Consider the following 70,653-nt stretch of genomic DNA (forward strand, 5'->3'; position numbering starts at 1 on the left):
AAACAATTCTTGAAAACATTAAAATGTATTTGTAAATACGCTTAGCGGTGGGAAATAATCAAAATTATTATGAAGTTATTTTTAAATTTTAAATAAAATATGAATCATGAAAACTATAATAAAAATTAATTAAGAGAATTCATTTAAACATTTTGCTTAAATTAATAAAAAGCTTAAGACAAGCTAACTTGATTATGTTAAGATTTGATGCTAATTGTTACTTTTTAAAAAATTATATATAAATTAGTAAAAATACTAAAGACGAGCAAACTTCAGTCTTTTAATTAGGATGCTAATTGCTTGTGTTTTCTTAATAGAATTAAATAAGCAAAGACTAAAAAAAAAGGGAGACTAAAAAATAGAGTTGAAATAATTTTTTTTTTTAAAAAAACATAGAATTATAGAAGAAAATTTCTCAAGGAAAAAATTAATACATATAATCATTTCTAATATACTTATTACTAACCATTCATCCTCCATTATAATGATTCTAAAAATTTACTTAACTTTTTCTCCTACACTTTAATTATAAGAAAATATTATTTATTGTTAATAATTATAAATATTTATATTATTTGTGAAAAGTTTTTTTTATATTTACTTTATTTAGAAAAAATTCAAGAGTCTAATTATAAGTTTTTAGTAGATATATAAGTTTTTTTTTTAATCTTAACATAAAACCTTTTATCATTCATCTATAATTGTTCATTTATTACTTATTTTATTATGCATTTTAACAATAATATATTATTTTTATGTTAATTCTATATCACTAAAAATTATTTTACCGAACTAAAATCATGTATCACCCATTTCCTTCCAAAGAATCAATATATAGAGAGAACTTTATATTTTAATATATAAATATTGAAGTACATTTTTAAGTCTTCAAATTATAGGTAGCTTATCTATTACGAATAATTTTTCATATTTCTAAGTCTGTTTTTGAATTTATTACTATTTTAATTCTTTTAATATTTTAAAAAAAATTAAAAAGACTAAAAATCTCACTTTAAATTTTTAACAAAACATCAAAGTAACCATATTTAATTTTGAGGACTCATTCAAATGGATAATGAAGTCATAAATTCTTAATTATATATTATGACTAACATAAAAGAATAGGTACTATTCAACCAAAAAAAATATAGGTACTTGACCGTACATGTTTTTATTTTTTGATAAAATTAATCCATGAATTGAGTTGAAATTACAAAGCTAAATGATAAAATTTATTAACTAATCTATTTGGATTTAAAAATTAAATAAAAATGAAAATTTTTAGATACCGCGCATAGCGCGGCTAAGTTTACTAGTTCTATAGTAAATAAGAAGTTTACTAATTCCAATACTTTTTTAATTTGACATGATTGTCTGGGTCACCATTAGTCTATAATGCTTAGATGAATTATGAAAAATTAAAATGGACATCCATTGAAGAACCTAATTTTTTAAAAATGGTGAATTTTCTTGTACTGCTTGTTAGCAAGGCAAGTTAATTGCGAGACCATCATAAACGAAAGTCGAAATTGAGTCCCTTGCGTTCTAGAAACGTATACATGAGGATATTTGTGGAACTATTCATCCACCTAGTGGATTGTTTAGATACTTTATGGTCTTAATGATGATCCTTCTATATGGTCTCATGTGTGCCTATTGTCATCTCGCAACTTGGTGTTTGCAAAATTGTTGGCACAAATAATATAATTACTAACACGATTTTTTGTTCAGATTAAGTCCATTTAGTGATGAGATCATAATTTACATCTAGAAAGAGTAGAGTAATTGAGAAGAAATAAATCTAAAAATTACTCTCGAAGTAATAAAATTGAAATTTACTCATATAATAGTGAATTCGAAATTCACTAAAGCAAAAGACACATGACATAGCAACCTTGGAGTTTACAATTGCTAAAATTTTATTAGTTGGCATGAATAATTTGGCCATCTCAAAGATGTACATACGGAGTAATATACATACATTGAAGAACTAGAAGATTATTTATGAATTCTTTATGTTGCTTGTTCTAGAGACAAGTTGATTGGATCAACTAATGTTGAGACCAAATTCCTAAATTCTGAAAAGTATTAAAGGTGAATATGAATTCGTTTACCTATCATGTGATATGATAAAGCGATGCATCGCGTTTGTTGTCAACTTACAATTAGGCATTCACATAATTATTTGTGCAACATAATTGAGTTAAGAGCACAACTTTCAGAATATGAAATAAAGATAATTCATCTTGATAATATTGATAAATATTCAAGATGATGTGACATTAAATGTCTCAAATAGTGAAATCATTGTTTATGAAAATAAAGTTTTATGTGTTGATCTGAAATACGATATCACATACAAAAGTAATTATACACATAAGATCAATAAATTATGATCAAATTTTCTTTCAATTGATTTATGGTCAAGGACCAAATATTTTTCATCTGATTATGTTGGTATGCAATATATAATCAATGAATATTCAATGATGCACAAATATAGATCTCCAAAAGATTGAGATACATGTTAGTTTGTCTAACATAAAAGGGAGATTAGAAGTAATATAAGAGTTGTAAATACTCCTATTGAATGTCCCTTAAGGATAGAGTCTATGACATGCATGAAGCATAATAAACTAATCAATTCTAAATAAAATAATCCTTGAAAAAATAAATGGAGGACCAAAGAATTAAAATGATCATAATAAAGAGACAATGTGCTCGTGGAAAGCTTACAATATAACACTTTATGATACATCGTCAGAGGGTTAGCTACCTGAAAATAATAAAGTAATGAGATCTCAATAAGTTATGTTATATTGTGAATCAATATAAAATGGTATATTATTGATGATATCTTTGATATAATAGCACGCAAAATTGTAAAAGATTATGATGATATAAATTCTACGACTATAAAAGCACGTTGGCGTAAAAATAATTATCAAGTGAAAAGTGGAAAGATATTTCTTGATAAGCGTAAAACTTATTTGACTTGCAATCTAGGCACTGAAAGATGTCAAACATTTAAAATTGAATGTTGTCCCTTGACAAAAATGATACGAAAATAGCCAACGGGTTCAAAATCTAGAGCGTATACAAGTTTTTTCAAAACTTGTTTATAATACCTCTTAAGGATAAATAGATTCAAAATGCACAAAACATATACAATTATTGTTATGCAACTTGATGAATAAAATTGAAACTCTTAAAGAGTTTCCAAAAGACAATAGATTATTTGCTTAAATAAGTTGAAGTAAGAAACTTGCAGAAATCTTTGATCCTGAAGGGAAGATTCATAGAAGGAGATAGAAGGAAGTATATTTCGTCAATGTTTTTCTACACTCATGAGCTCCCAAGAATGGTGATGTCAACATGCAACAGATTTGTTCAAATAATACTATAGTTTATTTATTCATCAAGTCTCTACCAACTACAACTTGCAAGAGGATGAGAATACTATAGTTGATTATTCATCAAGTCTCTACCAACTACAATTTTTAAGAGGATGGTGCACAAGTTTGGAAAACGAAGATTCAAGTCTGTGAATTGATGTTCTCATTAGGGGGAGTTAATACGTTATGTACTATTTTTCCCTCACAAGGTTTTGTCCCATTGGGTTTTCCTCGTAAGATTTTTAATGAGGCATCCTTATGCGTATTATTAGATATGTGTACTCTTTTTCCTTCACTAGATTTTATCTAGTAAGATTTTAATGAGGCACATAACCTACCGACGTTCAAGGAGGAGTGTTATAATTATATTTGTATTACAGTGAATATCTAATTATGTAGAGTTATTTTAGGATACGGTTAGAATTTGGGACAAAGTTAGGTTTCCCTTCTAAATAAAGGGTTTTCCTTCATTGTAAAAAAGATATATGAATCTTGAATATACTTCAAGATGAATAAAAAGTCTTTTAATAATATATAGTAACTAGTAAGTTTTCTGATAGTTGAATGTCAAATTTTTTCCTATAGATTTTCAAGAACGACGGGATCATCAAAATCGCCATCCAACTCTTCATCCACAAACACTTCAAAAACATTAGAAGTCTTCCATATAAGTTTCACCATTTCCCCAAACAATATACTACCATTGGAGTCATTAATGGGATTCTTAAAAGTTTTGCTTCCGTAAAAATAAAAATTATATCTAACTGATCCTCCAATGTGTTAAAGAAATTAGGGATTTAACTATTCAATCAACTCCATAATTCAATTTGGGAAACAATGGGGAAGAAGACCGCAAGAGGAATTGGGAAGATTACTGGAAGCCAAAATTGGTCAAAGTTTATTAGTGGATTACTCTCTGAGAAAAGGTCAAAAATGATCCGTCATTTTTTGGCTTAGACACACAATCATCCTTGTTCTTTCATATAAAACAATAATAGTCCTTTTTATTTGCCAAAATAGTGTTTTTTTAGTATGCTTACTAAGTAGTCAACTTTTAACGGAAAATATAGCTTTTTTTTATAATCTTTTATCCCGGTAGCATTTCCGACTCACAATAACATAATTTTCCTAGATTATTATTCCAATTTAAACGCACATATTAACATAATTATCCATTTGGCTATAAATACCAAAAACCATTTGAAATATTATAAACAACTTGTACAACATAAAGATACCTTTATTTTGAAAAATTAAGAGAAATTTTCATTTCATATTCTTATTATTAAGTACTATTAATTTCTCAGTGAATGGGATGACTTACCAATTAAGAATGATGTAACAAAGTTAAAATTTTATCCATTATATCTTTACTTGTATATCAAGTCAAATATAAATAAGTAAATATGAACGGAGGGAGTAATTAGCTTCCATGAAATTACTCCTTTTTTAGATGGGCTTTTGTATCACATCTTTGATTACAAATACTAACAACAATTTACTTGTTTCTTTATCCAATTTTCATGACAATAAAGTTCTAAAAAGCATATCAAGTAAAGGGAAATCAACATAAAAGGAAATTCGAATTATAGTCATGGTGACGATTATGTGATCATAATGACAAAAGAGAAGAAATTTATTAGCGAAAATTTATTGTGCTTTTCATATATTTTCTTAGCTATGACTCTCAGCAAATCTCCAAAGAAAAGTAGTTAAATCTATCTTTTGAACTATGCAAATAACGATCTTCATTTTTTTATTGTGGAATTGTTGTTGCAATATTAGGGGGGAAAAGATTGTTAAGAGTTAACGGTCAGTTAGTAAAGTGACCAAATGTGCACAACTTAATAAACAAGAGGGATTATTTTTGCTCCAAGTGAAATATTAGGATGATTTTAAATCTAAGCAAAATAACATCTTTTTATATTATCCTTGTTGGTTATAAATAGAGAAATTTTCTCTCATTTTTTTAAATCGAAATTTTCTTTTTTGCGTTCATTTTCTTACAAACAAAACAGAGTATGTGTGTGATCTTGTTGCAGACTTTTAAATTCATTGAAGCTATTGAAGTTTGAGGTATCACTATTTCTTTGATAGTTTATCTATATTATCTTGGGAGGAAACAATATATGATTTTGAGTACATTGAGGAGATTAAATTCTTTAAAGACACACATTGGGTTATGTGGACTTGGATAGTTCTATTTCTTATAATCTTAATTGTTTCTGGTTTATTATTTTGAATATCTAGGAGTTAACAAGGTGTTTTTGATTTAGTTGCAATAATATCTCTACGGAAGAAATAAGGTGTTCTTTCTTATCTTCTCTCACATGGAGTTATTATTTCTACTACATATAAAATAAAATAAAAACTGAACATTTTATATATAAAATTGTGGACAAAATCAATATTACAAAATAAAAAGAAATTTGAGAGAGGACCAAAAATGCCCCATTATTACAAATGAGAGACTTAATACTCCATGTTAAAACTCAAGGATTATTTCATATTTAGGGCTCCAACTCAAATTTAGGACCCGTTGATATTCCCAAAAAGACAATTGAGAAAAAACTTGACGAATCTCCGGTAACTCTTACAACATGTTATGCCTTCAACCGCCTATGAAAAATGTGCCTTTGATAAAAAACCTCTTTCCAACTTTCAGGGAAAAAATTATTTTGTGTGAGGCACACAGTTTCAGTTGTGTGAGGTCCTTTTGGCTGCCACTTCAATTCAATATTTTATTAATATATTCAATGGAATTTGGAATGGAACCTATATTTTCTTTTTAATTTTCAATTAAAGTTTATATTCTCTCTCCTTTGATTTCTTTAGCAGACTTAAAAGGATAAAATGGCCCCACAATTTCGTGTGTTAAAAAGTAAGTGAATCCTCATACAATTATTGTTGATAGTATTTCGTTCGAAATAAAAAATTTTCACAAAAGCAATTATCAGAAAAAAACGATGTCCTCATACAACTATTATTGGTTGTGCCTTAATCACCATAAAATTTGTAACGATTTTATAGAACGACCAAACTTAATGTAACTTTTGTGATTTAATCTAAGATCACACATTTAAATATAGTCTTACAAACCAAGCTAAAAAACATGACTTAATGATATCAAAGACCGTGCTTGTTACGACTCATATAACAACACGTCCTGGAGCTATACTTTGAAAGTGTGACCTTTGTTTCTTTATTGGTCACACTTATAAAGCGTAGCCTTTGCGGCTTTGCCTATATGCCTTCCATATACACCATACCATCCCTATGGCCACAATTTTACAGCGTGGGAGTTTCTATTAAGTTATAAAATACATTTTTTAATATTTCTATTATCAAAAATCCTACATAAAATATTATATTTTGGTACATATCTCATAGTCATAGTTAAAATTAAAAAATATGCATGACCTAATCAAGAATTAAATCAGTTACTAAATACAAATATAATACAAATTCAATTGTACAATAGAAAAAGAAAGTTTAGTCAGTACAACATCTTAGTATTAAATCAAGATGACAACTTTATCCAGTACAAAGTTAACAAAGAAAATTATAATCCATCAGAGGATATTACAGACTCCTTTAGGCTTAACTAACTAAAACATGATCTTGAACTTAAAACAGACGATAAGTATGCTAGTAAAGATATGCACGGGCCCAATAATACTATGCTAGTATTTATGTTGATATTTATTTTAATTTTTTTGAATAATTTTATCATATATATTTAGTATAATTAATTGTTAATTTATTTGACTAATTATTTTTCATATCCCTTTTTTCCGTTAATTGAATTTTTGATTCTATCAGAAATTGTTTACATACAAAAAGAATATTTAATTGTTTTTATAAGACAAAATAATTTTATCATATTAAAATTATTTATAATATTTAAAATTTTTAATTTTGTTTACTATTACTTTATATAGTTGTGTAAGGATAAAATTAATATTAAATGAAAATAATAAGCTCGTATTGATTTATTTAAAAAGAATCATTAATTTGAAAAAAAAAAAAATCCTCATTAAATCGACACTAGTTCCGAAGAAGCACAAGTTGACGGAGACACGTGAGCGAAAAGGGGAAGGCCGTGCAATTAATTGAAATTTATAATTTTTGTTTGTTGGTACTTTAATTTTTTAAATACAATATTATTTATTCTTTTAGTAATAATATTAATGATCTAACACTAATTATTATTAGAAATCAAAGGTAATTTATAGATAAAAAAAATTGAGAAATAAAATAACCAAACATAAAACTTAGTTAATAATGATAAAATATGACAGAATTTTGGATAATCAAAACCAAAATTTAGATTTAAAACATCAAGGATTTTTGCTACACTTAATTAAGTACTAATACTTATTTAGTATGATTTTTTTATAATATAAAATTTAAAAACATGCATAACTAATATGTATAAATTGTAAAAATTTATATATTATTATATCTAAGGTAAAAGATGAAATAACTGAAAATATAAATAAGTATATATAAATACCTAAAATTTCATAACTAATGTTTACATAAAGTACCTAAATTATTTTAGAACAACGGGATTATTAATTCTAGTTAGCTATGAAATATTCCTTTCTAATTAACATTCAATAATAAAGATGATGAAAAATTAAAAAATGTATTTAAATATCAAAATCATGTATCATTTGGTGAGTATGCTAGCAAAATCAAAGGCTGCAAAACGATACGTCTTGGGCCCAATTTTTACAAAGAAGTGTTGGATTTCTTGGAGACATGAATGTCTAATACTCTTTGTGCAAGATAAAAAGGTACCTGTACAATAGTCGTAAAACACAAATATAACATGATACCAAAAATACACTTAAAGTGAAACAAGCATGTTGACAGGAAGTTGTATGCTATTCTCATTTCTTACCTTGTAATAAATAAGGAAAATAGTATATAACAGCAAACTATTAATTCAAATTAAATATTATATTCATAGTTTGATTTTAACTGTATTCCATAGCAAACTGTTGTTATTTTGCCTCTTTCCTGGTGAATCTCGCTCGCCACTCTCGTTCTCGTTGGTTGTCTCTGTCGCCTCTCTCGCTTCTATACAAACACAAATGTATAAAATGTGTTTTTGTTTGTATAAAGCGAGAGATAATTGTATACATACATATATTTTTGTTCTCCTCTCCCATATTTCGCTCTCCACTCTCGCTCGTCTATCTCACTTCCCCTGCCAGTTTTCTTTTGTCTTCCTCTCTTTCTCGCTTTAAACAAACTCAAATTATACAATTGATCTTTTCTATATGTATACCAAAACAAATTATACAACTGCTTTCTTTTGTATATGTAAACGAAATATATGTTTGTATATTTGCTATAAAGCGCAATTATGCAAACTATAGTTATATCATACAAATATAATTTTTATATTTTTTATTGCTCTAAATAAATAAATGTGTGTGTGTGTGTGCATGTGTGCATGTGTGTGTCGTGTGCGTTGGAAGATTTTTCGTAAATTGAATGTAGACATACAAACATGTATGAGCGGGCTAAATGTATACACGGAAACACACACATATATAGAGATATTTATAAATATGATTTATTACAATATTTACATAATGTTGTCCTTCAGTTGCTTTTTTAGTGTCAATAGCGCTAGAAAAAAAAAGCACCTTTGAAATAAGAGGGAAAATGAATTTAGTATATGTGGATAGTTATAGAGAGTGGTAAATGCAAGCTTGTCCATCGGGCCGGTCCGTTCGATCTCGCTCCATTAATGTCGAATAGGTAAGGACCATTTCCAGTAAGGCCCAAACCGGCAACCAGTCCCCTCATTTAGTGGTCTGGACCGGTCCGAATAATTTTTGCCCACAAGTCGGGAAGGCTAATCCGGTAAGAGAACAGTTTATGGTCGATTGGCCGTAATTTATTTTTTAAAAAAATTATTTTAGATCATTATAAAGTCAAATTCTCATTAAGTCTCTGTATTTATTAATTTCTTTTTTCATAAAATTAGTAGTCACTATAATAAGTCAATTATATTAAGTTGGGATTCTAAGTTGGAGGGTATCAAGTTTGAAACCCCTTGCTAGTGAAAGCAATAGTTTGCCTTTTGGTGTCGATGTGATCTCGTCGCACCGGACTTGCCTAGTTGTCACAACCCCAAACCATCATGATTGGCGCCTACACTTACAAGCCGGTGGGAGAACCACTACTACTATCCAACTAAATCAATTAAATCAAAACTAAGACATTCAAATTACAGAAGCAAGTTAAATAACTAAGATAAGTTTCATTACTAGATAAAGATCTAATAACTAACTAATATGCGAAAGATACACCTAGAATCTGAAAGTCAATGTACCAAAACTATAACGATATCCATGTCTAACAAGATATTACTAACGAAGTATCAACTAACTAAAGCAAGGTCTAGATCTAAAATGGTGGACGTAGACTAAGGGGAACCCCATGACAACCCGAACGAAATGGCTCACCCTTGAATTCGTCAACAATCATTGATCTCCTAAGCGAGGTTTGTCAATAGTCGCATGAAGCTGCATTATACTCAACAACAAAAAATAAGAGCGAGTGCAGAATTAGTACACAACCACAGTGCACTAGTAGGATCAAGCGGCTATCGCATTAGTGTAACATAAACAAGTCAAACAACATTATAATATCATGCATATATATTAACATATTTAATATCATCTTTAAGAATTATCATCACAGTTCACATACTTCATCACGTAGTTGGTCCCCTCAAAGAATCCAAACTCAAATTGTTAGCATGCCGAAACGTGGCAATCCAATCCAACTGTTCGCATACCGAAATGTGGCAATCTGATCCAAACTGTTAGCATACTGGGATGTGGTAATCCGATCCCGATCAGGCATCACAAGAACACATCAAAATCATGCATTTAAGTCATGATTTCACTTTCAACATCTATGATCAATATTACAACATACATACATACATCTACAAACATCACAATAAAGAGAGAAAAAGTATATATCACACAATCATAGAATAACAATCATCACCTACCTTGGAACAAGCTTGAAACCCTAAGAAACTTTATCCTTCCCTTTTCGGATTTTTTCCGCTTGTTCGTGATCTACAAACAATCAACAATATGCGGGAATCAATTATTAATCACAAATTTCCCAAAATTCAAACAATTTCATGAACCCAACTAGTCAATTTAGGGTTAATTATACCATATAATCCATCAAGAAACCCTTCCCCATCAACATGAAATCCAACCTAATATGTTTGACGGATCGAAAAGTGAATTCGGAGAATGAAAATATATTTAGCCTTAATAATGGTGGAAACCAAGGTGAAATCACCCAAGGGTCGTTCTCTAGTTGTAAAAGTCGAAAAGTGCCAAATAAGATCGCTTAAAGAATTTATTTATGACTGAATTTCCTGTCGTCTCGCTACAACGCACTCATCCCGCTATAGCAGTGTCGCTGCAGCGGCACAAATCCTGTTGCAGCGGCATCATGCCACTTCAGCGGCCATTTTTGGGATGGAGAGCTTCCTAGGGGAACTCAGTTCCCCTCTTTCACAACACATCCTCAACCCAATACGCTCAGAAAATACCCTTAACACTAGGATCGATTCCCGAAGGTCTATTTATCCAAATTCAATTCTACAAAGTCATACGGATTTCTTACCGAGTTATCTACCCGATTACATAATCAAAATCGTGTTTACTCCATCTATTTTCTACAGCTTTCCCTACACCTTGATGAATCTAATTTCCTCCAAATTTGGACAAGGTTGAAAAAATCCTAATACTATAAAAAAGTTTTTCCGACCCCAATTTTTTCTCGCTGGCATTTCTATAATGACGGAACTCGATTGTTACAATAGATATCAATTTACCCATCACTCGTCATGATCAACTTAGGAAAGTAGGCTAAAAAGGAACAAGGTAGTACTTAATTCGATGAACAATTAGGGATATTTGTCTCGTATGTCCTTCTCGGTTTCCCAAGTAACTTCCTTGACTGGATGATGCTTCCTTTGAACCTTCATGGACTTAATCTCTTTGGTTCTCAACTTATAAATGCCATGATCAAGAATAGCAATCGGTTCCTCCTTATATTGGAAGTCTTTGTCTAGCACGATTTAGTCCCACTTAATGATATAGCCACCGTCACCATGATATTTGTTCAACATAGACACATGAAACACATTATGTACATCGGATAGAATAGGAGGTAGCGCCAATCTATACGCCACCATTCCTACACGTTCAAGAATCTCAAAGGGGACAATATATTGCGAACTCAACTTAGCCCTCTTACCAAATCTCATCAAGAGATGTCCCTTAGGACTTACCCATTGTTATGTTCATTCTAAGCTCCTCTAAATCTCCATCCTCAAATTGTTTGGCCTTGATCTCCTCCATGGACATGGACTTAGCTCCAATTATAGCTAACACCCCACCTCTTCCTAAGATGCCCAATTGCATGAACTTAGATTCTAATGCCTGAATTTCCTTGACCAGAGGTCACTTGGCTACACTCAAGTAAGCTAAACTACCCATGCTTACCGCTTTTATACTCAAAGCATCTGCCACCACATTAGCCTTACCCGGATGGTATTGGATGGTCACATCATAATCCTTGAGTAACTCCATCCATCTTTGTTGTCTAAAATTCAAATCCTTTTTAGTGAAAACATGCTGCAAACTACGATGATCGGTAGACACCTCACACTTAATGTCATAAAGATAATGTCGCCAAATCTTAAAAGCAAACACCGCCACCACTAACTCCAAATTGTGGGTGTGATAATTCCTCTCATGTAACTTCAATTAACGCGAGACATAAGCTATGACATTCTTATCCTGCATAAACACAACACCTAAACCAGAATGTGAAGAATCACAATAAATAATAAAATCCTTACCCTCAACCGGTAATGCTAAGAGGAGCGCGCTGGTCAAAAAAGTCTTAAACTTTTGAAAGATCTTCTCACATTTCTCAGTCCATTCAAACGGTACATCCTTTTTTATCAGATTGGTCAAGCGAGTAGAAATTGAAGTGAAATTCTTAACAAATCGTCGATAATAACTAAGTGCCACGAAAGTTCTAATTTCTGAAATCGAACCAGGTCGTGCCCAATTCTTAACCACCTCAATCTTCTCGGGATCTACCCTTACCCCTTCTTTTGACACTACATGCCCCAAAAATGGAATCGATTTCAACCAAAATTCACACTTCAAAAATTTGGCAAATAAATTTTTCTTTCCAAGAACACCTAAAACAGTACGAAGATGGTTAACGTCCTCTTCTTCACATCTCAAATAAATCAAAATATTATCAACAAAGACTATCACAAAAGAATCAAGAAATGGATTGAACACCCCATTCATAAAGCTCATAAAGGATGATGGCGCATTAGTCAACTCAGATGACCTAACTAAAAATCCATAATGCCCATAACGAGTCCTAAATGTCATCTTGTGTACATCTTCCAGCCTAATTTTTAATTTATGATAACCGAATCTTAAATCAATCTTAAAGAAGACCATTGCACCTTGCAATTGATCAAAAAGATCATCTATTCTAAGCAAGGGGTACCTATTACGAATGGTGGCCTTATTCAGTTGCCGATAATCTATATATATCCTCATGCTACCATTTTTCTCTTAACGAATAAAACCATAGCACCTCGAGGGGAAGCACTCAAACGAATGAATCCCTAATCAAGAAGCTCTTAGATTTGAGTCTTAAAGCTTCCTCAACTCCGCCGAAGCAATGTGATACAGAGGTATACAAATGGGGCAAGTACCACACTCTAAATCAATACAAAAATATGTCTCTATCCGGAGGCACGCCAAGCAAGTCATTGGCAAAAACTTCATTAAATTCAGACACTATTAGAATAGACCCAATGGATGGAGCTTCAATCTTAACATCCCCAACATGAGCCAGATAAGCTAAATAACCTTGCTCTACTAGTTTACTCGCCCGGATGAAAGATATAATCTTGACTTGCTTAGGTTTATACACTCCTTCCCACTCTAATTTTTCCCTTCCCCAGAGTTCTAGAGTCACAAATTTAGTACTACAATTAAGCACAATATAATATGGAGACAACCAAGTCATGCCTAAGATAATATCAAAGTCATCCATATACAAAATCACCGAAGCAACCCATGTCTGAAATCCCATAAACAGAATGGAGGAAAGCACGATAGACGTGGGTGACTATAATTGACTTTTCGACAGGGGTAGATGCACAAATAGGGGCATCAAGAACATCACGAATCATATCAAATTCAAAGGAAAATCTCACAAACACATAAGAATAAGTGTAACCCGGATCAAATAACACATTACCATCTGATCACAGACAAGAATAGTACCTGTAGTCACCGCATCGGATGACTCTGCCTCATTCTTGCTCGGAAAAGCATAACATTGAGCTCTATCATCCACACAAGCCTCCTCCTGCCTGGTTGAGCTTAAGCTCTACCTCCGTTATCATTTTCTCTACCTACACGGCCTCGCTGATTTCCTCCTCGCCCAACTTGTGGACGCCCTCTACAATCATTAACATTACCCGTGGGTATAATTGCTCGAGAATATTATTGTACAAACTCAAATTAACAAGTGTGGCTGCCAGATGGTCTGCTACCCGCCACATGCACTATACTCTGACTAGTTGGAAAATCATTAGATGGAGTTCCCGAAAAGTTACTTGTAGAGGCGGGAATTATGGAATGAATTGTCTTGTCTACAAGTGTAGGTCAACTGGACCTTCTAGCATATGAACCCTGAAAAATTCCAAAATTCTTGGCTCTCTTACACAATGCCTTAACTTGACCGTCTCACTTCACCCCTCCACTTTCTTGACATAATCGATCACCTTATTGAAACTCTTCCCTACGAAAGTCATATGGACAGACAATACTTGCAACTCAGAAAAAAAAACTCTAATAAATAACTGGATCCTCTCCTCTTCAGTGATAACCAACTACGTAGCATATCTAGATAAAACATGAAACATGGCCTCATAAGAAGCCACAAACATACTACCCTGTTCTAATGCCATGAACTCGTCTTTATTGCGATCTCTCAAAGTCCTAGGCACATACTTCTCTTAAAACAAGGCATGAAATTGGGTCCAAGTAAGTGAAGGTAGGGTAGGATATTCGCGCTCCATATAAGATCTCCCGGAGTGCTAAGCTTCAGGAACTTAGTCAACATATCATGCTCATTATCGGTCATCACAGAACCCAACAAAGGATGAAAGAAGGCATCGTTACCTTCCACTTCACCCGTATTGGCGCAGTCTTAGATACTAGAGGGTTAGTTAGGGCTTGAGTAGATGGGATCATCCCTGAACCAGCCAACCCCTTTAAGAATGACATAATTTGTTGAGATAACACCCGATCGATAGGAAAATCCCTATTGCTTCAGCCTGCACTCCTTCCTCTTGTTCAACCTCCTCAACATCCTCAATCTCAACTTCCTCTTCTATCTCTTTATTATTTGCTGGAGGGTTCTCACTAACCGGAACATTGTCAATCAACACCTCATTCACAGCAGGCGCCACTCTCCCACAACATTTACCCATAGCCCTTTCTCTGCCTCTGCCTTGACTGCGACCTCCCACTGCGGGTTCCTCAACTGGAGCATTAGCAGGAGCTACGGGCCTAACATTGTTATACCTAGTATTAACCATCTGCGGGTAGAAGAGTGATAAGAGTTAAATATTAATTTGAATTGACAGATACCAATTGGAATCAAGTCATAACACGAAGGAGACAAGAGAAAATAAAGATTTCCTAAAGTCTTATAACCTCTCGAAGAAAATTAAAGGTGTTCACGTATCGTTCCGGAAAACTCTATAAGACTTGTTTCGGAACATCGAGATCAACGAACCTAGGCTCTAATACCAACTTTGTCATGACCCCAAACCGTCGTGATTGACACCCACACTTACAAGTTGGTGGGAAAATCATTACTACTATTCAACTAAAATAATTAAACCAAAACTAAGACATTTTAAATTACAGAAGCACGTTAAATAACTCAGAGAAGTTTCATTACTAGATAAAAATCTAATATCTAACTAATAATACAGAAGATACACCTAGAATATGAACGTCGATGTACTAAAACTATAACGATATTCATGTCTAACAAGAGATTACTAACGAAATATCAACTAACTAAATCGAGGTCTAGGTCCAAAAATGGTGGAAGTATACTAAGGAAAACCCCATGACAGCCCGAACGAAATGGCTCGCCCTTGAATTCGTTAACGATCACCGAATGTCCTAAGTGAGGTTTGTCAACAGTCGCGTGAAGATGCGCTGTACTTAACAAAAAAATAGGAGCAAGTGCAAAATCAATACACAACCACAGTGTACTAGTAGGATCACGTGGCTATCCCACTAGTGTAACATAAACAAGTCAAACAAAATTATAATATCATTCATATATATATATATATATCAATATATTCAATATCATCGTCAAGAATTATCATCAAAGTTCACATACTTCATAACGTAGTTGGTCCTCTTATGGAACCCAAACTCAAACTTTTAGCATGTCAAAAAGTGACAATTCGATCCAACTATTAGTATGCCGGAATGTGGTAATCTAATCCAAACTATTACCATGCCGAATTTTGGCAATCCGATCCCAATCACACATCAAGATCACGCATTTAAGTCATGATTTAACTTTCAACATCTATGATCAATATTGCAACATGCATACATATACAAGTATCACAATGAAGAGAGAACAATTATATATCACACAATCATGGAATCACAACCATCACTTATCTTGAAACAAGCTTGAAACCCTACGAAACTTGATTTTTCCCTTTACGGATTCATATCGTTTGTTCGTGGTCTACAAACAATCAACAATATAGGAGAATCAATAGTTAATCACTAATTTCCAAAAATTTTAACAATTTCATGACCCTAGGGCGAACGCATGACCCCAACTATCCAATATATGGTTAATTATACCATAGAATTTATCAAAAAACCCTTCCCCATCAACATGAACCCAATCAATATGTTGGACGTATCAAAAAGTGAATTAAGGGAGTAAAAAGCTTACTTTTAGCCTTAACTATGGTGGAAAACAAGTTGAAATCGCCCAAGGATCGTTTTTTAGCTCTAAAAGTCGAAAATTTCCAAATAAGGTCAAAAGTTTATTTACAACTATATTTCCCGTCGTCCCACTACAGCGGCACCCATCCCGCTGTAGCACCGTCATTGCAAGGGCACAAATCCGTCTCTAACGACACAAAGTGGACCAATGAGCTCTCCAACAAAAATTAAGATTTTACAACTTTAATACACGTGTTGTCCGCTACAGCGGCCATTGTCGGGACAGAGAGATTCCAAGGGGAATTTAAATCCCATCTTTTACAACATACCACAACCCAATACGCTCAAAAAAATAGCCTCAATGCTAGGATCGAGTCCATGTCTATTTATCCAAATTCAATTTTGGAAAGTCGTACAAATCCTTAACAAGTTATCTATCCGATTATGTAATCAAAATCGTGTTTATGATACGCTCAAATTACACCTACCTAAAGAAGTATAGGCGGTCGTAATCAAGTAGAGAATCTAACTAGTAGGTTGGGGTCGATCTCACGAGAAAAATGGTTTAGACTTAACTTCAATTAACAATCACGTCTATTTAGCCAAGGTCTTTCCGAAAGCCAGTAACTAAAGGGGGGCTTATGAAAAAAGTTCCTTAATCAATCTAATTTAACAAGTAAATAAAAGTAAATATTGATTTTTTATCAAGTTGTGAGACTAACTAGGGTATACGTGTTCCCCACAGGTTCATAACGTTGTATTTTTAGCAATAGCAATTCTTTCCTAGTGTTTTGCATGTAAAGTGGTAAGTTATATATCTCTAAATCTTTGGTCCGGCATCTAAAGAATTTCGCCATGTACCTTGGTCCAGCTATGTGTGTGTAAGCTACTAAACCTTGCCTTTACCTCATATTAGATATTATAATTGATGTATAACTTAGTTATTACTTTGCACCAATCGACACTAGCCTATTAGATAGTATCGCACTAAATCTATGTTGATAATCTTTTCTTATTCCTATCTCCTTGGTCCGGAAAGTAGCAACAAGGCGACTTATAACGCGTGCACTCATTAAAAAGACTTCTAAACAAAAAAATTATCAATTAATGCAAGAACCTATTTGAGAATTCCTTATTTGTTAAGTTTACTTTATTAATTATCCATGCCTCCCACAACCCTAGTTGTGGATTTAGTTTCTCATGCAAGCAAGATCACAAATCATAATTTTTAATGAAGAATTAGTGAACTTACATAACAATAAGAAGAAACCTTGATATTCGACCTGAAATTGCAAGAAAATTCTTCAACACGAATCCGGAAATTAATTAATTGCTAAAAGTTTGCGACCAATAATCTCCAACACAAAATAGAATAAAACCAAGAGTATTTAACCTCTAGAGTGAGGTTTTAATCCCTTATTTATAGAAAACATTGTCCTAAAGAAAAATGAATTAAAATAAGGAAAGTTTGTTCAGTTGATGCGGCTTCAATCGACGACCCCACTGACGGACCGTCGACTGCCTCCGTCAGTCCAGACTTAAATTATTTTTCTTCATTGGCTTAAAATCTTCTCTGAATCAAACGATAAACCTGCAGTATGGTCTGTCGACTCATCTTCTATATGTTGATGTCTTCTGTCGCTCCACACAATGAATCTTGAAAATTCAGGTACTGGAACCTTCTCTGAATCAATCAACGATTCACCAGTACGGTCCCTCTATCAATCGACAGACCTTCATTTGCTCTCGTGGTTCCACACTTAGTGACATTTCCCTGATCTTCTCCATTATCCTGAACTGCACATCGACGGTCACCACCTACTGACCGTTGATTGAACGACGGGTCGTCGATGGCCTTCGTAGGTTGTCTTCCGCACTTTTTCAGTTGCCTTCTGCGTTCTTAAACTGAACATCATTCCTGCAAAACAAACACAAAAAAAATGTTAAAACTGCTTCAAAAAGGCTTTAACCACACACAACACTTAAGCAAAATGCATTGAAAGCACCGTGAAATCACGGTACATCAACACCGTCAACTTAAATTCATTGTTTGTCGTCAACCGACACACAATGACTCAAAACCACATTTGTACAAAAGTATACGCTTTTAAGATCTAGCAATCACATGACTATCAATCTCAATTCTTTCTTTCATTTAGTGCAGACTCACTCTCTTAGGTTCAACAAGCTAACCCATGCATATCACATTATGCCACAAACTCACCATGCCTAGACATCTCTATGATTTTGCCTCTCACCAAGGTACCAACTTTCCGATACCGCAACTAGTGCCCTTACTTCAAAAGAAATCCTCATTTTTCACACAATGATCATGAATTTGGGTACAAGGATCTTTGTTGAACACTCACGCTCAAGAACAAGTTCAAATACAATTAATACTCTTCGTCATAGGCTTGCCCTTATTTTTCACTGCTTAGGTTCACCACACTAGACTCTAGGATCATGATAAGGCTCTCTTGGCTTGTAACATAGGCTCAGGGTTAGGTGTGGTATATTTGGGTACATTTTTAGTGACTTTTCGCCCTCCTTAACATTACCGCTAAGCCTCTTACCTCTTTTCATTACCCTTGACACCATATTTTTCTTCTCTTTTCTTCTTTGCCTTGTTTTTTCGCATTAAAATCTCTTTTCTTTCTTTTCTTTTATTTTATTTGATTTTTCTATCAATTGATAATTTCACAAAATCATATTTTTTGCTTAGCTAAGCTTTTCTTTCAACATCTAACCCTTTTCACACCCATTTTTAAGTCTTCACTTATAATAGCCACCCTCCACTCATGGATTTTCCATGAATTAAGGTACATAATACCCGAAGTCGAGTCAGTGCCAAGACGAGGTCACTTACTGCATTAGCCACCCTCAACTTAAGCTTCTAGCCTTAGTCAAGGTGCACATTTCCAAGGAGGGACTGGGGTCAAAAACATTAGACCCTAGGAAGGGGAGATGGTGAATCAAAACAATTTGGTCTATTTCAGGCTCAACATATTTGGATCAAAAGGGGAAATTCTTTCCTTTGGTTATCCTCTTTTAGGATTAGATATTGGCTATTTTGAACAAGGGTCCATTGTCACTTCCTAGATTCTAACACAGATTCCATTCGCAGGACTAATTGGGCAAGTTCTAGTTAGATACCAACTGTTGAACATCCTAATCTCCTCACACTCTCTTAGCACATCATTACACTATCAGATTATCAGCTTACCCAATTCAGGTGTTAGTTGAAGGTCATGGTTAGAGCCAACACATTCAACTTATTAGCAAGCACTTATCCAGAATGGGGTATCATTTTTTTCAGTCATCATGTTTCATTTTTCATTCTTTTATACTTGTACAAACTACGACATGTTGGTTCCACAAAAAAGTAAACAGTCTCTGGGGGAAAAAGAACACAGACAAGCAAACCCCAAAAGAGGATTGTGAGTTGGGTTACTTAGACTTAACCCTACCACTCACTGTCCATTTACCCCACCCTCACCAAAAATATTTTGCAATTGTCCCCAATGCAATAAAAATGAAAGAATAAGGTGGTAGGTGAAGCAAACCTATGGTGCATAGCACCGAAGAACTATCAATATGTAGGTGGGTCTGGTTTCCCAGAACCCACCAGATCATCACTTGGGACACCCTTAATAGTACCCACATCAATTTCTGCACCATCAGTGGTGCTCCTCTCACCGGTCGCCGGTACCGAACTAGATTCCCCAACAATTATCTCAACCTCTCTCTGCCGCAAGATCTCTCATGCACGGCCTCACCACTGGCCTCAGTAGTGTGGATGGAATGATGTCTCTTAGTGCGGTCCACAGCTCAGGCTATGGCTCAACATGAGGCTTGAATAAAGCGTCTAGAACTGTATCTTCTGCTAGCTCAATGGGCACACTCTTCGGCTCAGTCCCCCTTATCTCTAAGATGGCATCCACATAAGATCGCAAGCTACCAACCGCAGCCTGAAGAGTAGAGAGGTCTATAGTAGGGGTTGGTCATTCTAGCACGCTCAGCTCGAAGGCGTCTAGGCGTTGGTATACCGCCTGAATTTTTTGAACTTTCTACTGGGCCACCCTCTTCTCGATTCGGTCCTCGACCTCAGCAATGGATTTCTGCATCCAATGTTGCATGTGGTGGAGCAGGGTGTCCATCTGAGCATCCAACTTCTGGACCCGTGCTAGAGGGACCAGTGTTGCCGATGGGGTGTGGATCAAGAAAATCTAGGGGCCCAACTAGCGGCATGGGTGGAATCAGCCGGTGTGGTGTCGGCGGACTCTAGAGTAGCAGGATCAGCCCCTTGGTCTAACGCCATTGTGTCCGCTAAATTCTCGCTCAACAGACGCATCTCGACCCTGGTCCCTCTCCGTGGTGTCACTACATTGACCTCATCCTTGACAAGGCATGTATCCACTGTCCTCATCGGGCTACGGAGCGTGTCACAATGCCAAATTGGCACTATGGCTTCCCTGTATATCTGAAGATAAGACAAGCAAAGGAGTAAGTAGTAGAGATCTTGAAATCCCTCTCATGTATCACATATATCAACACCTGAGCGTAGTCTACCTCCAACTCTACAACCATGGCTGCTACCAGCACTGCCCTATCCCATGTAAGAACAGTATCAATATTTGTGGGCAAAAGTCGGTGTCGAACCAGCAACCAGAAGAACTTATCCACAAAGGTGAGGGTATCCTTATTGATTAACCCTCGAGGATCTAACACCCAGTCAGACCTCTCACCATCGATAGTTGTCGTTGAGCCAACCATCTCTTAGCCGCCTCTCGATGTTCTGCGATCCTCTAAAACGCGCCACTCTTTAAAGTCTCCACCTATATTCAAATTCTGGAGTAGTTAGGGCCCATTATGTGCCAATGGTGGGGTCTTATAGGAAATGACGAATGGTGGCCTCAAAGATATCACCTCGGCAACCCCGGACGAGTACAGAGTTGAGAGGGTCTTATTTGGCAGGTCTCACCCGCCTGTCTATGGAGCCTCTAAGATTAGCTATAGAGGTGGCGTAAAAATCCGCGACTATCTCCTCGCAATAGGATCCCAAACTCCGAGACATCCACTCGAACTTGTGAAGGTTGAACAATTCGTGCACCTCGGGGACTGTATCCAAACTCCCCGTGAGGACTCGAAGCTCCACCGTCACCAACCATTTCATCACCCCCTTTTCATTCAACATTTTTGCGTCCCTGTACACCAAGTACTTACCATCGATGCACCACCGGTTGGGTTCCTGAACAACAGGTGCGGGGTGTAACTACTCGGGGTGCGGTTGCAGACTTTAAGCTAGTAGCCTCATCATATGAGGATTGGTGGTTGTGGCCCTCCAACCTAGTGGCTCCCTCAGAGATGGAACTGGAGGCAGTGGCCGCCTTTGACCCAAAAGGTTAGGCCGATCATAATGCGAAAACAGATTTGAAGCCTGATGCTCCTTCAGAACTACAGAACTACAGGCAGCCCCGTATGGTAAGCTGGTTAGTGTGCTCTCCTCATTGAACTGGGAAGAAGTGACTACACCGGGAAACACCTCCCGGGGGTACCTCTAGTGACTCATGCAGCTGCAGTTGGGGTTGTGCCACCCGGAGGGAGGTATGCTGGGTCTTGCTCGTTTCAGAATTGACAATCATTCGACGAGACGGGGCCACTAACTTGGATTTGCCCCTTGAATAGATGATATCCTTCTTGGGATCCATTTGTACCTGTAGAGCAGTTGTTAGTCTCAACTCAGCATGGTTACACACTTGAAACACATAGGATAAAAAAACTTTGAAAAATAAACACGACCTTGGTTGTGTGCTTCAACCGGTAATGGAGGCTGCTAGAATGCCCCATCACCTAGATTGGTTGGGTTCTGTTGATTGTCCATCCTTCTTAAAGTGCGGTTAAGTTCGGGATCAAAGGTGATGAGTGGTTCTCCTTGGCTCCGTGTACTTGGTATACACTAGAATTAGACCTGGAAAAAAAAAGAAACAGTAAAAATCAGGAAATCGTTGACTAAATTTTAATAATGTAATTACAGTTAATCTAAAAGCCAGATTCCCCGACAGCGGCGCCAAAATTTGATATGCTCATATTACATCTCCCTAAAGAAGTATAAGCGGTTGTAATCAAGTAGAGAATCCAACTAGTAGGTTGGGATCGATCCAACGAGGAAAATAGTTTAGAATTAACTTCAATCAACAATCACGTCTATTTAGCCAAGGTCTTCTAAAAGCAAGTAATTCAAAGGAAGGTTTTTATGAAACAAGTTCGTTAATCAATCTAAGTTAACAAGTAAATAAAAGTAAATATTGAGTTATTATCAAGTTGTGAGACTAACTAGGGTATATGTGTTCCCTACAAGTTCATAACGTCGTATTCTTAGCAATAGCAATTATTCCCTAGTGTTTTGCATGTAAAGTGGTAAGTTATGTATCTCTAAATCCTTGGTCTGGCATCTAAAGAACTTCACCCTGTACCTTAGTCCGACTACGTGTGTGTCAGCTACTAATCCTTAGCTTTACCTCATATTAGACATCATAATCGATGTATGACTTAGTTATTACTTTGCACCAATCGAAACTAGCCTATTAGATAGTATCACACTAAATCTATGTTGATAATTCTTTTCTTAATTCCTACCTCCTTGGTACAGCAAGTAGCAACAAGGCGAGTTCTAATGCGTGCACTTGTTAAAAAGACTTCTAAGTAATTATCAATACAAGCAAGAACTTATTTGAGAATTGCTTATTTGCTAGGTTTACTTTGTTAATTACCCATGGTTCCCACAATCCTAGCTGTGGATTTAGTTACCCATGCAAGCAAGATCACAATTCATAATTCGTAATGAAGAATTCATGAACTTACTTAAGAATAAGAAAACCCAAAAATTCAACTTGAAATTGCAAGAAAATTCTTCAACACGAATCCGAAAATTAATTATTTGCTAAAAGTTTGCAACCAGTAATCTCCAACACAAAATAGAACAATAACTAGAGTATCTAACCTCTAAAATGAGGTTTTAATCCCCTATTTATAGCAAACATTGTCCTAAAGAAAAAGAAAATAAAATAAGGAAATTTTGTTCAATTGACGCGGTTTCAATCGACGACCCCACTGACGGACAGTCAACGAAACGACGGTCCATCGACTACCGCCGACAGTCCAGACTTATAATAATTATTCTTCATCGGCTTAGCATCTTCACTGAATCAAACAATGTACCTGCAGTACGGTCCGCCAACTCATCTACGGTCCGTTGATGCTCCTCCGTCGCTCCACACTTAGAATCTTGAAAATTTAGGTACTGGAACCTTCTCTGAACCAATAGACGGTTCACCAGTATGGTACTTCGATCGTTTTCTCTCGTGGTTCCGCACTTAGTCAGATTTACCTGATCTTCTCCCTTAGCGTGAACTACACATCGACGATCACCACCTACGGACCATCAATTGAACGAAGGGCCGTCGGTGGCCTTCGTAGATCTTCTTCTGCACTTTTTAAGCTGCCTTCTGTGTTTTTTAACTGAAAATCTTTCCTGCAAAACAAACACAAAAACATGTTAAAACTACTACAAAAAGGCTCTAGACACACACAACTCTTAAGAAAAATCCATTGAAAGCACCGTGAAACAACGGTACATCAGTTTACTCCACCCGATTGCTACCAGATTTTCCTACACCTTCATGACTCCAATTTCCTCCAAATTTGGACAAGGTTGAGAAAATTCTAGTAATACGAAAAAGTTTTTCTGACCCCAATTTTTTTCTCGCTGGCATTTCTATAAGGATGGAACCTGGTCATTACAATAGGGCGGGTCACTCTTTTATGTGGTTTGCAAGTTATTGCATATGAGCGAAGTTTTTACCCTAAACGCACCCAAAGTATAAACAATTACGGTTTCCCTTGATACAAAAAGAATGTAAGTATTCTGATTTTGTGATCATAGGTATCGTCTCTGCTTGCCATAGATCCGCGTCTGTATTATTTGATCTAGGATCTACTTTCTCAATTATGTCGACCTATTTTACTATTGGATTTGATATGATGCCTGATTGCATACATGGGCCTATTCATGTGTCTACCTACACCTGTGGGTGAATTCTTAGTGGTCGATCTAGTGGATCAATTTTGTCTTGTTTTCTTTTGTTAGATATGATATTTTGGTAGATTTGATCATTTTTGAAATGGTAAACTTTGACGTCATCTTGAGTATGGATTGACTCTCTCTGCATCATGTTCTTCTTGATTGTTATTCTAAGATAGTGATCTTAGCGATCTCAGGTGTCCCAATGTCACGATCAAGACCATCGTGATTGGCACCCATACTAACCCTTCGGTGGGAGAACCACTAACATAACCCGACTAAGAAACTAAACCATCTAAATATACAAAAGCATATTTAAATGACGAGTTAAATAATGAGTTCCCATAAACTAAAAAAGTTAACAAAACAACAAAACATGACCCACACACCCACGATTATGTGGTTTATTGACGATAATCATGCAGTTTCAAGCTTAGATGACCTTCATCAAAGGCCGCACCTAAGTTTGATCACAATCATGCTTTATTTTTGCATCCCTTTGACACTACTGGTGCTTCTATCATTCCGATGCAGCTAACTGGATCTGATCATTACTCCATTTGGAGCAGGGATATGCGCATTCAATTGCTTGGAAAGAACAAGCTTGGAATTATCGATGGCAGCCTGACTAGGGAGGATTTCGGAGCAGAGTTAGGGCATTAATGGGATCGATGCAACGCCATTGTTCAGGGTTGGATCATGAGTTCAGTTACTTTGGAATTATAAACTAGGATTGTCTATGCAACAAGTGCAAGAGCAGTTTGGGAAGATCTCAGGGAGAATTTTGATAAAGTAAATACTTCGAGGATCTACCAGCTACATAAAGATATAGTCATTACTGTACAAGGTACTGATAACATTCCTACTTATTTCTCCAAGTTACAAAATTTGTGGGATGAGTTTGCAAGCATTGTACCGCCTTCTTGTAATTGCCCTACTTCTAAGGATTTTACTGCACATCTAGAGAGACAAAAATTGATGCAATTCTGATGGGACTGATTGAAAAATATGATCAATGATGTAGCAAAATTCTCATGGTAGATCCTACTCCTACTATCAACAAGGCATATAATATGCTTGTTGAAAGGGAGAGTCGGAGATCTCTAACATTCTCTATGGGTGGTGAGGGTACAGATCTGACTGCTCTATTTCATAATCATTATAACAAAGGTACATCGACTTCATAGGAACAGTCATTTGCACAACACTACCACAAAGGCAAGAAAAATTGGAACAAAATATGTGACTTCTGCAAGCTCCAAGGACATGTAGAGGGTAATCATTTAAACTTCATGGATATCCACCTGATTGGAAGTTTAAGAAGAAGGGAACAATGAACATTGCTTACCAGGTCCAAGCTGATAATAATTCACAGTATGTACAATCAGGTGTAAGAGATAGTGGATTGGATCCTTCAATCCGTAAGGATCTTCCAAGAGCTCCCAATTAACTAGTGATAAACATGGTAATATTTTGATATGTTTGACGAGAATAATGCTATTGCAAATGTGATGGATTATATGGAAGGTATGGTTCATACTCCTATCTCCAAAATTTTCAAACTGAAATGGATAATTGATAGTGGTGCAACTAATCACATGGTTTCTAGTTTATAAGTTTTGCATGATGTGAGAGTTGTTAAGACTGAACAGAACAGGATATTTATTTACCAAATGGTGGTGTAACATTGGTAACTCATATAGGTAGTTACAAGATCGCAGATATATGAGTATTACATGATGTGTTATTTGTGCTAGACTTCCACTACAATCTTTTTTTTTATTTCAAAAGTTACCAAAGAACTCAATTGTTTTGTATCTTTTTATCCTGGATTTTGTTTATTCCAGGACCTTTCCAATGGAAAATTTAAGGGGATTATTAGAGAAGAGAATGATCTTTATTTTTTCACTCAATCTAACTTCTATAACACCAAAGTTCATGCAAATTGTACTGCTAAAAGTTTTGCTACACAAAGTTACAAGAAGAACATTATGTTGTGGCACAGAAGAATAGCACATGACTCAGTACGGTATATTAAAGACATGTTAGGTTATACTCTTGATGATTGTAAAGCATCTGTACATAATTGTGAGATATGTCCTTTAGCTAAACATACTAGATTTATTTTTCCTATCAGTACTACTAGATCCAATGCAATGTTTACTTTACTGCATTTGGACGTTTGGGATCCATATAATACCCCTAATTTTGATTAAAACAAGTCCTCCCTCACCATTGTAGATGATTTCTCATGAACTGTATGGGTTATTCTGTTGAAATACAAAAGTGATGTGTTGCTGATTCTTAAACAGTTTTTCAGATTGGTTGTTACTCAGTTTAATGCTACAGTTAAAGGTGTGAAAACAGATAATGGGGGTGAATTCAGTAGTAATTCAATGTAGGAATTATTGATAGAATATGGTACATACACTATAAGACATGTGCTCATACCTCTCAGCAAAATGGAGTGGTTGAGAGGAAGCACAGGCATCTTCTTAAGGTTGCTAGAGCTCTGAGGTTTCTGGGACATATTCCACCTCAGTTTTGGGGACATTGGATTCTTACTGCAACCTATATCATAAACAGACTACCTTCCCATACTTTAGAAGGCAAGTCACCTTATGAAGTCTTTTTTGGACAAAAACCAAACCTTACACACTTTAGAACAGTTGGTTGTTTATGCTTTGTAAGAAACATGCCTAGAACTGATAAGTTTGCACCAAGGGCAATAAAGTCAGTATTTATAGGGTATTCAAGTGTTCAAAAGGTTATATATGTTATGATCTTCAACACAAAAAATTCTTTGTGAACAGAGATGAGATATTTCATGAATATCAATATCCTTTTCAACACTTCTCTAAGTCAGTTCAATCTACCTCCCATGAGTTGTATACCCAGAATGATTTACCATATATAACTACACCTCCAAGTGATCTACCCTCTTCACCTCCTCCTTTAGTTCCTGTTCCATTGTTTTACCACTTGTACTATCTTCTCCAATCCTTCCTGCATCTCCACCTCTTAGGAGATCTACCAGAATATCTACGCAGCCTTTATGGCTTTCAGATTGTGTTTCTAAACCTTCAGCTAACACTGTCTTGTATCCATTAGAGAATTTTATTTCTTATGATCACCTGTCATCACTTTATCAAAAATATTTGAAAGTTTTTTTTGCTATATGTGAACCTACATCTTACAAAGAGGCAGCTTCAGATGTGATATGGATGGAGGCTATGCAATTTGAATTGTAAACCCTCCAAAACAATCATACATGGGATTTGGTCCCACTTCCTCCGGGCAAGGTTCCTATTGGTTGTAGGTAGGTTTACAAAGTGAAACTAAAAGCTGATGGGACCGTTGAAAGATTTAAAGCTCGACTAGTGGCAAAGAGTTATACTCAAAGGCTAGTTTTGACTTTCATGAAACCTTCTCTCCAGTTGTTAAGATTGCTGATGTCAGGACTGTTCTTTCTTTGGCTGCTCATCATGGGTGTCCTATTCATCAGTTAGATGTCTATAATGCCTTTTTGCAAGGTGATCCTCATGATGAAGTTTATATAAAGTTGTCGGAGGGTTTTGCAAGTAGGAGAAGTAGGGATTTGTATGCGGACTTTTCAAATCCCTTTATGGTCTTAAACAGGCTAGTAGGCGATGGAATTGAAGTCGACTAAAGCACTATTGGAATCAGATTTTGTCCAAAGTAGTTTAGATCATTCATTGTTCATCAAAAGAAAAGGTTCAAACATGGCGGTGATTCTTGTTTATGTAGATAATATGCTGGTAACAGAAAACAATTGGCATAATACATATATTGGACCTTAAACTTGGCTTCAAATTTTAACTTTGACCTCCAGATTTTATAATGCACAAATAGGCACTTTAACTATCTAACTTTTAAATAAATAAACATATGAGTCCTACATGGCAAAATACACGTAGGACACCACTTAGGACAAAAAGTGACATGTAGGATGACATGTAGAACATGTGTTTCTATTTGTTCAATTTTATACAAGTTTAAGTGTCTATTTGTGCACATCCAAAGTTGAAGGACATAAATGTAATTTGAAGCCAAGTTAAAGGGCACATTTATGTATTATTCCAAAACAATTTGTCTCTTGTTGAACACACATAGACTGTTTTGCACAAAGCTTTCAAGATCAAGGATCTTGGTGAATTGAATTTTTTCCTTGGTATGGAGTTTAGTAGATCTACCAAAGGTTAATGAATCAAAGGAAGTATGCCTTGGAAATCATTTCTAATTTGGGATTAAGAAGTGTCAAACCTGCTTGGACTCCACTTGAAGCCAATATACAGTTCCAGAATTGGAATATACTGCACGAGATCTAAATGATGAGTTTTTTTAGGACAAGGAACAATATCAAAGCTTAGTAGGCAAGATGTTATATCTGACTATGACAAGAACAAATATTATCTATTCAGTCCAAACACTTCGTCAATTTTTACAGCAACCTAAGAGGACACACTGGGAGGCAGCAATAAGGATGATGAAGTATGTAATGAGGGAACCAGGACTTGGAATACTGTTAAGTAGAAAATAGTCAAACAATCTGAGTGTCTATTGTGATGCAGATTGGGCAGCATGCCCCAACACAAGAAGATCAGTGTCAAGTTTTCTAGTAAAACATGGTGAAACATTGTTGTCATGGAAATCAAAGAATCAGAGTGTAGTATCTAGAAGCTCAGCTGAAGTTGAGTATAGAAGCATGTCTAATGCAGTTTCAGAGTTAGTATATGGTATACAATGATAGCAGGGCAGCTTTGCAAATAGTAGCTAATCCGATGTTTCATGAAAGAACAAATCATATAGAAATTGATTGTTATTTTATCCAACAAAAGATACAGGCAGGGATTATGAAGACAAAACATGTAAGCTCTAAGGAGCAACTTGCAGACATCTTAACCAAAGGACTACCCAAATTGCAACATGAATTCTTAGTAGGCAAGCTTGGTGTGTTGAATGTTTTTGCACCCACCATCTTAAGGGGAAGTAATGTGATGGGGGTTACTTGATGTAATACATAAAGACAATTAAGGGTACTTAAGTGATTAGTCAAGTTAGTTATGAAAGTTGTTACTTCTTTTGTTAGTCAATTAGGAATCAGTGTGTGTATATAAACATTGTTCCATTGTAAATGTACGTTTGAGTTTTCATTTCTTGTATTACTACTGAAATAACGTGTGTATGTGTATGTGTTGTGTCTGTGTGTGTTCTTGTTGTGTCTGTGTGTGTATTTGTGGCTCTCTCTCTCTATTTGTGTGTGTGTCGGTGTTGTGTCTCTGTGTGTGTCTCTTTGTGTGCGTGTCTATGTTATGTATGTGTGTCTCTCTATGTGTGGGGTGGGTGGGTGTGGGTGTGCGTGTGTATAAACGTGTGCGTGGGTGCGTGCGCGTGCGCGTGGGTGCGTTGTGTGTGTTTTACGTTTAGAAACTTTTTATAATATGATATGTATCTTTTAATGTTTTCTTATGATTAGGTGGTTATGATAAAAGAAGAGAAAGCAGTTAGAGCTTATGATCTTGCTGCCCCTAAGTATTGGGGTCCGATCACTATCACTAACTTTCTGTTACTAATTAATTTAAAACATAAAAATAATTTTTACCGTCTTAATTTATGTAATACATTTTAGATTTTGAAATTCAAACATTATGTTCTCATATTTTTTAAAACATTTTGAATTGTCAATTATTGTGACTTGTAGTATTCTTCACATAGTTTACAAATATATAAATTTCATTTTTGAAAAATTATAGATTTTATGAATAAATTTTCTATCAAACCCCTAGACTTTGAAATTCATTATACCAAAACTCTACCAACCAACAAATCTAAGAAAAATGGGATGCAACCCCAAAAACTAAACATAAGCAAAATTTTTGAACATCCAGTTTGAGATTGAAAAGAATGGACTAAACTAATGATTAATCCAAGGTAGCCTGAAAGAAATGGCTCATCCTCAAATCCGGTCTCGGTCAATAATCTCCTAACTTAGGTCTGTCAGTAGTCACCTGAAGATGTCATGTACTCAACAAAGAAGAGCAAGTGTAATATCAGCACACGAAACTACAGTGTACTAGTATGATCACATAGCTACTCAAGTCAAATGATAAAATACATACCCTAAATAATTTAGGTCGAGTAATTGCAGGAACAACTTCCCTACCCCTTTTCTTTGGATTTCTTTCAACATTAATTAGCTTTCGATGAAGAAGGTACATTCTTTTTTACTTTTGCCTCTCTGAACTTTGATTTGTCATTGTTATGGAGTTATGCTAGCTTTTAGATATGTTTTCAGTCCATTTAGAATTACTAGAATCAAAAATTCAATTAGCGTTAGGTGTACCAATTAGGTAATACCAATACTAGACAAAGGAGTATCCATATGTATCAGTAAAATTGGTGAAAAATAATTTTTAGAAAAAATGAAAAATAATAAAGTGAAGATGAAACTACATACTGATAGATTTGAAATTCATTGACTAGAGAGAGAAACATTTTGAAATTCAAATTGAGGTAAAGTAGATAATTGATTTGATAATGGTAGTAAAAATAGGGAGAGATTGATGGAGTTAAATTAGGAGGGGGAATGTGAGTTTGGAATTTAGAGGAATGATGTATCTAGGCGATTGGGGTAGGAATACAAAATAGAAAATTTGTAATATTTTTAAATGGTAGGAAAAATGGAGAATTGAATAAATAATTATGTATAAATAGATAATTTTTCATTTTTCTAAAAATTTGTCAAAACGTCTCTTACTCACATACAAACACATGATTAATATATTTTTAAATTTGAATTCATATTTTAAATTTGAAATATTTAGATTAGAAAATAAATTATCTGAAAGATAATTATTTTTAATATTTTAAAATCAAATATTAAAAAATCTAAAAATCTATTATTTCTTCATTGTTGACATGCGTTTTTTTTTTAAAGAAGATCATTATTTTAAAATTTGATTTTTTAAATATCAAAATTTCAAGAATAATTGTGGCACTAAAACATATGTTGTTTTTTCTCTCTAATACATACTAAATGTTAAAAGTGAAAAGTAAAACTGAATATCTATTTTAAAAATAAGTGATAAGTAAAAGTAAACATCTTATGTAACATGTTATAAGTGACAAGTAAAACAGAAAATTTATTTTTAAAAGGGAAAAGACACAAATTCCCTCTAAACTTGTACTGAAAAGTCAGTTACACGCTTAAACTATCATGACGACCCATTACATACCTTTACTACTTAAAAGTGAATTTAATATGATTCCGGACGTGTAACACAACTCTCACAGTATATGGTGTATTACACTCGCTACCATATCAACGATATGTTAGCGCCATGTCAGAAAGTATAATTTTTTAGGTTTTTTTTTCTTTATTAATTAAGTTTTCTTTTGCTAGCTATATTTTGCACTAATTAATTAATTAATTAGTGAAATTTTCTAATAATAATATCTTCTTCATAGCAAAATTGCAAAGAAGAAGCTTTCTAAATGGCCGCCAAGAAAATATTTCGAAATTCAAAGTTGATTTGTATAGTGAAAGAATTTCTTTTGTTCCATAATGAATCACAAGAAGAATGCTTCCGTTTCTCGTGAAATGGAGCTTCCAATTGCAAATATTTTTTTGATCGAGACATTTTTTTTTTCTTTTTCTATGTCCTTCATGGAGGTTTCTTAAAAGATAGGAATAATAGGAAATAATATTCTTCCCTTTTTCAATCGATCGTCTATCTTGTTTACTAAAAGAATCTCACCATATCGATTTGACTAAAAATCCCCCAAAAGTTCTACCCCATAGATGATGTAAACAAACACAAACTAAAACCCACAAATCATAAGCCACCTAGTTCTGTTTTGATTTCTTGTTTGAAGGTAAAAATGTGATGTTTTTGTAGTAACTTGTTTCTACATTGCTTCTTGTTATTGATTCATTTAGAGAAAATGGTGTAAAGTCCTCCCAAACTATACCTGAAATTCCAAATACACACTCCAATTTCACGAGTGTTCTATTACCCTCCTGAACTGTTTAAATTGATATAATTTACTCTCTAAACGCTTATGTGGCACAGTGAGTGTATCTCACTCTTTTAAAGAGAGTGAGGACCAAAACTAATAATAAATTTTATTTTTAAAATTTTCTTTTCATAAATATGAGTATTTTAAATTTTTTTTTTCTTATTTATTTCTTTTCTTCTTCACAACAAGATAAACCAAATCTCTCCATCGCTCACCTTCTCTAAGTTTGGATTCACCATGGAATTTCATTATTCTTCTTGATTCTAGAATTTTGTTTATTCAATTTGTGCACGAAATTAGAAAATTTTGAAAATCAGCTCCTTATTAATATTATTAAAATTGATAATCATCATGTCTAACCACATGGCCAAATGGATTAGCAAATTCTTATCTTGATTTTTTGGTGCCCTAGTTTAATAATTTAAATTCAAGTTCAGAAAGAATTTTGGGTTGTCAACGAAACTCATATGTGATTTTGAAAATAGAAATGAAAAGATCCATTGTTATGTATCCATCACCCCAATTTGAAGAATTCAACAAATTCATCCATGAAAATAACTTGAGTATCAATCAAATAGTAGATGAAACGGTTAGAACTAAAACTCTTACTAAATTTTACCTTTCCAATTGATAAACTTTTGATGTTTGCAAGAAGATGAAAATGGTGGAAAGATTATTCAATTGTAAAAAATGAAAGATTATCAAAGATTTATAACTTTACCTTTTAACAATAAAACTTGAAATTTCATAACTGTACATTCCATAAATGTAAGTTTAAAACTAGCATAAATAAAAAAACTTAGAAATTTTCTCTTCAATGGATAAAAAGGAAAAAGAAAAGAAGAGAAGAGAATGGCCGGAAAGAGAAAGAAAAAAATATAAAAGAAAAATAAAACAAAGAAAGATATCATAATTTTTTTATTAAAATTAATATATATGACGTGGCAGGCGAGTGCGTTCACTCTCTAATAAAAATTTGGGTGTGACCTTTTAGGGGGTTATATATTTCATTTTTAAAATGTATGGAGGGGTATTAGGACCCCCGCAAAGTATGAGTGTGTAGTTGAAAATCCGATAATAGATTAAGGGGGCATTTGACTATTTTCTCATTCATTTAAGCTAAACTTAGGTGTGACGAAGATGAGAAAGGTAAGTATGAAGAGAAAGAGATGTGGGGGTGGGGTATAAGGAGAAATCTACTTTTTTGATTATTTTTTTTCACTTTAATAATTATCTGACGTGCATGATTTGTTTTTATATTATTTTATTTTGCCACATCTGATTTAGGGGGTAAATAAATTTATTTTTAAAATAGTATAGGTGTGTAATAGGTTATCATGATATTTTAAATGTGTAATTGACTTTTCGATACAAATTCAAAGGGAAATATCTTTTCCCATTTTAAAAATAAGTAAACCCTCATTTGAAGAAAAATTTTTAAATGTGGGCTAAGACAAAGTTAACCCCTCATTTGAAGAAAAATTTTGAACTAGTTTTCTTCACCAGAGAAACATTCAGACCTAGCTGTGCCAAAGTTTTACAACTTAGCATAGATACATTTTTGTGTTGTTACTTTATTTTCTGCTTAATTAAGTATCAAAATGAAGCACTATTGATGTATCAATTTACCAAAATGATTCATAGAAAAAGAGAGTATATCATACATGTGCTGAATTTTTTATTGAAATGAAAACAGTACACGATGAGAATGTACAAAAGGGATTTTTCTAGTCATAAAATAACTAGATAAATCATGACGTCAGTCAAACAAACAAAAAAACATAATTATAAGGTAATAAACTAATTAAAGAGAAACTAATGATTAAAAATAAAAAGATTCAAGTTAGTACCCTAGCTTTATTTGCTATGAAATGATTGTACGTCCCATTCATTACCCATGCAAAAAAGCAATTTTCACACTTTTTTGACCAATCCACTTAGCTTCTCTTCTATGGTAGGTGACAAACTAAAACCCCATTCAAAACACAAAAAAGTAAAAATTCAAAACTTGTCCCTTCATTCCCCTACACTTACCGCTCGTGTCGAATTCTTCAGCAAATCCACCATGTCTGTTAATATTTTTGAAGAATCCGAGTAACATAGCTTATCATTATTCGATGCCAAATATTGGAGTATGATATGGTCCTAGGTTATTCTTTGTACTACTTTGGAACGAATGGAGAGAAGGTGCCATCCAATTACCAAAACTAGTGCTATCAATAGTAGTACTTGTAGTGGCAATATTGCTATTTAAAGCCATATTTATTTCACTACTAGAACCACCACTTTGTTGTTGTTGATCATGATTATCGTACCCTTGTTCATTCAACATGACACTACTATTGTTGACTTCATTGCTGAAGAATGCAGTACCTTGTGCATTCATAGTTGTACCCTGAAATAACAAACCATTTTTGCTTCGATTGTTATTGTATCCAAGGCTTGACCAAAAATCGAATGCATCTTGTTTTATAGGCAATCCAAAACCTAAATTCACCATAGCCAGATTTTGTGATGTGTAATTAGGAGCAGAGGAAATATCTCTATCTTGATCTCGAAGATTGGGTCGATTTTCGACATGTTTAGTAGTTTCGTCCGATGAGCTTTTGGATTTGTTACTCATTCCTCCAACGGGGAGATTGCTACTAGCGATACTTTTAACATCGTACCGACTAATGTCGAAATTTGTTACCGCATTTAGTCCTCTAAATTTAATTGCTGCGATATCATAAGCCTCTGCTGCTTCCTCTTGTGTGCCTGTATTTAATTAATTATCGTAATTTTACCACAAGGCTATCGATAAAACATTATCGCAAAATAATAACAACAACAAAATCAGTATTAAAGAAAATACAGACACCCCACCACGTTGAAGAGAAAATTTAAAAAAGATAATTTCACGTGCTTACCCATTTTTAGTTCAGCATTATATTCTCATTATTAATTGTCACATCATGTAAGTTCAAAATGAGCACGTAATTTAAAAAATATGAAGAAAAAAAAACAGGTATCATAAAAATTTTAATAGCTTGAGGAAAAAAATCACCAAAAGAATATACACATGTTTTAATATATAAAACATAGTGTTACACCAAATATCTAAGCTACATTAGTTTTTTTTTTGTTTTTTTCTTGCTTAAACTCTACATCCCAATTTGTATAAAATAAATTTTCGCTAACAAAAGAATTTTTGGTCAAATTATTTATATGCCCTCAAAATATATTGCGAATTCTAATTGTACATTATTTTTCAAAATCTTAGAAATTTAACCCATATACATCAAAATTAATCATTAACAACAAATTAATAACAATGATTTCATTATCATTAAAAATATATTTTTATCAATAACCAATACTTTTAATTAAAAAAATTAACAAAATTAAATCTAACAACAATTAAGTAAAGTAAAAATGTTTTTATTTATTATTTATGAGAAATACCAGGAACGAAAACGATGGGCAATAAGAATATAAAAAAGAATTATAGATGTTGTGCCGCCGTTTATAAGACCAAATAAAAATAGCCACGTATCGCATTTATTGTCAACACTAAACCTAATTCAAAAGACAAATATATATTTTAGGGAATCCACCGCAAATGTTATCAAATAGCAGCAATGCAGTCAGTGTTGTTCAATAATTTTACTTCTGACATTTCTCCATGTTCAATTCATTTAATTTAATTTGGTGAGCCAAAAAAAAACAAAAATTGATGTATATAATATTAATAATGAATTAAAGAAAGAAGAAAACTCACTAAAAGTTCCAAGATATAGATCTTTGTTTCCAGCCACTCTACCGATTCTTGCTTGCCATCTACCATGTTGGTGGTGTCTAAATTTTCAAAAAATAATAAATGTTATATTAGTTCATAGTCTTTTTATACAGAATTGACTTTATTAAAAAAAATTATATTATAAATATGAAATTTTCCTATATAAATTTAAATTAAATCAGACTTCTAAATTGTTTTATATTTGAATGAAAAACCAAATAATATTCCTAACCTTGTGACACCTCTGTAGATAGAGGCTCCTCTTGAAAATCCACTACTTTTCCTACAATAACAAATAGTACTATATCATAAGATTAAGCATCATTTGGTCCAATATTATTAGATACAATGAGACGATAAAAGCATTTTATTTAGATGAAAATATAACAACACCACAAAACTAAGAATTAGGGATGGCAAATTATATGAAGATTTATTGCTATATCTTATTTAGCAAACATATTATTAAAAAATTAAAGAGTTTTTAACCTTCTAAGAGATGCAACAAATTCCTGCCTTGTCATGTTCTTCATTTCTTCAAGCTCCCTCTCATAGTTCGATACCTTTTGAATACAACACTAGACTTTTAGATCTCAAATGTAGATTAAAATAAAAGAAAATTAATAATTCCTTTGTATTAATTTACGTGACACATTTAACCGTTTAAATTTGATCAAAAATTTACTCACAAAATCTTCAAATAAAATTTGTATGTTTATAAACTAAGTAAAAATACTACAAGTGACGATAATGAATAATTCAAAATAGCTAAAAGAAATATGAAAAAATTTACTATAAAAAATATCTATTTGAATCTCAAAATTTAAAATATACATAAATAGGGACGATAAAAGTAATTAAAATAATTAGAAATAATTTCTTTTTTAAAAAAATGTGTTTTAAATTAATTAGTACCGGAAAATTAGTGGTGGTGGTTGGACCCCAATACTTAAGGGCAGCAAGATCATAAGCTCTAGCTGCTTTCTCTTCTTTATCATAACCACCTAATCATAAAAAGAATCTTAGTATGTTAAAACCTACATATATATTCATTGCAAAAAGAATATTCAACTATATAGTAATTCTAAAAAAAATGATTTTTGTATAATCAGTACTCACCTAAGTAAACTGAAATTCCGCAATGATGATTTAATTCGTCCATGGCCACAATCATTTGATGGTACATTCACATACAAACAAAACAAAATTAGCCCATATTCCTCATTATTAATGCATTTCATATTATAGTATATCACGTTTGTTTTTAACATCCTACTCAAATTTTCTACACAATCATACAATAAATCCTGGCAAAAATTATGTAAATCGAACTACGTAAGTGTCAATTACTTAAGCCACCATGCCCTCAAAGTTTATACCACTATAATAAAGCTGTGAATTATATGGGATTTTCTTAGAAAATAGTATAAAAATTTGCAGGTATGCGAGTTCTTATACTAATATCCAGAAAAATTCTCACGTAATTCACAGTTTTCTTATAGTGACGCGATACTCTCTTAGAATCATGACATATATTGCTTCCATATTAAAAGCAAATAAAAATTATAGTGAGGATAACTGAAAACACTATTGATTAGAAAAAAGGTTTTGCAAAGAGAGAAACCCTAAAAGTAAATAGATACATACCTTGCCTCCCTTTTCTACTTTGTCCTTGTCTTCTACAACTATTATCCCACAAATGAGCTTCATATCTTCCTGTCCATCTATGTCTAAAACACAACAAAAATAAAGGTATAGTTAAAAATAATAACATATATTAATTTCAACAAAATGAAAATGAATGATATATAATGTTCACCTAGTAACACCTCTATAAATAGAAGTGCGTTGTCCAAATGATTCATGTGGCTTCTTAGGTTGAGTGACAATTAGAGGCAACTTCTCTTTGTGATCATCACTAAAGGTAGTAGGTAGAAAAGTAGCTGCTATCCTCTTCAACTCTGATCCATATTCACAACTAGTAGTTGTATTACTCTCACAACAAGATCCCAACATATTTTCAACCTTTGGTTCACCATTTTCATTTTGTCTCACCACCCCACCTATAAAATATATATAATCATTAATCATGGAAAACACAAATACACATACATGCAAAGACAGAGATAGATAGGGATTCGTGTATTCAGACGAATCCAATAGCTTTTTTTTAGATTCTATCTTTATGATTAAAAAATTTAAATAAATATACATGTATAACCCTTAACAAAATTGAGTGATAGACTCGGTGGTAAGCTATCAACTTAAAGAAATTTACAATCCCAGACTCCTAATTCGGACTCTGCACCTGCATATATATTTAAAGAGAAGGGAAGAAGAGATCTAGAATAATACAATTAGTATTAGGGTTGGAATTGAAAGCTTGGAAGAGGGAAAGTTGTGAAGAATTAGTAGTAGAAGGTGACAAGTTGTTGATATTGGAAAGTGAGAAGCCAAGCCACTTCTCACAAGAAGAAGAATTCATATCCATTATCGTTGGTGAACGTGAAATGCTATTTTTTTGTTCTTTGGGAAACGTATAGTGCTAAAAACTTGGTGCTTAAAGATATTTTTTTTAGAGGGGAAATTAGAGGCTTAAATGTAATGTGAAAGAGTAAGACATTAATATAGAGATATCTATAGGTTAGAGAGAGAGAGAGAGATAAGTATGCACGAGATTCGAGGCGTCTTGCTTGTGGGGATAAAAATGGTTGAAACATATAGTGATAATAATTTGCGTTCATACTTTTTAATTTGATTAGTATAAGGACATGAGATTAGAGAGAGTACTACTACTTAATTACACATAAACTTGATTAACGTTTTAAAGAGAAATTAAAACTATGGACAAGATTACTACTACTACTTAATTAGAAGATTATTGTACATAACATTATTATTTTATTATTGATATAAAATCAAGATCATAAGAATATAATCATAAAGAGAAGAAGACCAAAAAAGTATGTATCATACAATAGGGAATGAACAATCTTATTTATAGGTTGAGAAATCACTCCAAAAGTCATCATATTTAGTATCATAATAATTAGATACATTCTTATCCAAAAAGGTTCATGAAACCTAGTGAATATGGATAGTTGTTCATGTACTAACTTTATTGACTATCCACTCATTCAATGGATTTATAACACTCCCCCTTGGATGTCCATAGATATTGTGCCTCGTTAAAACCTTACTAGAAAAAAACCCTGTGGGAAAAAGTTCTAGTGAAGGAAAAAAAGTACACATATCTTTTGATACGCATTATTTATCGCCTCATTAAAAACTTTGCCAAGAAAACCCAGTGGGACAAAACCTCGGTCAAGGAAAAAAGAGTGCAACGCATATTATACTCCCCCTGATTAAAACATCACTTAATTTCTTGCGACGATGTCTACAATCTTTGTACATTGTGGTTACTATATTCTTTTCCAAAGAAAAACCACACATTTTTTGAATATGGTGTGTCATTTGTCTCAACCAGACGCACTCTCGACTTGCTTCATGGAGGACTTTTATTTCTGCATAGCAACATTTGCTTCATTGATCGCCAAAATATTTTGTGCCTCCATATGCAAACAAATAGCGTGTTTGAGATAGAGTTTTATGCGAATCTATTAAATGTTCTGCATCTGCATAACCGATCAACTCTGACTTGATTTCTTCGAAATAGAATTAACCCATGTCTATGGTCCTTCAAAGATATCCAAGTATATACATAACACCATTTCAATGTCTTTTTGTTGGGGAGGAACCAAACCTTGCTAGTAAATTTACTGCAAAACAAATATCTGGTCGAATATGTTTAGCAAGATGCATTAGTACCCTGATTGCACTAAGATATGGAGTTTCATCACCAAAAAGCTCTTCATCCTTCTCTTGAGATCAATATGAATCATCGTTTATTTCAAGCGATCTCATAATCATTAGGGTATTCAACGAATGTGATTTATCCGTAAAAAGTTGCATCAAAAATTTTTTGTGTATGTGCACTGTTAGACAAATATTTCATTTGTCAAATTATCAATACAAAATTTTATCTTACCAAGACCTTTTCATAAAAATACAAGGACAATTAGGGTCATTGTTTTTGTAGCCTTTTTTTTCCCTTGATTATTTTAATCCATATAAGGATTCTTGAAGCATAATTGAAAAAGTTTCCTTCAAACTTTTATTTGCTTCAGACACCTCGATTGCTTCAAGGATTTTCATATAACCTGCATTGTCTAGCTAGACATGATAATTATTCATTATACGCATTCAAGTTTTCATATGTTGCCAGATCAAAATAAACCTCATTGCATCCACCATAGGAGAAAACATCTCCAATAATGTCAGGATGTTTACGACAAACCTTTATGCCCTAGGGCACAAGCCATACTTGATATCTTACGATTACACCAGCGCATAATAATTTATTTGTACCCCCACTGACATTATACCTTGATTTATGGACTATCAGTCCAAAATGTCACTTTTCTAAGTGAAACAAAATATACTTGAATTATTTATTTTTACTTCGCCAATTATTTATCTGTCCACACTTATGACAAATTTAAATTCAAGATCCTCGCCACAATTTATATCACTGAGCGCTACCTCATATCAAAGATACCGTCGACGGTTATATGATATCGATTCCAACAAGACATAACTTATCGAGATCTCTTCATTTTTCAGGTACCTGAATCTTTTCCGAGGTCTTATAAAGTGTTATGTCAATGTGCTCTTTTATAGCACTTGCCTCATTATCATGACCATTTTGATCTTTTGCTCCTTCCTTCTTCAAGGAATTTTATACTTGGAACCGATTGGTCTATTACGCATCCGGCGTATCATAGACTCTATCCTTTAAGGAATTCACATTGGAGCATTTGCAGCTGAATTATATCATAGAGTCAGTATATTCATCTGGCAATTGATTTTTAACATTATGCAAATAAATTATCCCTTGAACTTTACGTTCACATATTTATTTAACGAGGATCTAGATAATTCACAATTAAACTCACACATAATTTTCAGTTGTCCATCATCTCTCGTCCTAATGTTTGAAAATCTAACATTCATTCCAACCTTATTTGAGAATTCATCTTTGTGCGTGGTGGAGCAATTAAAATCATAACCACACATTGAAACTTTAGATAAAAATTATTTGGTTCCTGACCCTGAACCAATAATGATGAGAAAACCTTGTTGGCTTGATTGCTACATGTTAAATAAAGTTATCTCATACCAAATCTTATTTGGGAGTTTTGTTCTCATAACCATGATTTAACTATAATTTGAGGCATACAATTTCTGTTAGATCAATCAACATTATCAATATAATTTCATAATTTGAAACTGTGCTCTTAATTCAACAATTCGAGCAAACAACCTTACAAAAATTAATTTGTAAATTGACAACAAAACACATGTGATCACCTTTTTATATGTTCCAAAAATTTTAGGAGATAAAATCCCAACCTTAGCTGGTACAATGAAAACAAGCAACACAAGAGAAATCTTGAAGAATCTTTTATTTTTTCATCATATAATCTACATTAATTCTCAATTATATTTGCGTCACATTTAAACCAGAATGGTCAATCAGTCATGCCAACTGATCTTATAATTTCAGTACACATGTAATTTACTTTTGCATGTGAATTCATCAGCATGCCCACGTTTGTGTGCAACAAACAAGAGGAATAAATGGGTAATCTTTAACATAAATATTTATAACCCGCTTCGATTGTAGTAATTTAAAGATATTAAATCTTTTCATAATTTATAGTCTCAATATTTTTTTTAATTCATCCGAAACTTAAATAGTTTCTTTTGAGACTTACTACAACCCCATTATTATTCCTTTGGTAATAACACAACTCATCAGAGCTTGCTATTAATTTTGTATACTATTACATATTGCATGACACCATTCCTATGGTGAGCATCTCCTTCCAGGAGGAAATCATATTATTATTGTCATGGTCAAAATCATTATGAGCAAGACATGTTTCTTGCTTTACTTTGTTGTACCATAGGTACACAACCAATGACAAATGTGTACTGCCACATAATAATGACCACAACCCTTATAGGCAAGAACTATTTCTTTCTTTTTCCCTTTGGTAGTTCATAACTAACATACCATAATATTCATAACGTATAAACGCACACGACTATTGACCGTTCATGTCAATATAATTTATTTATTTTTCTCAAACCTCCTGTAGAGATGAGATGTGACATATATCATTTTTTCTCAAACCTTCCATAGAGGTGAGTTGTGGCATATATTCAACTTATAATGATTTTATCACATCTTGACCCATTCTCTTATAGAATGGTCGAGCATTCACGATACTCATCACAAGTCATCACATTCTCTTCAAGGAATGGACTAATCATTTATATGTACTTCATAAATTTGCATTATAAGTACATTGTCATAGCTTTAAAATTCATCATATTTTCATGACACACCTCAACATCACTTTGAAAGATCAAGTGTACCATCACTTTATCTTCTTGTTTTTTGATGGAGGATTTATAAATTTGTCAAATTATTGGGTCGACAACATTCACAAGTCCAATGACCTTTCATATCATTTTAATAATAAAAATTGCCTTCACATTTTGAAGGACTATTTGGAGAAAGAGTGTTCTTCCTTTAATAATTACCACAATAATGACTATTATAATTTCATCCCTCCACGCCGTTATTCACATCATTAATTATTTGTTATCTTTCAGGCTAATTATTCGTTGCTACCACATTCATATGATTGAATGGAGCAAATCAACAGGCGGATTTCAAAGTTATCACGTGTAGCTACCACATTCTTTTCAAGGAATGAAGCAAATTCAATATGATGAATTTAAAGACTTTTCATCAAAAATATATTACTTTGCCTCAGTCATTATTTTATCATCAATATGGTACATTGAGACTCAAACTCAATGTCTTATCCATACAAGGCACATTAGGCCATAATTCTATGGACTTGAACCCAATACATTATCATTATGGTGCATAAAAACTCGAATTGATGTTTTACCCTCTTGTCTTACCCTCTTGGTGCGATAGAACATTAATCTACAGTCTTACCCTCAAATATTTTTCATTATGTCATCCGGACTTTAACCAGATGTCTTACCCTTTTGGTGCAATGGGACTTGAATCCATCGTCTTACCCTTCAATCAATGTCATATAAGTCAATACCAATAGAACTCAACCATGAGCCTTTAAATGAAATCAAGAATTATAGAAACATATTTAGTCAAACTAAGATTGAGAGTTTTCTCACCTCTAGCAATTATAAATATTAATAAGTTCCTCATAATTAACACATAAAAAATCAACATGAAAATTTACTTCTCTATCCTTCAATTCTTTTCTGAAACGAAGAATTGTTACTGTAATCATAAATCAATGTATAAAAATTGTTAAAGTAAAACAAATCAATACGTTCTACCTTTTCATATATCACATATATACTAAAATAAATTATTAGTATAAGAAAAACTTTTGAAAACATAAATGTGTAACAAGAAAATATAAATAAAACATGTTTCTGCTCGCAAGTATTTCAACTACAACACATTTGCAAAGTGCTACAACTTTTAAATCATATTCGTGCTGATAACGTGTTACAAAATCAAGATCATAAGAATATAATAATAAAGAGAAGAAGACTAAGAAAGTAGATAGAAGAAGAGGAATTTTCTTCTTATTCAAGTGTATGTAAGTCTCATATGTATATCATACAATAGTGAATTAACAACCCTATTTATAGGTTGAGAAATCACTCCAAAAGTCACCATATTAAATATTATAATAAATAGATACATTCTTATCCAAAAAAGTTCATGAATTGTAGTGAATATGGATAGTTGTTTATGTACTAACTTTATGAATTACCACTCATTCAATGGATTTATGACAATTATCTAAAATTCCTTCCGTTTATCATCTTTATTTATCCATGATAAACTAAAAATATTTATCTAATAATAATTATACATTTAAAAAATAATGAGATAATTTACCTATTACTATTTCACTCTTGATAACACATACTGTTTTATATATTTAGAACATGCATATGATATAGTTGAAACCCTAATTTTCCTCATATATATCAACAATTACTTGAACTTTATTTGACTTAATATCTATTCCTAACTAATGATATTACAAAGTACTTCTGATCAATAAATAAAGTTGAATTTTTCAAAATAAAATATTTTCTTCATTTTAAAATAATAATCTCTTTCCTTTTTAATCTGATTAAAAAATAACTTTAATTTTTTTCTATTTTTGACAATAGCTTAATTTAATTTTCCACTTAGCAAACTTTAGTTTAAAATTATAAAAGTTTTTTAGTAAATATTTTTTTAAACTCCATAACAAATCAAAACAAATCATAAAAGGAAAAATTGATGGGTTTACAGTGCATGAATGTGTAAAGAAATAATGGAGATGAAAGCAAGTGGAAGGATATTATGAAATGACTAGCGGCCTTTCTTGTCTGTATCTTCAATAAAGAAAGAGAAACTTTATAAAAGGAAAAAAAAAAGAGCAAAAAGGATTTTTAAAAAAAATAATAAAAAAAGATAAAGGGAAAAGGAGTAAGAGTAATAATAATGGGTAATAATTATTGGGATAAAAAAAATGTGTTGAAAAGATAGTATTGCATGTATGTGGAGAAGCGGAGGAGGGGACACCGCCAGTCTAAGGACGATTACTAAATCATTTCTTTTGTTTAACATATCACATTTTTTTTAAATTATAAAAAAATTAGTATATCAAAATATCTAGCATAATTATTAAAAATATTTATATTTTAAAATAATTATTAATAATGTCAATATTTAGCAAATAAAATATATTTTAATTAATTCATTCACCCTCTCAATTTATCCCAACATAATTTATTCATTTCCTCGATTGGATAGTGCTTCCAATATGAACTCTCGAACACACATCTCTAGCTAGAATAGCAACATGCTCCTCTACAAAGATCAAACGGTCATTCAATTTAACTTAATTTACACAAAAGACAAAACTACTTCAGGTAACATATCATAAACCACTTACCTCTTTCAATTCTTGATTCCCCGGAGTTGGTATCCTCTATCTCTAATTCAACAAACTTAGGTAACTTTCCTTAGATTAACCTTGCACAACTCGGGTTAGTCTTATTTGTTGTAGCCATATCATGTGAATAGGCAACTAATGAAAATAATGATTTCTTCCCAGAACTTGTTAGTGATGTTTTAGACATCATATTTACAAAGTCTTCAATTGATACAAATCTGATTAGAATGTGTCTGCTTCTCAACAAACCAATTTTGCACTCTCCTTTGATATTGCATTGTTTAGGAATTGGCACTCTTCTAAGGATGTAGGTCAGTTGACCAATGCTCTCAATAAAAGAGACATGGTTATCGTTCGACCAATAAATGAAAGTAAACATTTAGTGATTCCACTACTTGGTCTGCCAAAAGCACCATTCCATTGGAGATATTTGCAGGACTAAAGATCTGCATATCTCTATCCATGGATAATTCTTTACACCAAAACAGGAGTGGCAACAGATACATGACTCTTGACAAATAAAAGTAAAAATGCAGGTTTGTCTATAAGTAGACTTCAATTCAAAAAGCTAGACTGCAATGACAGAAATCAGTTCCTAAAACTTGATATATTTGATGATGTCAAGCTAACTATCATCTTTCCTCTGATTCCCTGAGCATGTAAGCAAGGCTTTAAGCACTTGTCGACTTGAAGTGACATTCATCAATGGTAGAGTAAACCAGCCCTTCAGATTCAAGAGATTCTATTGCTTCCCTATTAAGATTCAAAAATGACTTAGTAGGCCGTTCTTAAAATCCTGCATGCAATGAAAATGAGAAACAGAACTGTTCCTTTATCTTTCTGTGTGAGGGATAAAGAGATGTACTTGATTTTCTCCAAAGGAACTCTAAGGTGTTGAGCAATTTCATTCCAGTGTATCCCTTTCTCCTGTGCACTGAACATAGAAATGTTGTCAGTTTTGCAATCTAGAGTGGGGGAACATGATCAACTCAAACAAAGATGAATGCAGCATCTTCAAAAGTTTATCTTTTACAATATTACAGGATGGTATTAAGAAGCAGTTAATGCAAAATTGCTCAGCAGCAGACTAAGTGCTCCACAAAAGGCAAAACTGGTGATTGTGTTTTAACTCTAGGAAATGATATCAATCTTGTTTTCCAAATAAATCATGGAAATCTAGCTCCTTCTGCTAGTTTGATGTAAAATTTGTCATATTTTGATGTGTTGCTCTCTTAAGGGTATAGCTATTGTGACTCCCCCTCCACTAATCGATACCACCTACTCCTACACCTACAATTAGAGGACATTGTTTTTATTTTTGATATCCATACCAAAACACAATTCCCATCAACCTTAAATATTCACTGCTAGAAATATGCATAACCAATTAAGCACTAAAATTATTCCATTGATGGTTTTCATCATATAACATTTTCCAGATAATAGTTGGGGGAAAACGTTATGAGTTTATTACATATACTGTCTTTTTTCAGTAAATATTTGGTTTAAAGAAGTGGCAATAATGTCAAATAAAATGCCTTCAGCAGGTTAAGACAGTAATTTCCAGAAGTTCAAATGTAGCGGTCACACGCAGGCAGTAGTTTCAAAGCTGCTGACCTCTCAGAGCATTCTGTCTTCATTGCAAAATTAAGATAGAAAATCATGTTTTCACTGTCTGCTCGAGAGGATTTGGGCTGTGTTTGAATGTGTCTGTGTATGCATATGTATGTTAACCCTCAGAAAATAAGCGCAACCCTAAGGGGTAATGTTACTCCTCTTGTATGCTTTTGAAGAATAAAATGAGAAAAATGACAAAATACATACAAGTAAAATCAGAAAGAATCGGGGATTTCAAACACTTCAATTTTAAGAGAATCTGAATTAAAGATGAACAGGGCTGCATTCAAGTTGAGATGTAGAGTAAGCCAAAACCAAATATATCCTCAAGTTAAATGGTCAAGTTAGTTTGAACTCTAGAAAACTAGACCATCATTAGGAAAGCATGCCACTTGTCAACCAAAGAGAAGCTATGAACAGCATGATCAATGTTATGATTAACAGCATATTAAGCAACTTACAGTGAGGACGGCTGTTCCAAATAATCTATAACAATCTTTTCTATGCCCTTGAGTCCATCAATGCTCAAATTTCCAGAGAACTGAAAGAAATAATGGATGAGGCAGATAATCAAACAAAATCATCAAGAGTGACGAATAGTTGAATGGCAATCTGAAATCATCATTTACTGTATGGTCAATACTAACTTGACTGGAATTGTATCCACTTGAAGGGGCACTAACTGCTGCAGGCACATCAGTTTTGCTGGGAGTGGAGACAGAGAGACCACTCTGTATTCATATAGAATAAAAGTCTAGAAGTTATTCACCAAGTGGGTTATTGAGAACAAAAAAAAGATGATGTATATAAAACTCATTGTTTATAGAAACTAGATTTATACCTGTGGCTTCCTATTGCAGTGATTGACATAGATACATTCAAGGAAGTGGGTAGCAACCTCATTATACTCAGTTATAGGTCTGAAAAATCATCAAAGGCCAAAATAGAGTGGTTATTGATAATATTATAAAAGAATCACTAAATGAAGTCAACAAGCACATGCAGCATAAACAACCCCCCCCCCCCCAAAAAAAAAATAAAGATAAAATCTAATGCAAGAAAGGTTTGGAGGTGCTATGCATATCTTTAAAACTCAGGGAGGCCAAGTGAAAACTGGGAAACCACAGGGGGAATAGAATCTCACCCTTAATCAACAAGTGATTCTAGGGTTCCATCTGATTAAAATTCCCAAATTACAAGTACTTAACCAAACAAAATAAATAGTTAACGCTGATCTATGGACTTATATGTAGCAAAGTTCACCCACAAGCCACCCAATGACACTTTCAGCACCCAATATCCCTAGACATCCTAAAAAAGACAAGGGAAAAACTAAGAAATCCATACATAAGAATGAAAGTTAGATTGATAGATTTGGAAATTCAATGTCTGAAAAACACAAAATCTGGAAAGACACTCGGGGGACATTGTTATCACACAAACAAAGCGTGCACAAGTCCAAAAAGAATTGCTTGTATAAATAAACACTGAGCTGTCCTGATTCAACTCCAAATTATGTCCCCGGCGTCCAATAATAAATTGTTTGTCTTCTAGCATTCTATTGTCTCTAGGCAAACACTTGAGAACACAAACTTCAACAGCGTACAACAAAAAGAGGTGGCCTAATTGATAAATTATGAGTCAGTCTTAAATGTTTAAGAAAACTACCTGAAAACAGATGTTCCATACTTGAAATGACCAATCATACCAAAGTTTGATAACCATTGTAAAGTTCAATTGACTAAACGTCAACAGTGGAAATATCTATGATTCTCAGTAAACACACTTGATGAACTGCCCATTTGGCTATTTAAGTTGGAATCAGGTTAGTGCTATCTCTAAAGGAAAAAGGGGAAGGTTGTTCCCCACCAAGAAAACACAGACAACTAAACAAAGAGATCATCCTTGCCATCAATACTAACAAGTGGAAGATGGTTAGCACAGGATCATGAATTAGCTTTTCCCTGACGCACTGGAGAAAAATCAAGGGTGTGAATGTTCCAGGGAAAAAGCACTTTCATTGAAGACATTCTGAGGTCATAATCTTGACCAACTCTTGAGTAGAAAAAGTTAAAATATCCTTTAGAAAAAAAAAAGGAAGAGCTGAAACATAGTTGCAATAAAAAGTAAGAAAAATTTGGCCATAGACTAATAAAGATCACACAAATATGGAGCATTTATTAATTTGAACAAAATAGAAGCATAAACTTTACAAACCTGATAGAAAAGATCACTAGTTGTGTTTTACCCTGAAAACCTTTCAAGTGTCCATGGACTCGGACATACATTCTGTCCCTGCTTTAAAATGTGGAATTAGAATGCTAAAGAGCAAACATATCATTGGATCCAAAATGATTGATAGAGATGTGACTTACGATACTTGCTCAACTTCCTTGGTATCCACAGCATCATTCACCCTGCAAAAGGGATAGGAAGAAATAACTTTAGTGCATAGTGAGCAAGAGAGGTGCAAATTAGGCTAACAGGATTACTATACAAGGGAACAGTCATGCTTCTATAGAAAAAAATAGTTTAGGGAGACGGACTTAAACCAACTTAAAACAGTAAGAGATTAAACCTAGAGCCATCAAGGTAAATGATGCCAAGCTTCAAGTAGTGCATTGAGCTCCCTACTTCGGTAAAGTTTGGACAATCGTATTGTATTTCAATTAAAAAAAGATAACATAAATTTATCTTAATTTTCAAGCACTTTAAAGAGGTGTTTTTCTTTTGAGAAGACACCTTCAGTTGTATGTACTGAAAGCAGTAGCAGGGTAAAACCACCCAAACTATTTGATAGGAAAAAATGACTAGTGATACAGTACATCCCTTTATCACAATCTTAAATGCTTCAATTGTTTATGAACTACAAGAAATCTAATTGTTCTTGCAGCAATAGATCCCCGTATGATGAGCACTGTGTGCCCCCTAAATCTAATTGTTCTTGCAGCAATAGATCCCCGTATGATGAGCACTGTGTGCCCCCTAACAATATGTAGATCCTTGCATGTTTTTAATCCATCTTCTCATAAAGGTTATGAATACAATAATCAACTTGGAATACAAATATATTTTGAGAAAATGTTATATCAAGAGAAATAATAGGCAAGAAATTTACCATCTGGTACATTCAATCCGACCGGTTCCATCATCAATCGTAAATGACACATCTGTCACTCTCTCAGAATTTTTATATGCCATCCCGACCAACCTCACCTAAACCAAGAATTGAGTTAAGTTTCATGCAGATTCAAAGATAAACCCAAAATATCTTCTTCTTTTTCTAGTGGAAGGAATAAATTGACATATTTACTCATCACATAAAAGGCACCTTAGTACACACATTAGTGAAACACTAGCTTAACCATTTAGATCCAGAGTTCATTGGCAAATCAAAAACTTGACCCAGAAAAAGCAAATGAAGTGAAAGTTTTCACAATTGTAACACAAAACCAAATAAAATATTGACCCACAAAATATATTTAAAATTAAGAGAAAATTATCACAGAATACCCAAATTTCTTCAAAGGTACTGAATAACCAAACAAAATACTGACCCTTAAAAATTCTAAACTAAAAAATCAAGTAATCCTAAAAACTTTTCCCCATCCCCATTTTATATGACACTATTAGTGTATGAACCATCAAACTGTTCTCTTCTTTGATTACAATTTTACAAACACGTGCTAATGAGATTTGAAACACTCGTATGTAAATTCTAACTTTAAAATGTGACATGATACTCCTCAGCGATTCCTTTGAGAACGACGGAGAAAACTGTTTAAGTTAATAGAGAAAAAAGGAACAATTCTTACATTGTTGACATCGACACCATCAATAACAAAGTTAGATTTTTCATCACTAGATTGAACTGCTTGGCTTATCTGTTTGACTGTTAGCGGAAGCAGAGGTGGGTTTTCACGACTCTGCAAAATCAATAAACAAAATGAATATCCAACTACACAGAAGAGCAAAAAGTGATAGGGTTTTTCACCTTAGCGGAAGTGCGTGAAGCATCCATGGCTTGAGTGGACTGAGAAGCCATAAAACCTCCGCCGGAGAATGAATCCAATTGACTGCTACCGAACATTTTTTCGATTCTTTCTTCTTTGATCACACAAAAAACGGATTATTCACTAAATTTGGGTGTTTAAACTGAAACTTCACATTCTATATGAAACCCTATGAACTATTTCCCGCCATTTTCATCTACTTTTCAGTTTTCCCGCCAATAAACCCAAGGGTAATAAAGAAATATTGGAACTCGAAAAAAAAAAGTGTTTGCTACTAGTCATATTAATTTTGTTATACTCACACTATAATTTTTTATTTTGAATTTTCCATTTTGTAATTATATTAAGTTTGAATTCGTATTTAATTGGGTTTATTTGATGATAGTCTTTACTAACAAGGAATTTTTCTTATTCAAAACTCGAAATTTAACAAAAATCTATGAAGAAAGAAGTAGACTCGTCTATATAATGCACCATATTATTTCGCGGTGAAATTTGTTGAAATAATTGTATATTGATATGTTTATTGATTAAAGAAAAAAAGGTCAAAAATACTCGCATTTACTTTAATCAATTAGCTAACTTAATACTAGGCTAAATATGCTCATGTTATTATCATAATGCAAAAATACACCAATTTTGAATGTAATGCCTCAAATCAAACAAAACGTTTGAATTTATTTTTTCTAAATAACCCACTCCTCTCTCTAATTATATACAATCTGTTAATTAAATAACTCATATCAAACTAAATTAAACTAAACCAATAGACCGAATATTTGATTCAACACTATGACTTGGTTATTAAATGGAATGTAACAAATAATGTGCTTCCATTCAAAGGAAAAAATCTCTAGAAAAAGACCCATACTGGAGATTTTGACCATGACAATACAATCCTTCCAACCCAGTAATGCCGAGAGGAAAAGACTTGACACAACATAACTGCAATGGCATATAATTAGTTCCTTTAGTTATTTGGAGCCTCGTGACAGAGTCAATTTTATAACTTTGTGCATGGGTCCCACCATTGCATTTTTGGGTCGTTTTTTCATTTTTAAATTTCAATATTGATATGGGTATTGTTGTGCTGTTTTTTGGCATTTTTGTCATATTTTTTATAGCATGGACTTTGGTGTTTTGTGGGCCCTTTTTAGTCATTTTTGAGTTTGTCACTTTATTGTTTGAATTGCTTTGGACCTGAGGTTGTGGACTTGGACTAATTAGAGCTTACGAAATATTCGAGATTTTTATCTTTTTATGAATATTCAAAAGTTATTTAATATTTTAGATGCCTTTTGAAGAAATATATTAAAATACCTTTTATATAGGTATATTCTAAGTTTTATGGTAGAATAATCTTCAAAGAATCCTGATAGAAATTATACTCTTCTTGTATTTTTAACAAAAATTAAGTACGTTTTGTAGAGTCTCATACAAGAAATAGTAACAGGACTAATATTAGAGAGTTCGTCTAGTAAAGGTTGTAACGGTGTCCTGACCTAATTGTCAAATTTGAGCCATGATATAAGTTAACAAGTTTAAAAAGTTTTTACGACCACTCAAAAATAAAGATGTGTAGGTGTATATATCTTAAATTATAGTAATTGAAAAGGCATAATACATAAACATGACTCTTAACTTGACATTCGTTGGCAACTATGACCTTTAACTTTGGATGTGCACAAGTAGACAGTTAAACTTGTATAAAATTGAACAAATTGACACATTCATCCTACATGACACCTTACATGGAAATTTTGTGTCCTACGTGGAGTCCTACGTGTATCATGCCATGTAGGACATGTGTGTCTACTTGTTCAATTTTATACAAGTTTAAGTGCCTACTTGTGCACATCCAAAATTAAGGGTTAGTTGCCAACCGATGCCAAGTTAAAAGTCATATTTATGTATTAGGCAAATTGAAAATAAAGTAAACAAAAAAAGAATAATAAATATCCAAGTTGGGATGCAAATATTTTGTTTCTTTTAAGGAGATTCAAGTTGACTGTGGTATAATATTCACCAATTCAGTAGTATGACTGATCTTGACTTGTCCTCTCCAAGATACAACAACCAACAATATTATAAAATTCAAATAATTTCAAGCTAGTTGAAAAATTCAAAGCTCCACAAAAAAATATCTTAATTCCGTCAACATAAAATTAATCTCTTTGATATAGTGAATAAGTTGGAAACTTGAAATATTTTCCTTTCTCTCAATTCTTATTTCACTACTCTAACCTCACTGCACACTACTACAATATATTTCACCTGCTTTTCATAATTCTCATATTTAATATAATATTTTTCGACTCAAACACAAAGGAAGAAACACTATTATTTCTATTAGGGATGTACAAAATCGGATCAAATCGTAAGTCGAGTCAACCCAAAAAAAAAAATTGACTAGTGATTTGATTTGACATTGGAAAAAAAAATTCAACTATATTTGAGTTGGTTTGATTTTAACTAAAAAAAATCAACCCAAGGCCAAACAAATATGTCATTTTAAAATTTATTTTATATATAAAAATATTTACTTTGATATAATTTTAAAATATTTCTTACACTATTTCATAGTTTTATCTTTTAATATGTTATTTCAAGTTTAAAACATAGAATTCGGAATGGTCCAATAATATTATGTTCATAGATGTTGATAATTATAATAAAACTTAAATTAAAATCACATTGAGACTAATGCAAAAATAAAATCAATTCAACACTAAGAATGACAATAATATTGAATATTTGTTCTTTAGTTTTAGATTGATTTAGATAATTAAAAAACATAATCTAATTTTAATTTTCCTTATTTAGTAATGTAACTAATACTCATTAAAAGGGTCAAATATGCCCCTAAACTATTCGTAAAAGTCTAGATACCCTCCGTTTAAAGTTTGGTTCACTCATACCCTCGTCGTCCAAATTTTGGCCCAAATATGCTCTTATCACATGTCATTTATATGAAAATAGAAAGAGATCAATTATGCCCCTAAAAGATTCGGACAGATTAACACCTAATCCGACCCATAAATCAACCCTCTTTTAAATAAACTATCCGTCCCATTTTCAATAATTTTGTTTTATTTTTATTTTTTCGATAAATTTCGAAAATGAGTAATTGATTAATAAAAATATGAAAAAATATAAAATTAGTGCGAAAAATTCATAAATAAATATAGTAACCTTAAATTTTATAATTTTAATATTTTTTAAAAAATATTATTTTTTTATAAATCCCGAAAATGATTAATTTATTAATAAAAATATGAAAAAAATAATATAAAATTAACGCCAAAATTCAAAAATAAATACAGTAACATTAAATTCAACAATTTCAATATTTTTTAATTTTTATTTTATTTGGCAAATCCCAAAAATGAGTAATTTTATTAATAAAATAGGAAAAATATGAAAAAATATAAAATTTATGCAAAAAATTAACAAATAAATATAATAAACTAAAATTCAACAATTTTTTTAATTTTTATTTTTCAATAAATCTCGAAAATGAGTAATTTGATTAATAAAAATAGGAAAATATGAAAAATATAAAATGAAAAAAAATTCTTGAAACTATTGAATTTAAGTTACTATATTTATTTGTATTTTTTGGCTTTAATTTTATAATTTTTTAATATTTTTTTATTTTTTATTAATCAATTTCTCATTTCGAGATTCACTGAAAAAATCAAAATTGAAAAAATTATTGAAATTATTGAATTTAAGGTTACTATATTTATTTGTGAGTTTTTGGCGTAAATTTATTTTACTTTTTCATATTTTTCCTTTTTTTACTAATAAATTACTCATTTTTGGGATTTATCGAAAAAATAAAAATTAAATTTTTTTTGTAGAATTAAAGGTTACTATATTTATTTGTGAACTTTTGGCGTTAATTTTAATTAGGCATAATACATATATTTGATCCTAAATTTGACTTCAAATTTTAACTTTGACCTTTAACTTTCGTATGCACAAACAAGCACTTTAACTATCCAACTTTTAAATAAATAAACACATGAGTCCTACATGGTACAATAAACGTAGGACACCACGTAGGACAAAAAATGACATGTAGGATATGTATGTCTATTTGTTCAACTTTATACAAGTTTAAGCATCTACTTGTGCACACCCAAAGTTGAAGGGCATAAATGTGATTCGAAGCCAAGTTAAAGGGCATATTTATGTATTATGCCTTTAATTTTTTCACACATTTCATATTTTTTATTAATCAATTACTCATTTTTTGGTAAAAAATAAAAATTTAAAAAAAAATATTGAAATTGTTGAATTTAAGGTTACTATATTTATTTGTTAATTTTTGGCGTTTATTTATATTTTTTTCTTATTTTTTTTATTTTTTATTAATCAAGTACTCATTTTCGGGTTTTACCAAAAAAAATTGTTAAAAACGGATCGAATAGTTTATATAAAACAGAGTGATTTATGAGTTGGATTAGGTGTTTATGGGTCTGAATCCCTTTCTATTTTCATATAAGTGTCATGTGGTAAGATTAAAATGACATGACAATTTCATGTGACATTTAAAGAAATAAAAATGAGCTGGATATGTCCAACATACGAACTAACGCCCGTAAGGGCTTATCTGAGCCAAAATTTGGACGACGAGGGTATGAATGAACCAAAATTTAAACGGAGAGCATATTTAGACCTTTTCGAATAGTTTAGGGACATATTTGACCCTTTTCCCTTTATTTTATATGGTGATATCATTATTATTTATTTATTTTTAATTGAATATTTTTGTGTCATCAATACCCATCTTATATTTTGTGTTATTGTTTAAGAAATACCTTAGATAATTGTATTTTGGTTGAACTAAAGAAATATTTGAAGCACAAGTTAATTATATGTTGGGCAACTTTCATATATAACAAACATAAAATTCATATTTGTATGCTATAGCAAAGTTTGCATAATTGCACTCCATAGCAAACATATATATTGTGAATTGTATAAAATAAAGTGTATAAAACGAGAAAGAGAAATAGACTTAGGCAGAGAATTGTATAAAACGAAGTGTATAAAATGAATTGTATAAGTATAAGTGTATAGAACGATTATATACAATTTGAATTTGTATAAAATGAGAAAAAAAGAAAGGCAAAAGAGACTTGGGCAGAGCATATACAATTGAATCGAATTGTATAAACGAGGAAAAGAGAAATTATATACAATTTGAATTTGTATAAAACGAGAAAGAGAAAAAGGCAAAAGAAAATGGGTAGGGGAGTATTTTTATTGTATAATTATAAGTGTATAGGACGAATATATATATATATATATATATATATATATATATTTGCATGTGTATATACAATTTTCTCTCGCTTTATACAAATAAAAACGCAATTTATACATTTTGTTTCTGTTTGTATAAGCGAGAGAGGCGAGGGTGGCGAGTGAGATTAGGGAGAGTGGCGAGCGAGATCCGGGAGAGGGGAGAGAGGGGAACAAAAATATATGTATTTATACAATTTTCTCTTGCTTTATACAAATATAAACAAATTTTATACACTTGTGTTTGTATAAAAGTGAGAGGAAGCGAGCGAGAGATGGAGCGAGAGAGGAGAGTGGCGAGCGAGAGTTTGAGCGAGAGAAGTGACTGACAAACAGTTTGCTACAGGACACAATTAAATCAAAGGGTGGCTATAGCAATTAATTTGATTTATTAGTTTGCCAGTATATACAATTTTCCCCTATATGTTTGTATGCAAACTTTAGCGAAATATCCAAAAATCTGATAAGAAAAAATTGAGGTTTATTATTTGGTTTAATTTATAAATTAAAAAATTCGACACGATGGTTTGGTTTGGTTTGATTTGATTTTTGAAAAATCTGAACCAACTTGAGGTTGAAAAATCCATAAAAATTCGAATTTTATTAGTTTAGTTTATAAATTTAATTTTTTTATACAAATAGTTTGATTTGATAGTTGAAAAATCCAAACCAACCCGATCATTTACACCCTTAACTTCGCCTAATTTCTATATGTAAAATTCTTTGATAGATCAAATAACAAAGCAGTGAAATATTAATATTGTAGAATATGTAATGGACTAATTAAAGGTGAAACATGTAATAGTAGTTGCAGGAGTTGCACAAATAAAATAATGCTCACTTTCATCACTAACTCAGGCAAATTAATATTGTTATTTTGGTATTAAAATGCATATTAAAAATTTTTATTTAAGATCATGAATTTCAAAAGTCATAATTTATTTTTTAAATTTCATCATGTTTGAAATTGTCACACAAATTGTAATAGAGGATGTAACATTGATGCTGACATGCATCTACCTAGCAGATTATCACTTCTATTAATTTTCTGCTTGTCTCATCATGCATAGAAAGCATAATACATTATGTTCTTTCTTCTAAATTATTAAATATCTCAAGTATTATTTCTCCACTATGTAGTAGTACCATCATATTAACACGAGCACTAAAACATTATCAGAAACAAATATTCATGTATATCGCCAGTATATTTGTATATCTCCTGTATATCATGTACATCCACGAATATCTATATACAATGATAAACACAATGAAGGAGATCGCTAAATTTCACAAGAAGTAGATAATAAACATCGATGAAACAATACTCAAATTCAACTTACATGTATTAAATATATAACCTTTCATCATTCATACTATTGTTCCTGTCTCATTCATACTATTGTTTGTTTATATATATTTATAATGTAACTCATATGCGTCTTGAAGGCGCAAGATTTGCTTTAATCTTCCAAGGATTGAAACAAAATTTCCTCCCCAAGACATGTTTTGTAAATTTAGACAAGGGTAACACTTTCCTTTTCGAGATGGAAGAAGATAGAACTGAATCTTGATGACTACTTTTGATCATTTTCTTGATTTTCTCCCAAGTATTAGAAGGTTTATTGTGTTGATGATCATGATGAGGAATACAAGGTTTAGGGAATGCTAAACTTTGTATCATTGGCGGAGGGCTAGGTGGTGGAATGACTTCATTTTGTGGTGCATGTATAGCCATAGGAGTGCCTGGTTGCATTTCCCATTTAAAGGGAATTCCTTCTACTGTGCTTCTATAGTAAGATTGGTCTACTGATGACATTCTTGAAACTATTCTCTCAACAAATAATCTTTCACCAGTTTCTTCCCTCTTGTGCATTTTTCTATAGCCCTCCTCTTTATCCTGCAACACGATTAGCCTAAGGATAAAATAAATATTTTAAAGTCAAAGTATTACTTGATACAAAAATGTGTCATTTATTTGGAAATGACCAAAAAGGAAAGTAAGTCATATAAGTTGAGACAAAAGATATTAAAAGAAGTAGAATCAAGCCATTCATCTAGATAAAATAACTTTTTGCTTTATTTAACACTCTCGAACTAGAAAGAGAAGCCCTTTTTAACGGGCATCCAGATTCACAACTATATTTGTCTCTTATTTTCCCAATGAAAAGCCAGATAGAACTTTGACTAGAGCAAAAATCATGAGCTTGACTTTAACGAGAAGAGCAGAGCATAAGCGAATAAAGACAAGAATTCCACACGGGAGGAGGTTCTCTTTATGAGAAAAACAGATTCAAATGTTGAAAGAACTTTCATTTAACTAAGAATTCTTACTTTCAACTTTGAGAGGAAATAGTTATATATATAAAAGATATATACATTTGCTGGCAATTATTTTGATGGACGATTATGTAAATTTCTCAAAAAAAGTTGATAAGATCCCCAAGATTTTTTTTTTTCCTTTTTGTGTCTTCGTTCCTGAGAGAATTTGATTTCTCAAGATGGAAGTTAAAAGAATCTGTTCTCTCAAAACCAAATCGATTTCTTAAAGAACATACAAAAGTAAAAGCAAAACAAATGCAATTAGTCCAAACGTTAATGCTAATTTACAAATAGAGTTTTAAAAAGTACAATAGGTGCAAAAATATTTAAATAAATCATATCATTTAGAAGATAATTACAGGTAATTGTATATAATAATTGATAACTTAGAAATTAGGATAAATAACATATTATAAAATATATAAATGCATACGTTATAATAGATTATTAATTTATAACTTAATATCATATTACTTCACTCCGAAGAGTCTCCGCTGAACGCTAATGATTCAAGATCCGCACATTCACTATTTTTGTGAATAAACAGTTGCATAAGTTTTTTAACCTTACAAGAGTGGTGAAAACGATTCTGAATATGACAAAGAATTATTAGTTTAGGCTCAAAATTATGTGCAGAACTAAAACATATTTATTATGTTTGTCTAAATGGTTTTAAAACTTTTCTAAAATGTCATATGACATAACAAGTGTTCCTAATCATTGTTATACGCGATAGACAATAAACTAAGTGGATTTTCGCCCAAGGTGTTGTAATTGATTTAATCATTTATTTGTTCTTCTTATTTTTATTTTAGATGTCTTAATTAGTGTGTGTACATAGAATTATAAAATTATTTTAATCAACTTATTCAGGAAAAGATTTACTTACTTATATTAAAGTATATTTATACTATCACTATAATTATATCAACCTTTTGTTGCATGTAATTTGCCATATTTGTTAAGTTACTAATAATCCCACCTTTCATGGAAGATTACCTGATATTATTAATTAAAGGACATGATATTTACAACATACTTGGAAAAAAATATTCAAAAAAATAAAATAAATGCTAAATCTTTTATTCTCTCCCTTTCAATTAGAAAAAAAAAACATTTTTTTAGCTCTTTAAATTTATTTTTTCATATGATGTATTTTTACTATAAAAATATTTTAGTATATTTTACATATATTTAGTTTAAGACCTCATAACTTAATTTATTTATTTTATAAATTTTATTTTTTAAAACTTCATGTTAAATCAAAGCCAGACGAACAATTGATACATAGTGACTAACACAAAATGACACAAGTAAAAAGAATTAGAATGTTTACCAACCATTGATGTGAGATTGCAACAATATGAATCCTCCATTAAATCCCTTGAAGATTTGTCCCTCTTTTTAGTGTTTGAATCAAATGAAGATGAACTAGAGTTGTTAAACTCTTTATCTCCATCGCGCGATTTCGCAAATTGTTTTGATGAATGCAATTTCTTCATCTTGTTTGTAATCCAAACTTTGAAATGTTTTGATTCATGATCATCAAAACAAGGTTTAGTAAGCCCTATGCTTTGAAATGAAGGTGGAGGGCTAAGTGGTATATTGACATCTTCTTTTGTTGGATTAATTTTAGGGGTTCCAGGCTGCTTTTCCCATTCAAATGGAACCCCTTCACCTCTTCTATAATAATAAATTCTTGAAGAATGTCCCACTGATAGCTCTCTAGAAATTTGGAACAATTTGCTTGATGAATCCATATTTTGATAATATTTTTTTGATGACAAAACATATATATAATGTTTGTTGAGTTAAAAAAAGAGGTATTAGTCAAGTATATATATATAGGAATGGATAAATGAGTAAAGATTCTCCTTATTCAAAGCCTAAACAAGAGAAATATGCACATGATTCTCAAACTTATGATGTGTGCGAGTGTTTTTTTTACACTGGTTTGATATCTTAAATTGATTTAAGAAAAATTTTATTCTTTTTTATAAGGTACAAATAATATTTATAAGGTACTAAAGAATGTTTAAAAAATAAATAAAGCAATTCAAACTTAAGAGTTAAGCAAATAGAGTTTTGACTCGTATTTTAGTTTATTTAAGTCTAACCCCATTCCGTCAAACTAACTTTTGGAGGGTCAATAAACTACTAAACATCCATTTATTAACAAGACCCATTATAGTCAACTTACATTCAATTCAACCCGCATTTGTCACCTAGAACCAGAGGCGGCGGAGCCAGGAAGATGGTTCAAAATCTGTAGAAATAGATAGTCGAGAGGGGTTTGGCATCTATTATATACATATAAACTTATTCGGAAAAGGGTCTAAAATATCCTTAAAGTATTGAAAATAGTATAAAATTACCCTTCATCCACCTATTGGCTCCAAAATGCCCTTTTCATCCACCTATTGGCTCCAAAATACCCTTGTCATCCACCTTTGAGTTCAAAATTGACCACTTATTTAATGATTTTAAATTTAAACTATTTAAATATTTTTAAAATACTTGATGTTCAACTATTGGTTATAATTTAATTTATTTGTATTATTTATAAACCAACCCACTACCCACCCATTACTAATTAAACTCCACCCAATTAATAATCCAACTATAATATCGAAATTGTCATAAACACTACTAAAACACGATGAAATTATAGATTCATGAAAATGACATCCAAAATTATTCGAGTCCGAATCGAAGCCCCAAATTTATGTTGAGCCGATTATTTAGGAGGACACTTTCAATTTGATTCTCTTTCAAGATTGAATTAGAAATTTATGATTAAAGGTAAAGAAGTAATACATTCCGAATTAATTCATGCACTTTTTAAAAATATAATTTATAAATATTTATGATTTGTTTTAAAATCTTTAATATATTATTTTAAAAAGAAGTTACTTTTGAAGTAACATCACATAATTGAGACGTAAGAATAATTAAGATTAACATAGTCAGACTTTTAAGTTTATCGGTAATTTTTATTTAGACACTTGAATGTATGATAATTTACTTCTATAGATATTTTCGTCTCAAATTTTTAAAAACACTCAATTAGCAGTAATTTTTCTGTTGTTGCATTAATAATGTGACAGATTTATTAATTTTAAGGGTTTAATTAGTAATGGGTGGGTAGTGGATTGATTTATAAATTATACTAATAAGTTAAATTATAACAAAATAGTTGAGCGTCACGTATTTAAAAAATATTTAAATAGTTTAAATATAAAATCGTTAGATAAGTGGTCAATTTTGAATCAAAAGGTGGATGACAAGAGTATTTTCAACCCAATAAGTGGGTGGGAAGGGTATTTTGGAGCCAATAGATGGATGGAGGGTAATTTTGTACTATTTCCAATACGTTGAGGGTATTTTAGGTCCTTTTCCGAAACTTATTTTAACTATGTATAAATACTATAATTTTTCGCCGATGAAAATTCGGATGAACTCCCTTCATACCAGGTAGCTCCGCCCCTGCCTAGCACTATATCATTTGGCACAAGTGTATATTCATCTGTCCGACAATACTTATCTATTATTGATTTTGAACATTTTATTTTAAAAAAATATAAATAAAAGGATAATTTTACTATATTATTCTTTGAATAGTTATAAATATAATATAATGCCTTGAAAAATGAAACCGAGAAATGATTATGATTAATGATAAGTCTAAATTATGAACTAATATGAAATTATCCATTAATTTCATAAAGTGGACAAGTATGATTAGACCTCTCAAAATAGTATAGTAGACAACGATTATTGGACGAAGGGAGTACCTAAAATTAGCTTAATTTTTTAAATCTTTCCCTATTTAGCAAACTTTGTATATACTTAATTTAAAATACGTCGAAAAAAAAATCTTTAGTTATGAATAGCATGTTGAATCTTTGGAGCAGAAAATTGATAAAGAGTGATATTCATGTAAATTATTTTAGATTTTAGGTTTCACCATATTAAAAAATGGATAAAGATTTGGTTAAGTGTAATTCGGTCAAGTAATGTTTAATAACCTTATAGATTTATGCCATATGTATTATATAATAATTTATGGTTGAGATCCACTTAAATTATATATTCATCTTAATAATAAAAACAACAAAGCCGTCAACTATTTTTATTTTTTAAAATCATCATGTAAAGCAATTAAGTGTACCCTCCTAGGTAACATTTTCAAGAAAAAAAAAAGATTGACAGGAATATGCGGACTTCCCAACTTTTTACCTGCCAAACCTCATACTTGCATTGAATTTTTAAAATTATACTAATTTTAAAAATTGACCCTTTTGAAGAATCCGAATAAATATATTTTATAATTATTTGAATACCTCCAAATAAGTTTTTTTTTTTTTAAAATGTATTATCATGTTCTTTAGTTGAATTGTTATTTAGGACTTAATGGTGTTTTTAAGTTTGATCAATTTTTTGAGAGTATTTCAGAATTTGGAGAAAGCATCTGTGGAATTACTCTCGAAGAAATTTGGTGGGTAAAAAAAGTTAGGAAGTCCGCATATTTCCGTCAATCTTATTTTTTTTCTTGAAAATATTAGTTTAGGTACACTTAATTACTTTATTTGATAGTTTTAAAAAATAAAAATAGTTAACAACTTTGTTATTTTTATTATTATGACAAATATATAATTTCAATGAATCTCAATTATAAATTATTATATATATATACATAACATAAATCTATAAATTAATTAAATATTACTTGACCTAATTATACTTGACCGAATCTATATCTATTCGAAATCTTTAAGAGAATCATACGTGAGAGTGGTAATCAAGAATAATTATAATCGATAGGAATAATTTAATGAAATAAATACTTATTCAGAGGAGTTTAAAGTGCTGACAGTGAACAAATTAACAAAAAGAGAAAATATTAATCAATATTTGTTCTAATTCAAAATATATGGTTTGAGATTCAGCAAATCTAAAAGAATGGTCTCTACCACATATATCCCTTTTGACTTAAAAACTTGGAGATTATCCAGCATTAACTTCAGAATGTCATAAAGTTACATGGAACTAGACATGTTTATTTTATTTTATAAAGACACCACTTAGCTTGAAAATATCTTTATACGTAACTTGGACTACAACTTCCATGATTATATTGAAAGTAATTGGAGGATGAAGACATTGTTTTAACTATACTCCCTTTTATTTATTTTTATATATTTATTCGTTGTATTAAAAATAGTTGTTTGATAATATTTATCAATTTAGAAAATCAAGAGATATTTGATTTATTATTTTAGATTTTATTTATGTTTGCTATTAAATAATATTCAATATATAATATATTTTTTAAGATATTAAATTTAATATATTCAAAGGATAATATAGTAATATTATATGTCAAGTGAACAATTATTGTTGAACGTATGACGTATTACTTCCCTATTTTAGGCATATTTCCATTTTTATTTGACACTTAATAGAAATACTGAGGTTGCAAAACCCTCATTCCAATGGCAAATTTTTATGGAGAATTTTCGCAAATAACCATGCTCTATAGCTATAGTTTACATATTTACGGGTTGTAGCTACAATTTAAGTTGTCTTGTTTGTATATTTCTCAAGCGACTTTGTATAATTCGCAAGCGACTTTGTATAATTCGCGAGTATGCTTGTATAATTGAATTATTTTTATATACACTCGAAATACGAATTTATACAAATACAAACATCTGAACTTCAAACAGTTACACAAATTATATTATACAAAAGTAATACAAATTATATTATACAAAATTTAAATTATACAAACTTAAAACCACAATCCACGTAATTATCACTGAATATTGATCACAAATAATAATTAACTGAAATTATAGCGCACTATAATGACTAATTAACTATTATATATATGTTTGTTTAACCATACAATTTTCCTTAACACGATAAGAAATTTCATTCAATTAACATACTAAATGAGAAATGAATCTAGTACATATATGTATTCCCCATGTATAATTTCTAAAAGTAAAATTATTTAAAAAATAAAAATCAACTCTACCTTAAAGATGACTCTAATTAAGAGTATCTTTATTGTATTGTTTTTTCTCTTTGTTGTAGGCCTCCTTTTAGTCATATTTAAGCAAAAAGATAGGTCTTTTCTCTCTTTTATACTCAAGTTTATATATGTTTGAAAGGCTTATTATATCTAAAGAAGGTTGATATATACCATGTGCAATTACTTATAATTCATTTGAATTATTATTCTTTTTGTATTTTATTGGAACTTTGAGTAAGGTTTAATCGCTTGAAATATTGCTAAGCCTTAACCTAAGCTACTAACACCGAAGCAACATTTTGGTTTGATTCGTTGAATGTTTTGCTTCCATATAAAAAATAAAAATAAAAATATATATTCCTCCTTTGTCAAAATATTTATTGTTCTTGCTAAAATATTTACCTCAAAGTAATGCCATTTTAAAAGTTCAAGGTAATTAATTTTATTTTTATTTTTATTTCTAGTAGTAATTGTTCATGAATAGTACTTCAATTATGGAATAAAAATAAAGTAAATATTCAACGAAAAATATATTTCAAACATAAATAGGATCAAATGTTCAAACACCTCTTCTAATTTTTTAAAAAAAAAATATATAAATAAAAATATATGATAGATATTTTTAGATGATGACGATTTATACCAGCTTAAGTTGACTTTTGGAGGGTGTTATTTTTGTTTTAGGGAAAATTGTATATAGTGACAAACTAATAAATTAAATTAAATGTTCTAACCACACTTTAATTTAATTGTGCCTTTTAGCAAACTGTTTGCCAGTCACCTCTCTCCCTCAAACTCTCACTCGCCACTCTCCCTCTCTCTTTTGCTCTCTCCCTCGCTCTCTCTCACTTTTATACAAACACAGGTGTATAAAATGTGTTTTTATTTGTATAAAGCGAGAAAAAATTGTATATGTACATATATTTTCGTTCCCCTCTCTCCCTCTCCCAGATCTCGCTCGCCACCCTCGCCTCTATAGCTTAAAGAAAAAACAGAAACGAACTGTATAAGTTGTGTTTCTGTTTGTATAAAGCGAGAAAAAATTAAAAATATACACTTGCAAATACATATATCTTCGTCCTATACACTTATAATTATACAATACAATATTCCCCTACCCAATTTTCTTTTGTCTTTCTCTCTTTCTCATTTTATATATACACAAATTATCAATTGAGTTGTATACAATTGCTTTCTTTTATATATGTATAGCGAATTACACAATTGGTTTCTTTGTATATGTATGCGAATTATACATATTTATGTTTGCTATGAAACACAATTACGCAAACTTTGCTATAGAATACAAATATGAATTTTGTATTTACTATATGTGAAAGTTACTCTTTATTTTAAGCGCCTTTGACTAATGGTAAGTGGAAGGAAATTTTGAAAGACAATTCTTAAGATTTTGAAAATTATAACGGAAATATTTGGGCAAAAGCACACAAATTTGCATCAAGTAAATTCATTTATGAGAAAATTATTTTGAAAGAACAATTCTTAAGATTTAGAAAGACAATTCTTGATTATATAATTGACAAATGACAGAAATCACATATTTTTAAAGTAAAATTATCATTTGTCCCTTATAAGTTTATAATTATAAAAATCACTCAAACTGATATAATAATATAAGCGTTGATACATTAATCTGATGTGCCAGATACATTAATCATTAAGTAAGATACATTACATTTTATATATGATACACCAATATGATATATATTTTATACATGATACACTAATCTGATGTGCGAGATACATTAATTTAATGGGTGAGATTAATTTGATGCGTTGATACATAAATTTGATGTGTGAAAATAAGGAATTTTGGGAATTTATAAAAATGATAGGGGATAATGATAATAAGATAACTTAAAGGTGTGATTTTCGTCATTTATCCTTGATTTAATTGGTGGTCAATGAAAATATTTTATTAAAATTAGTAGTGAGAGAGTTGGGAACCAAAATAAGCCACAAATATAAAAGTAACCAAAATAAGCTACTATTTTAGTAAGTAACTAAAATAAGCTTAGTGGAAAAAAAGTTCCACTATATCCAATTTTCTAAACATTTTTCGTTAGTGTCATAATGTTTATATTTAATATATAACAAAATTTTTTCTTCACTTTATAAAGTGGAACTTTTTATTCCACTTTATAAAAAGTTACATTTTCACCTTCTCTACCTTTCCTTTTCATGGCTCCAAAAAAAAAATTTACTTTGAAGATGGTCCCAATCCGACAGTTTGAAGAGGCCCCACACTAAACAAATTGAAATTTTTGAGTAGCACAACCCGACAACATACAACTCATATTCGTTGTTTTAGGTGCAAAAATAGGTAAGATTGCAGCCTTGTACTTGTAGGAAAATTTTTTCTTTTTTCAAATGTGGTTTTTGTTTGATTTACTTTCAACCTTAGACTTAATTTAGTTTTGATTATGAAGGCATCGAAATTCATTGATAGAAAACTTTAGGTTTACACATCCTATAAAAGTTTTAATAGTAACACTACTTCAAAATCATATCAAAATAAAATAAAATAAATTAAGAGGCAGAATAACGTAAAATATAAGACAAAATAAAAGTATCTATGTCATAAAGTACACAAAAATTTATCTTTTTGTCTAGCTTTAAGTTGAAACATTTTCTGATTATTATTTTTTTCCAAAAAAATATCAACAAATCTTCTATAATTTTCCCATATGGTTGGATGTTATTGTTTGACTATTTCTGCACCAATATGTGTCTTGACTATCAACATACAATTGACTACTGTTTCAGGATTGAAGTGTTTCAAAGCTTCATGAACCTCGGCAACTAGGCAAAAGAACCCTCCCAAGTACCATAAACTTTTTCAAAAGCCCGCTTGAAACTAAGATAGGCTTTTCTTTTACTTACTGAAATGTCATATGCTTTAAGAACAGCTGTCTGACAGTCTTTGATGGGAAACCTGAAATTAATAATAATATTAATTATCAAATAAAAAATTAATATTTCCTTATTAAATAAAAATCATCTAGGGATAAAATAGTACCTTGGCGTTCTTTCTATATCAACAAGGAGGATCATCTCAACATCCAAGTTGAAATGTCCTTCGAGGCACGTACCCATATCACATGTATGTTCTTTAATGTATCTTCCAACTTTCTTCATGTTAGTATGCTTATCAAAAAAGAATTCAACCTAAATCGACACCCTTGTTCTACACGCCTGCAAACAAGTCGTCATGATCTCTTTGTCGATTTAATAATAAAACACTCCCTTGCTATCTTCAAATGAAGAAGTTTGACTACTCTTTGCAACTGCTTCTTTGAATTAAATAACATGTCTTTTTCAATATAAATAGCATCATTCATGAAATCTTCTGGTTCATGCCACATACGTTGTGATGTGTACTCATCATGTGTACCACCAAAGATATCTGGACTATCCGGGAGATGATCAAGATAAGAGATTTCATGATTACGAAACAAATTCATGGACATTAGTCTTGACGATCGATTGAGAGTCAAAAAATCATCATCACTAGATGATGCCCGAAATGGAACATTATCTCCTGATTCCTCAGCATCAGGCAAATCGTCACTATCACTAGCTGAAGGTGAGCCGTAATTAGGAAGGTCACGATCATCGATATTCACAGGATCAATGGGCTCATCTTGTGTATTATTTTCCCTATGTATGTAAAAAGTATATAAATATTTGGCTCATGCAATTAACTTACTCAAATAAAAAAAACAAGTGTTAGAAATAGTGATAATCATCTGCATCAAAAGTAGGCGAGACATGAAAATTTGAGGATGTCCCAACATTTTTCGTCATTTCAAAGTGTGAGGGACCAAAATAATTATTTAGTCCATAACTTGGAGCAATATTCCCATCTTGCTGAGGTAAACCGCTAAAAAATATGTAATAATAATAATAATAAATAATATAAATTTATAAATAATTGATAAAATCAACAAACAATATCGAAATATAATAGTTGAGCATTACCGATCACTTTCATTGATAGTTTTGTTTAAATCAAAATCATATCGACTGATAAGAATATTTTGATAATGTGTCATTTTAGAAAAATCAGATGGACATCGACTGATAAAGGAGAACGTTGTTGACTAATCTTAGGCTCCTTCCTAACATAGATTTCAAGTATTGTTAACTTGCTTTGATCTATATAGTCATTTGGAACCCTCAAAAAGTCGGTCAACGATTTGTCATTATAGATAATCCACTCTCCAAAATTTTCTTGTCCTTGTGATAAAAATGAAGTAGGGTATTTTCTGACTATAATCAAATTATAATCCTTACTGTTTATACCCATTCTTTTATAAATTGATGAAATAAATTTATGATATCGGACATTAATTGAATATTTAGCATTGTGTTTGGGAGGACAATTATAATAAACGGTATTTCCGTCATGTATAATTTCGTCATCCAAATAAAATAAAACTTTAACTTTAGGTGTAGAAGACATTTTTTAGATCGAAATGAACAAATATAGAAGACTTTATGTTGTAGGTGCTATCAACTATATATAAACGTCCTTAAATAGAGATTGAAAGATTTTTCAGAATAAAAAAATAAAAATGCATAATGAAATATTTTTTTCCGTTTTAATGACATATCAAAATCAATATAATTTATATGACAACTCAGAAGCTTCTTCAAGACGAGAAAAATATTCTTCTTATAAAGTGTAATAAAAAGTTCCACTTTATAAAATGGAATAAAAGGTTTCACTTTATAAAACGGAATAAAAAGTTCCACTTTATAAAGTGGAAGAAAAAACTCCACTTTATAAAGTGTAAGAAAAAGTTCCGTTATATATTAAAAATAAACGTTATGACACTAACGGAAAACGTTTAGATTATTGGATATAGTGGAACTTTTTCTTCCACTAAGCTTATTTTAGTTACTTATAAAATAGTGATTTATTTTGATTACTTTTATATTTTTGTGGCTTATTTTAATTCCCAACTCGTAGTGAGACTACTTCTACCACTCCCATAAATACATGTATAATAATTATAATAGTAAATAATTGGTAGAAGAAAATAAAATAAAATAAAATAGCCTCACGATCGTAAAGGGAAATTGGAAGGATGACTTGAGGTGAGATTTTACTCCAATTCTTCTATGTTTAAAATTTAATTAGTTAATTTTCAACGAGGAAGGAAATTATGAAGCGCAAAAGGAGTACATGTTATTTGTTTGAATTTTATTCACTTGGTAAATGGGTTTTTTGATAGAAAGTAAGGGAGACAATTAATGATTAGCCATTATATGCCAGTGATATGATGAAATTTGGATAGGCAGGTGCTCTACGTGGATTATTGTCACGACCCAAAACGAGCAGCGAGTGGCACCCACACTTATCCTCCTATGTGAGCGAACCAACAAATCTAAACCCCAACGTTTACCAATATTTCAACCATAATGAACAAAATATAATGCGGAAGACCAAAACTCATTAATATAACCAATAAATAAACTTCTAAGTATAATACTGATCACCCCCAAAATCTGGAAGTCATCACATCAAGAACATCTATCCTCAAATTACTAAGTCTAAGAGTATTTAAAAACTAAAATAAGTAAACAGATGGTCCATGTCCGAACTTCAAGGACATCAAGACGTGAATGAGAGAATCCAGTCCGAGCTAGGAACAATAGCTCACCCTGAAATCTGACGTGCTGAAGACTGGCTAGAGTTGCGGACGAGTCGTAGTCAACGGTGCACTTACTGCACTCCACAAAACAACAAGAAGAACATAAAAGTAGGGGTCAGTACAAGGAACAAGTACTGAGTAGGTATCATCGGCCAACTCAAAATAGAAAGCAATATATA

At 31.8% G+C, this 70,653-nt stretch overlaps 3 protein-coding genes across 4 annotated transcripts; all 3 read right to left on the reverse strand.

Annotated features, from left to right (window-relative positions):
• Window positions 1–34,276: 34,276 nt before the first annotated feature.
• LOC107024392 (AP2-like ethylene-responsive transcription factor AIL5) lies at window positions 34,277–39,029 on the reverse strand. 2 transcript variants are annotated; one of them, XM_015225369.2, is made up of 9 exons: window positions 38,752–39,029; window positions 38,216–38,459; window positions 38,044–38,126; window positions 37,516–37,524; window positions 37,312–37,400; window positions 36,886–36,959; window positions 36,629–36,679; window positions 36,379–36,455; window positions 34,277–35,375 (listed from the first exon to the last, which is right to left on the reverse strand). In XM_015225369.2, the coding sequence occupies exons 1-9, from the start codon at window positions 38,885–38,887 to the stop codon at window positions 34,729–34,731; spliced, it is 1,410 nt and encodes a 469-aa protein (XP_015080855.1). In that variant the 5' UTR covers window positions 38,888–39,029; the 3' UTR covers window positions 34,277–34,728. The 2 variants fall into 2 exon arrangements, with proteins under 2 accessions (XP_015080855.1, XP_015080854.1); XM_015225368.2 differs by having other exon boundaries at window positions 38,216–38,883.
• Window positions 39,030–45,841: 6,812 nt separating this feature from the next.
• LOC107024315 (replication protein A 32 kDa subunit A-like) lies at window positions 45,842–51,368 on the reverse strand. Its single transcript, XM_015225275.1, has 10 exons — window positions 51,100–51,368; window positions 50,921–51,031; window positions 50,224–50,321; window positions 49,481–49,522; window positions 49,323–49,400; window positions 47,947–48,025; window positions 47,753–47,836; window positions 47,567–47,646; window positions 46,354–46,422; window positions 45,842–46,241 (listed from the first exon to the last, which is right to left on the reverse strand). Exons 1-10 carry the CDS (start codon window positions 51,193–51,195, stop codon window positions 46,160–46,162), a joined length of 819 nt encoding a protein of 272 aa, XP_015080761.1. The 5' UTR covers window positions 51,196–51,368; the 3' UTR covers window positions 45,842–46,159.
• A 6,256-nt stretch (window positions 51,369–57,624) lies between these two features.
• Window positions 57,625–60,707, reverse strand: LOC107025514. Its single transcript, XM_015226302.2, has 2 exons — window positions 60,094–60,707; window positions 57,625–58,331 (listed from the first exon to the last, which is right to left on the reverse strand). Exons 1-2 carry the CDS (start codon window positions 60,511–60,513, stop codon window positions 57,864–57,866), a joined length of 888 nt encoding a protein of 295 aa, XP_015081788.1. The 5' UTR covers window positions 60,514–60,707; the 3' UTR covers window positions 57,625–57,863.
• Window positions 60,708–70,653: the final 9,946 nt, after the last annotated feature.

The sequence above is a fragment of the Solanum pennellii genome, chromosome 7, assembly GCF_001406875.1.
Source record: "Solanum pennellii chromosome 7, SPENNV200".
NCBI classification, from domain to species: Eukaryota; Viridiplantae; Streptophyta; class Magnoliopsida; order Solanales; family Solanaceae; genus Solanum; species Solanum pennellii.

Bases quoted from the DNA above. Each gene is read 5' to 3' on its own strand.
- LOC107024392 (XM_015225368.2), bottom strand. From the start codon at position 38,610: ATGTATATTTATTTAAATTTTTTAATCATAAAGATAGAATCTAAAAAA. The intron at 36,960-37,311 runs GTACTAATTAAT...TGTATTCAAAAG, and splicing joins CCACCACCACTAATTTTCCG to GTATCGAACTATGAGAGGGA. The intron at 35,376-36,378 runs GTGAGTTTTCTT...AATTAAATACAG, and splicing joins TCTATATCTTGGAACTTTTA to GCACACAAGAGGAAGCAGCA.
- LOC107024315 (XM_015225275.1), bottom strand. From the start codon at position 51,195: ATGTTCGGTAGCAGTCAATTGGATTCATTCTCCGGCGGAGGTTTTATG. The intron at 49,401-49,480 runs GTAAGTCACATC...ATTTTAAAGCAG, and splicing joins AAGGAAGTTGAGCAAGTATC to GGACAGAATGTATGTCCGAG. The intron at 47,837-47,946 runs GTATAAATCTAG...ATATGAATACAG, and splicing joins ACTGCAATAGGAAGCCACAG to AGTGGTCTCTCTGTCTCCAC.
- LOC107025514 (XM_015226302.2), bottom strand. From the start codon at position 60,513: ATGGATTCATCAAGCAAATTGTTCCAAATTTCTAGAGAGCTATCAGTG. The intron at 58,332-60,093 runs GTTGGTAAACAT...ATCGTGTTGCAG, and splicing joins GTTGCAATCTCACATCAATG to GATAAAGAGGAGGGCTATAG.